We start from the raw sequence: 72,089 nt of genomic DNA on the forward strand, positions 1-72,089 counted from the left end.
GGACACAGGACCTGGGTTCTAAACCTAGCTCTCTTATGTATCTGTGGAGTGACCTTAGGCAAGTCACTTGACTGCTCTGTTTCTCAATTTCCTCATATGCAAAATGGGATTCAATGCCTGTTCTCCCTCTTACTTAGCCTGTGATCCCATGTGGGACCTGATCATTTTAGCGTTTAGCACACAGTAATTGCTTCACAAACACCACATTTATTTGGGGTGTCTCGAGGAGTGGTAAGTATCCTGGTCCATACTCAGAGTCCAGCAGCAGAGTCGTCTCCAGGTGGAAAGTTGGGATAAGCTTGAGTGCGTTCCCCTGGCTCCAGGGTCTGTGACCCTTCTTCCATAAAGCCCAAGTCCCAGCCCTGCCTAGTGGGAACCCATGCTGTTGACCCCCCAAAGGCTGGGATTTTGGGGGTTCTTGGCCATCACACCCGTATATAAGGAAATACCAGTCGGTAAAAGGGTAAATTCCAAAGCCTCTAGGAAGCACTGTGTTTTGCGTAACCAATGACGAGCTAAATCAACCCTTATTAAGCCCTGAGGATAACAAAGTGGATCTGACACCTTCCTGTAGACATTTCCAAAATAGTTTTCCACATGTGAGTATTCTAGGTGAGAAGGGAAAGACACCTCAAATATACCACGATTCAACCCCTCCAAGAGCTACATGGGACTCTTTGGGTAGGATCCAAATTTTGGGCCATGAAAGCAATTGCTGTTTCTTTGATACTGGGTTTTGGTTCTGTTTTGGTTTTTAGCCTTCAAATTTCCCCCAGTTTTTCTCTTTCTCTGAAAGGCCCTCGATACTATGGAAACAGTGATGTCATCACAACACCTGGGAATTGGTAACAGTCAGGGTAGAGGCTGAAGTCATTGAAATAGCAGCTGGAGGCATAAAGAAGTTATGGGGTAGGAAAACTGGCAGATCCCCCAGTTATTTCAACATCCATCAACATTTTCTCAGGGGTGAGTGGTGCTGTTGGATGGGGCTGAGTGATGTGTTTTTTGTGGGTGGCTGTGGAAGTGGGTTAAGTTCACTGTGGACAGGGAATGTGCCTGTTCTATTGTTAAATTGAAATAATTATGGTACTTGTTAAGGCTTACTCTGTGCCAAGCACTGTTCGAAACACTGGGGTAGATACGTGTTAATGCGGTTGGACACAGTCCCTGTCCCACACAGGGCTCATACTCTTAGTCCCCAGGTTACAGATGAGGTAACTGAAGACCAGAGAAGTGAAGTGACTTGCCCAAAATCACCCAGCAGACATGTGGCAGAGCTGGGATTAGAACCCTAGTCCTTCTGACTCCCAGACCTATGCTCTATCCAATAAGCCATGCTGTTACTCTTCCAAGCACTTAGCCCAGTGCTCTGTGCACAGTAAGTGCTCAGGAAATACAATTGAATGAATGAAAACAGGGTGGAGATACAGGGGAGGTGTGAAAGGAGGAGGTTAAAGAGTAGCAATCACCAGTGGGAGGCTGAATGCTCTCCTCTCCCCGCTGGGGTCGGGGTGAGGGCGGAAAAAGGAAGGTGCTGGAATTAGCCAATCAATGGTATTTATTGAGTGCTTACTATGTGAAGAGCACTGTACTCAGGGCTTGGGAGAGAACCATACAACAGAATTAGTGGATACGTCCCCGGCCCTTAATGAGATTACGGAGTAGAAAGGGGAAGCCTGACTTCTCGCTCTGGACTACCAACTGCTCAGGTGATGGAAGGCTAGAAGCCAAGATGGGAGGGAAGCAGGGAGGGGTGGTGAATCTCAGCTTGCCCAGGCCCAGACCATCGGCCTGGTCTGGGACGCAGAACGTGTCCCTCTGGCAACGGGATCGGTTGGCCATCAGGGGAAAATACTGGCTCTCATGTGGGCCTTCCAAGTCGGTTCCTGGTCAGTTAAGAGCAGGAAAAGAGAAATGTTCCTCTCCAACTTAAACCAAGTTGCAATGAGACCCCACAGAGAACTGACCATTCTCTCTTACCTCTGGCTCTCAGGTGGGATGGGGGAGGAATTGACATTGAGCTACGGTTGGCTACCTCAGCCCAAACGCTGGTCTCCTCATCTTCAAAGCCCTACTGAAATCGCATCTCCCCCAGGAAGTCTTCCCTGGGCAATCCCTCATCTCCCCACCCTACTTCCTCCACTACTGCATCACCAGCTGAACTTCTTGCTACCCACTCCCTCTCCCCCCTGTACTTATGTATGAAGCTTTATAATCTGCTGCTTCCTCCTATCTATAATTTTTTATAATCTGTCTCACCCATTAGACAGTAAACTCTCTGAGGCAGGGATCATGTCTGCTAACCCTACTGCACGATCCCAAGCACTTAATACAGTGGTCTGCCCAGTGGAAACACTCATTAGATACTGTAGATGGTTTTGAGACCAATTTGACATGGCCAGAAAGTGGAGGTGGGTGGCCAGTTAAAACTGGTCTTTTTTCCACTGTGGCTGAGAAAGTCCACCAGCCCCCACTGTGCCACTGAAGTCTTGTATTATTGTTATTATTAGTAGTAGTAAATAATGATAATAAGTATCCTTTGAAACAATCAGAACTCAATGCATTTACTCTCTATCTTTGCAAACGATCCTCCCCTCCCTCTAATATTTGTGGCCGAGCTGTCTCTGGGCTGTCATTCATGGACTGGTCACAGGTATTTGGTGCTGTAGGGTAAACGGTCATACGGAGTCCCCCGTGTTGGACTGCTCTGTGACCTTGGGCAAATCACTTAACTTCTGTGGGCCTCTTTTTCCTCATGTGTAAAATTGGGATTAGATCCCTGTTTTCCATTCCTCTCAACGTGAATTGAGAGCCAGAGGTAAAACAGGGGCTATGTCCAGCCCAGTACTTAATACAGTGCTTGGCGGGATCTCCCCTCCCTTGGAGGTGCGCCTTGGACCGCCAGCCCCCTTATTCCCAGCTGAATCCGCCGCCACATGGACTCGGGATCTCCGTTCCCTTGGAGCTGTGCCTTGGACCGCCGGTCGCCTTATTCCCGGCTGAATCTGCCGCCACATGGACTCGGGATCTCTGTTCCCTTGGAGCTGCACCTTGGACTGCCCATCCCTTATTCCCAGCTAGCTCTTTGGCTGCCGATCGCCGACACATCTGCGCCGGGACCGCCTCTCCTTTGGAGCCGCGCCTTGGACCGCTGGTCCCTATTCCTGGCTGAATATTTCTCCTCCAGTCATCGCCGCCACGTCGACTCGGGACTTCTGCTCCCTTGGAGCCACGCTATCAGACTTCAGTGACCTGCCCCGGGCTTATGGTCAGCTCACCAACCCGGACTTCTGCACCCCCGCTCAAGGACTCCGACAATGAGGATTCCCCGCCCCCCCGAGCCCCCACGCCACCGCAGGCCCCACAGCCACCAGATCCACGAGTAGCTCCCAGACCTCCCCACAACTTTCGCTGACTCTCCAGACCTGATAGCAAACCTGTGCCGCAGGACTCTATTCTCCCCAGCCCCCTCCTCCCCCACCCCCAGAGTGGTGGGACATTAGGCTCCCCTGCTCGGGCCTTGGAACATCGTGCTCCCCTGCTCAGGCCTTGGGTCATTGTGCTTCCCTGCTCCTCCCACCCCGGGCCTTGGGACACTGTGCTCCCCAACCGCCCTCCCCCTACTCCGCCCGGAAGCGACCATACTTTGGGAAGCCCTCACTCCCTCTTCCCCCGTGAGGTGATTTATTTCCCCCGCCCCCCCTTCCCCTCCCCCATCCCCGGGCAACAATGCCCTTGTTCTCACTGTGTTACCTTACCTTAGCCGCCACCTGCGCCCGCAACCCACATGGGACTTCCTCAGGGCTCCCTCTGCCGCCTCAGAGACATTTGGACCATGAGCCCCAAGACTCTCCTTGCTGCTAGTCTTTTGACTTTCTTAGTCAACACCCGACCCTGATCATCAACTGCTTATTAATAATATTTTATTGTACCATGTTACTATATTACCGCTTTCGCATGTTATGGTTAATTGTTCTCAGTGCTGCCACCTTCCTCTCTGGCCTCACCATGTCCTTCCATCCCCCTCCCCCCATCTGCCCCTCCCAATCCTCTCCTTCCCCTTCCCCTCTCTCGCCCAGCTCTTTCCCGCTCTCTCTTCTGCCTTCTCCCCTCCTCCCCACCCCCATCCTAGATCCCCACTTTACCAGCGCCACCCCTCTTCCCCCTCCCACTACGCTCCTCCCCCCCAACCCCCTCCTCCACACTCCCCCCTTCCCTCTTCCCCACCCACCCACGCCCCATCCCAGTCCTCCTGTCCCACCCCCACCCCTCTTCCCCCTCTCCCCGTCCAGGGCCCCGCCACCTCGTTCCCATCCAAACCCTCCCCTCCCCTCTCTCTCCCCCATGCACCCACAGCTACTTTCAAGTGTGGCCTCTGGAACCCCCACTCCATTACAGGTAAACTATCTTTCATCCTTGACCTTTTCCTTTACCGCTCTCTCCTCCTCCTCGCCCTTACGGAAACCTGGCTCACTGCTGAAGACACGGTCTCCACTGCTGCTCTTTCCAGCGGAGGCCTCTCCTTCTCCCACTCCCCCAGACTCACCGGAAAGGGAGGAGGCGTCGGCTTCCTCCTCTCACCCCGATGGCGCTTCCACACTATCCCTCCCCTCCCTTCCCTCTCCTTCCCCTCCTTTGAAGCTCATATCATTCGCCTCTACCACTCCCTCCAGATGTTTGTAGCCGTCATCCACCGTCCTCCTGGTCCCACCACTGACTTCTTCCAGCACCATGACCCCTTTCTCACCTTCCTTCTCTCCTTCTCTCTGCCCACTCTGATCCTCGGAGACTTCGATATCCACATGGATGAACCCGGTGACTCCTCTGCCACCCGCCTGCTGTCGCTCCTCGACTCTGCCGACCTGCTCCACACCTCGCCCACTCACCAACTTAGTCACACCCTCGATCTCATCGTCGCCTACCGCTGCACTATCTCCTCCCTCACCAACTCTGAAATCCCTCTCTCGGGATTTCTCACCTTCTCACCTGCCTCCTCTGTCACACTCTCTCCCCCTGCAAATCTGTATTACTCCCCCACAGAGACCTTCGCTCTCTTGATCCCATCCATCTCTCCAAAAGCATCTCTCCCCACCTTGCCTCCCTGTCCTCTCTTCCACTCTCGATGATCAAGTCACCGCTCTGAACTCCACCCTCTCTACTCATCTCAACTCACTCGCCCTCTTTTCCCTCTGCCTCTCTCGCTCCACTAACCCACAGCCCTGGGTCTCCGCCTCTGTCCGCCTCCTAAACTATTATGCTCAAGCTGCTGAGTGCTGCTGGTGAAGGTCCAAGCACCGAGCCAACCTTGTCCATTTCAAATGTATCCTTTCCTGCCTTAACGCTGCCCTCTGCCAGGCAAAACTTCTTTTCTTCCCTCATTAACACCCATGCCCGTCACCCCCACCAATTGTTCCGGACCTCTAATTCTCTCCTCAGGCCCCCGTTCCTCCCCCTCCCCCATCCCACACCCCCAACGATCTGGCCATCTACTTCTTCACAAAAATTAACACAATCAGGTCTGAGCTCCCCAAAGTCACCCCTTCGCCTTCTGCCTTCCCCCACCAACCCTCTCCCGTACTTTCCCATCTTTCCCTGCAGTATCCTCAGAGGATATCTCCCTCCTCGCAAGTGCCACTCCCTCCACCTGTGCTTCGGACCCCATTCCCGCTCACCTTATAAAAACCATTGCCCCTTCCCTCCTCCCTACCTTAACTTCTATCTTTAACCACTCACTCTCCAATGGCTTCTTCCCCTCTGCCTTCAAACATGCTCGTCTCCCCCATCCTACCCCTCCCAATCCTGTTATCCTTCCACTTCCCTTTCCAGTTATTGCCCTATCTCCCTACTACCCTTCCTTTCCAAGCTCCTAGAATGAGTCATCTACACTCGCTGCCTAGAATTCCTTAACTCCAATTCTCTCCTGGACCCCCTCCAATCTAGCTTCTGTCCCCTCCACTCTACCGAGACTGCTCTCTCAAAGGTCACCTATGACCTCCTTCTTGCCAAATCCAATGGCTCCTTCTCTATCCTCATCCTCCTTGACCTCTCAGCTGCCTTTGACACTGTAGACCATCCCCTTCTCCTCCACACCTTATCTCACCTTGGCTTCACAGACTCTATCCTCTCCCGGTTCTCCTCTTATTTTTCTGGCCGTTCATTCTCAGTCTCCTTCGTGGGCTCCTCCTCCCCCTCCCTCCCCCTCTAACTGTAGGGGTTCCTCAAGTGTCAGTTCTCGGCCCTTTTCTGTTCTCCATCTACACTCACTCCCTTGGTGAACTCATTTGCTCCCACGGCTTCAACCATCATCTCTATGCTGATGACACACAAATCTACATCTCTGCCCCTGTCCTCTCCACCTCCCTTCAGGCACATATCTCCTCCTGCCTCTGGTACGTCTCTACCTGGATGTCTGCCCGCCACCTAAAACTCAACATGTCCAAAACTGAGCTCCTTATCTTCCCTCCCAAGCCCTGTCATCTTCCTGACTTCCCTATCACTGTGGATGGTACGACCATCCTTCCCGTCTCTCAAGCCCGCAACCTTGGTGTCATCTTTGACTCGGCCCTCTCATTCACCCGACACATCCAATCCGTCACCAAGGCCTGCTGGTCTCACCTTTATAATATCACCAAGATCCAACCTTTCCTCTCCACCCCAATGGCTATCTTACTGGTACAGGCTCTCATAATATCCCAGCTGGATTATTGTGTCAGCCTTCTCTCCAATCTCCCTTCCTCCTGCCTCTCCCCGCTCCAGTATATTCTTCAATCCACTGCCCGGCTCATCTTCCTGCAGAAACACTCTGGGCATGTGACTCCCCTTCTTAAAAACCTTCAGTGGTTGCCTATCAACCTCTGCACGAAACAAAAACTTCTCACTCTAGGCTTCAAGGCTCTCCATCCCCTTGCCCCCTCCTACCTCTCCTCCCTTCTCTCTTTCTACTGCCCACCCCATAGGCTCTGCTCCTCTGCCGCCCACCTCCTCACCGTCCCCCGTTTTCACCTATCCCCCCGTTGACCCCTGGCCCACGTCCTCCCGCTGTCCTGGAATGCCCTCCCTCCTCACCTCCGCCAAGCTCTCTTCCCCTCTTCAAAGCCCTACTGAGAGCTCACCTCCTCCAAGAGGCCTTCCCAGACTGAGCTTCCCCTTTTCCCTCTGCTCCCTCTCTGCCCCCCTTCACCTCCCCTCAGCTAAGCCCTCTTTTCCCCCCTTTCCCTCTGCTCCTCCCCACTCCCTTCCCCTCCCCTCAGCACTGTGCTCATCTGCTCATTTGTATATATTTTTATTACCCTATTTATTTTGTTAATGAGATGTACATCCCCTTTATTCTATTTATTGCTATTGTTTTTGTCTGTCTCCCCCGATTAGACTGTAAGCCCGTCAATGTGTAGGGATTGTCTCTATCTCTTGCCGTATTGTACATTCCAAGCGCTTAGTACAGTGCTCTGTACATAGTAAGCGCTCAATAAATATTATTGAATGAATGAATGAAGTGCTTATTAAATACCACAAGTATTATTAGGGTGTCAATCAATCAAGGTTTATTGGAGGCATATCTCCTCCATTAGGCCTTCCCAGAATAAGCCCCACTTTTCTTCATCTCCCACTCCCTTCTGACTTGCTCCCTTTGCCCTTCCCCCCTCCCAGCCCCTAAGCACTTATTATTATTATTATTATTATTATTATGATGGTATTTGTTAAGCACTTACTATGTGCCAAGCACTATTCTAAGCCCTGGGGTAGATACAAGGTAATCAGGTTGTCCAATGTGGAGCTCACAGTCTTAATCCCCATTTTACAGATGAGGTAACTGGGCAGGTCACTTAACTTCTCTGTACCTCAAAGTCACACAACTGATGAGTGGCGGAGCCGGGATTAAAACCCATAACCTCTGACTCCCAAACCCGGGCTGTTTCCACTAAGCCGTGCTGCTTCTCATTCTACTTATGTACCTATCTGTAATTTCTTCATTTGTATTGATGTCTGTCTCCCCGCTTAAACACTATAAACTTTTTGTGGGCAGGGAATGTGTCAGTTTATTGTTGTATTGTGCTCTCCCAAGCACTTAGTACCGTGCTTTGCACAGAGTAAGTGCTCAATAAATATGAATGAATGAATGAATAATAATAGTAATTGTAAGGTGCTTACAATGTACCAAGCACTGTTTGTGGCTTAGTGGAAAGACCATGGGCTTGGGAATCAGAGGTCATGGGTTCTAATCCCAGCTCTGCCACTTGTCTTTTGTGTGACCTTGGCAGGTCACTTCACTTCTCTGGGCCTCAGTTACCTCATCTGTAAAATGGGGATTAAGACTGTGAGCTCCAAGCATGACAATCTGATTATCTTGTACCTACCCCAGCACTTGGAACAGTGCTTGGCATATAGTAAGTGCTTAATAAATGCCATCATCATTATTATTATTATTATTCCAAGTGCTGGGGAGCATTCAAGTTAATCACGTTGGACACAGTCCCTGTCCTATTCCCGAATATGCTCTGGGAACAAGCTGCACCTGATCCTTCTTGATGTCAATCAATCATTCAATCATTTAATGGTATTTAATGAGCAGTCAAAGTGCTTGGGAGAATACAATACAATAAAGTTGGTAGACATATTTCCTACCCACTGGTTCCACGATGGGTTAGATCATTTTGCTCCATGAAATGTTTATTTATTAAAAATTGGTATTTGTTAAGTGCTTACGATGTGACAAGCACTGTTCTAGGCACTGGGATAGCTACAAACTAATCAGATTGGACACTGTCCCTTTCCCACATAGTGCTCACAGTCTTAATCCCCATTTTACAGATGAGGTAACTGAGGCACAGGGAAATGACTTGCCCAAGGTCACAGCAGACAAGTGGCAGAGCTGGGATTCGAACCCAGTTACTTTTGACTCCCAGAGCCATGCACTATCCAACAGACCACACTGCTTCTCTTATTCAGGAGAAATCCTTCAAGCTGATGCAGTAAAGGGACAGTTCATAATGGCTACTGATTGATCGGATCAGATTTGATATTAGCCGATCACCCGATCTTTGGAGAAGGGGGCAGTGCCAGGGAGGAGGGATTTTCTGTGAAGCTTGGTAGGAGAAAGGGACTCACTCCTGGGGAGAAGATTGTGGACGAGAGCTTCTGTAGTTTCCTCTCAAACTGAAGAGTGTGTGGGTGAACCTGGAGCTGACCCCCGAGACAGGGGGGTCTCCGGGAAGGGTGGAGAGAACCGCTGCTTCCTCCACTGCAGCTAGACTGTGCGTGTCAAGGGGCAGATCCTTCTCCCTCCCCTCAGGGCAGAAAAGTGATGTAAACTGAAGCGGCTCTGCCCCAGCTATCGGGAGGATTCGTACCGCCCGAGATCCGTCTCCCCATTTGTCAGTCTAGAGTGGGGAAAGCAGGAAAACACCTGCGGCTCCTTGCCAACCCTGGATCCTCTGGCCCTGGCCCCAGGGAGGGTGGAAAGACGAAACAAAAAGTCCAGTGTTGGTTTCCTTTTTATTTTAAAAAAAAGTGACAGAAAAAATCCTCCGGGACCAGTAATCAATCAATCGTATTTATTGAATGCTTACCATGTGCGGAGCCATGTGCTCAGCACTTGGGAGAGTATGACACAATAGAATTAGCAGACATGTTCCCTGCCTATGACGAGCTTGCAGTCTAGGGGGGAGACGGATGGGCAGGGACTGTCTCTATCTGTTGCCGATTTGTACATTCCAAGTGCTTAGTACAGTGCTCTGCACATAGTAAGCGCTCAATAAATACTATTGAATGAATGAACTAATATGAACATTTTATAATATAAAATTTAAAAATATGTACATAAGTGTTGTGGGGTTGGGGCGAATATCAAATGCCCAAAGGTCACAGATCATTCATTCATTCAATAGTATTTATTGAGCGCTTACTATGTGCAGCACTGTACTAAGCGCTTGGGATGAACAAGTCGGCAACAGATAGAGACGGTCCCTGCCGTTTGACGGGCTTACAGTCTGATCGGGGGAGACGGACAGACGAGAACAATGGCAATAAACAGCGTCAAGGGGAAGAACATCTCGTAAAAACCGATGGCAACTAAATAGAATCGAGGCGATGTACAATTCATTAACAAAATAAATAGGGTAACGAAAATATATACAGTCGAGCGGACGAGTACAGTGCCGTGGGGATGGGAAGGGAGAGGTGGAGGAGCAGAGGGAACGGGGGAAAATGAGGCTTTAGCTGCGGAGAGGTGAAGGGGGGATGGCAGAGGGAGTAGAGGGGGAAGAGGAGCTCAGTCTGGGAAGGCCTCTCGGAGGAGGTGAGTTTTAAGTAGGGTTTTGAAGAGGGAAAGAGAATCAGTTTGGCGGAGGTGAGGAGGGAGGGCGTTCCGGGACCGCGGGAGGACGTGACCCGGGGGTCGACGGCGGGATAGGCGAGACCGAGGGACGGTGAGGAGGTGGGCGGCGGAGGAGCGGAGCGTGCGGCGTGGGCGGTGGAAAGAGAGAAGGGAGGAGAGGTAGGAAGGGGCGAGGTGATGGAGAGCCTTGAAGCCTAGAGTGAGGAGTTTTTGTTTGGAGCGGAGGTCGATAGGCAACCACTGGAGTTGTTTAAGAAGGGGAGTGACACGCCCAGATCGTTTCTGCGGGAAGATGAGCCGGGCAGCGGAGTGAAGAATAGACCGGAGCGGGGCGAGAGAGGAGGAAGGGAGGTCAGAGAGAAGGCTGACACGGTAGTCTAGCCGGGATATAACGAGAGCCCGTAATAGTAAGGTAGCCGTTTGGGTGGAGAGGAAAGGGCGGATCTTGGCGATATCGTAGAGGTGAAACCGGCGGGTCTCGGTAACGGATAGGATGCGTGGGGTGAACGAGAGGGACGAGTCAAGGATGACACCGAGATTGCGGGCCTGAGGGACGGGAAGGATGGTCGTGCCATCCACGGTGATAGAGAAGTCTGGGAGAGGACCGGGTTTGGGAGGGAAGATGAGGAGCTCAGTCTCGCTCATGTTGAGTTTTAGGTGGCGGGCCGACGTCCAGGTGGAGACGTCCCGGAGGCGGGAGGAGATGCGAGCCTGAAGGGAGGGGGAGAGGACAGGGGCGGAGATGTAGATCTGCGTGTCATCTGCGTAGAGATGGTAGTCAAAGCCGTGAGAGCGAATGAGTTCACCGAGGGAGTGAGTGTAAATGGAGACAGAAGAGGGCCGAGAACTGACCCTTGAGGAACTCCAACAGTTAAAGGATGGGAGGGGGAGGAGGCTCCAGCGAAGGAGACCGAGAATGACCGGCCAGAGAGGTAAGAGGAGAACCAGGAGAGGATAGAGTCCGTGAAGCCAAGGTGAGATAAGGTATGGAGGAGGAGGGGATGGTCGACAGTGTCAAAGGCAGCAGAGAGGTCACGGAGGATTAGAATGGAGTAGGAGCCATTGGATTTGGCAAGAAGGAGGTCACGGATGACCTTAGAGAGAGCAGTCTCGGTAGAGCGGAGGGGACGGAAGCCAGATCGGAGGGGGTCTAGGAGAGAATGGGAATTAAGGAATTCTAGGCATCGATTGTAGACGACTCGTTCTAGGATTTTGGAAAGGAAGGGTAGTAGGGAGATAGGACGATAACTGGAGAGGGAAGTGGGGTCAAGAGCGGGATTTTTTAGGATGGGGGAGACGTGGGCACGTTTGAAGGCAGAGGGGAAGGAGCCCTTGGAGATTGAGTGGTTAGAAATAGAAGTTAAGGAAGGTAGGAGGGCAGAGGCGATGGTTTTAATAAGGTGAGAGGGAATGGGGTCCGAGGCGCAGGTGGAGGGGGTGGCACTTGCGAGGAGGGAGGAGATCTCCTCTGAGGATACTGCAGGGAAGGATGGGAAAGTAGGGGAGGGGGTTGGTGGGGGGGAGGGGAGAGGCGGGGGGTGACTTTGGGGAGCTCAGACCTGATCCAAGTGCATAGATGATGTAGAAGGGAAAGCGAGCTGGGAAGGCTTAATCGAGGAAGGCCTCTTGGAGATGTGATCTTAATAATACTTTGAAAGTGGAAAGAGTGGTGGTCTGGTGCATATGGAAGGGAAGGAAGTTCCAGGCTAAAGGAGGATGTGGGAAAGGGGTCAGCAGTGAGATAGATGACTTTGGGGCACAGTGAGTAAGCTGGCTCTAGAGGAGCAGAGTGCGGGCTGGGCTGTAGTAGGAAATCAGTGAGGTGAGGAAGGATGGGAAGAGCTGATTAAGTGCTTTAAAGCTAATGGTACGGATTTTCATTCACTCATTCATTCAATCGAATTTATTAAGTGCTTACTGTGTGCAAAGCACTGTAATCAGCTCTTGGGAAAGTACAACAAAACAGTGACATTCCCTGCTCACAATAAGCTCACAGTCTAGAGTTGGGTGGGGGAGAAAAAGACATCAATACAAATAAATACAATTATAGATATATGTGTTGCAGGTCTGGGAGGAGGGGAAGGGCAAAGGGAGAAAGTCAGGGTGATGCAGAATAATAATAATAATAATGTTGGTATTTGTTAAGCGCTTACTATGTGCAGAGCACTGTTCTAAGCTCTGGGGTAGACACAGGGGAATCAGGTTGTCCCACGTGGGGCTCACAGTCTTAATCCCCATTTTACAGATGAGGTAACTGAGGCACAGAGAAGTTAAGTGACTTGCCCACAGTCACACAGCTGACAAGTGGCAGAGCCGGGATTTGAACCCATGACCTCTGACTCCAAAGCCCATGCTCTTTCCACTGAGCCACGCTGCTTTGGGAGATGAGGAAAAGTGCAGCTTAGTCTGGGAAGGCCTCTTGGAGATGTGCCTTCAATACAGCTTGAAAGGGGGAGAGGGTAATTGGTGGACTTGAGGAGGGAGGGCGTTCGAGGCCCGAGGTAAGATGTGGGCAGGCATTGGCGGCATCGAGACAGGTGAGATCGACGCTCAGTGAGGTTAGCACCAGAGGAGTGAAGTGTGCAGGCTGGGTTGCAGAAGGAGAGAAACGAGGTGAGGTAGGAGGCGACTAGGTGATGGAGTGCTTTAAAGTCAATGGTGAGTTTTTGTTTGATATGGAGGTGGATAGGCAACCACTGGAGATTTTTGAGGAAGCGGGGGGTGACAAGCCCTGAACACTTCTGTAGAAAGATAATACAGGCAGCAGTGTGAAGTATGGACTCGAGATAGTAGGTTGGGTAGTCAGAAAGGAGGCTGATGCAGTAATCTAGGTGGGATAGGATGAGTGATTGTATTAATGAGGTAGGAGTTTGGATGGAGAGGAAAGGGTGGATTTTAGAGATGTTGTGAAGGTTGTGATGGATGGCATTTGGTGACGGACTGATTATGAGGGTTGAACGAGAGAGTGGAGTCAAAGATAACGCTAAGGTTATGGGCTTGTGAGAAGGGAAGAATGGTGGTGCCATCTTCGGTGATGGGAAAGTCAGGAAGAGGACAGGGTTTGGGTGGGAAGATAAGGAACTGTTTTGGAAATATTAAGTTTGAAGTGACAGGAGGCACTGGGAGGCACTACGGCCATTTGCTTGGCCCAGCGGGGCCACACGCAAAGGACGGGCACTAGGCTGTCAGACCACATGATTGGCAGGGGGAGGTGGTGCCCTATTCTGTCATACTTCAAGCCCCTTCTTCTAAAGATAGGTAGAATTGAGAGGACGTCCAGAGAAATTCACCAACCAACCAAATGGCCCTTATGCCCATCACACCCTCATTTCAGGCCCATCTTACCTACTGAGGAATCTCACTGCCTCCTTAGAAATCCATGCTGGTTCTCCTCCATGAAGCCGAGGAGACCCCATGAGTCTATTTCCAGTCCTCTCCGACCCACTTACCTTCAGAGATTGGGAGCCCCTTGAGGACCAGAGATGTCAAATTCACACCTATGTACTCTTCCCCAGTGCTGTGCCCAAACCGCTTAATATGTATAATTACTATTATTTCCAAGCCGAAATTTAAATATTTTTCTTGCCAGACCCTCCATTACTGACACAGCACACATCCTATTAAAACTTTGGCGTTAATACTTTTCTTTTCAGCAGTTCAATCTGACTGGCCAATGTGGTCTCATTCAGCTCCCTCACCGCTCTGGGACCAACTTGCTTTTAATCGAGACTTAGAGAAGCCACTGGCTCCCGGGAGACACTCAGTGAAGCAAGTGGCTGAACTAGACCTAGGAGGCAAAAATCAATCCATCGATCAATCAATCAATCATAGTTATTGAGCACTCTCTGTGTGCAGAGGACTGCACAAAGCACATGGGAAAGTACACTCTGATTTGGTAGATACATTCCCTCTCTACAAGGAGTTTGAAGGCTAGAGAGGAAGACAATTAAATGAATTACCAATATGTACATATGTGCTGTGGGGCTGAGGATGGGGTGAGTAAAGGGTACAAATACAAGTTCATGGATGACAGGGAAGGAGAGGGAGTAGGAGAAATGACGACGCAGGGAAAGCCTTTGGGAAGTCATGTGATTTTAATAAGGCTCTGAAGACGGGGATGGTCTGATGGTCTGCAAGATATGAAAGGGTAGGGAGTTCCAGGCCGGAGGCAGGACACGGGCGAGAGGTCGGTGGTGAGAGGTCAAGGAATAGTGAGTAAGCTGGCGATAGAGAAGTGTGTGGGCTGGGTTGTGTTAGGGAATCAGTGAGGTAAGAAAGGCAAGCAGCATGACTGAGTGGAAAGAGCATGAGTTCATGGGTTCTAATCCTGGCTCTGCAACTCATCAGCTGTGTGACTTTGGGCAAGTCACTTAACTTCTCTGTGCCTCAGTTACCTCATCTGTAAAATGGGGATTAAGACTCTGAGCCCCATGTGCTACAATTTACCTCAGCGCTTAGAACAGTGCTTGGCACATGTCCCAAACTGAGCTGCCATGTCCAAAACTGAGCTCCTTATCTTCCCTCCCAAGCTCTGTCCTCTTCCTGACTTCCCTGTCACTGTGGATGGTACGACCATCCTTCCTGTCTCTCAAGCCCGTAACCTTGGTGTCACCCTTGACTCAGCTCTCTCATTCACCCCACACATCCAATCAGTCACCATCGCCTGTCGATCTCACCTTTATAATATCACCAAGATCCGCTCTTTCCTCTCCATCCAAACAGCTATCTTACTGGTACAGGCTCTCATAATATCCTGGCTGGATTATTGTGTCAGCCTTCTCTCTGATCTCCCTTCCTCCTGTCTCTCCTCGCTCCATTCTTCATTCCACTGCCCGGCTCATCTTCCTGCAGAAACACTCTGGGCATGTCACTCCCCTTCTTAAAAACCTCCAGTGGTTGCCTATCGACCTCCGCATGAAACAGAAACTTCTTACTCTAGGATTCAAGGCTGTCCATCACCTTGCCCCCTCCTACCTCTCCTCCCTTCTCTACTGCCCACCCTGCACGCTCTGCTCCTCTGCCGCTCACCTCCTCACCGTTTCCCATTCTCGCCTATCCCGCCGTCGACCCCTGGGCCACATCCTCCCGCTGTCCTGGAATGCCCTCCCTCCTCATTTCTGCCAAACTCTCTTCCTCTCTTCAAAGTCCTACTGAGAGCTCACCTCCTCCAAGAGGCCTTCCCAGACTGTGCTTCCCCTTTACCCTCTGCTCCCTCTGCTGCCTCTCTGGCCCCCCCCACCATCTCCCCTCAGCTAAGCTCCCCTTCCCCCCTCTCTCTGCTCCTTCCCCTCTCTCTTCCCCTCAGCACTGTGATCATTCACTCATTTGCATATATTTTTATTACCCTATTTATTTTGTTAATGAGGTGTACATCCCCTGGATTCTATTTATTGCTATTGTTTTTGTCTGCCTCCCCCGATTAGACTGTAAGCCCGTCTTACAGTTGTCTCTCTAACCGATTTGTACATTCCAAGCGCTTAGTACAGTGCTCTGCACATAGTAAGTGCTCAATAAATACTAATGAATGAAAGAATGAATCTGTTGCCTAACTGTACATTCCAAGCGCTTAGTACAGTGCTCTGCACATAGTAAGTGCTCAATAAGTACTAACGAATGAAAGAATGAATCTGTTGCCAAACTGTACATTCCAAGTGCTTAGTACAGTGCTCTGCACATAGTAAGTGCTCAATAAATACTATTGAATGAATGAATGAACATAGTAAGTGCTTAACAAATACCAATATTATTATTAAAGAAGGGGGCAAGGTGATTGAGTGCTTTAAAGCTAAGGATAAGGAGTTTCTGTTGACACAGAGTTAGATGGGCAACCACTCGAGGTTCTTGAGGAGTGGGGAAAATATGGACCAAACTTTATTTGAGAAAAATGATCTCGGAAGCAGTGTGAAAGATGGTGTGGTGAGACAGGAGTCAGGGAAATCAGCAAGGAGGCTGATAGAGTAATCAAGGCAGGATAGGATAAAGGCTTGGATCAACGTGGTAGGAGTTTGAAGAGGAAAGGGCAGATTTTAGTGATGTAGTGAAGGCAGAAATGACAGGATTTGGTGACATTTTGAATATGTGGGTCGAATGAGAGAGATGATTGGAGGATATTGCCAAGGTTACGGGCTTGTGAGACAGGAAGGATGGTGGTGCTGTCTACGGTGATGGGAGAGTCATGGAGAGGATAGAGTTTGCGGGGGGAAGATGAGGAGTTCTATTTTGAACACCTCAGTCTGAGGTGTAGGCAGGACACGCAAGTAGAGATGTCCTAAAGGCAGGAGGTTAGCTGAGACTGCAGAGAACGAGAGAGATCAGGGCTGGAGATGTAGATTTGGGAGTCATCAGTGTAGAGGTGGTTGTTGAAGCCGTGGGGGTGAAAAAGTTCTCCAGGGGAATGGGTGTAGATGGAGAATGGAAGGGGACACAGAACTGAGCCCTGGGGGACTCCCGCAGTTGGGGGGGGGAGGCAGAGGAGGACCCTCCTCCTCCCTGGTTGAGAGTTACAAAAGCAGCCGGTCAGGCCTGGCCACCTGTAATTGAAGGGCAAAAGGCAATTTGAGAAGTAAAGTGAATAAAGCAAGGGCCAGGAAGTCAGAAGGACCTGGATTCTAATCCCAGCTCCATCCCACTTGTCTGCCGGGTGGCCCCGGGCAAATCACACTTCACTCCTTTGTGCCTCAGTTACCTCGCCTGTAATGTGGGAATTGAGACGGTGAGCTCTGTGGAGGAGACGGGCTATGCCCAACCTGAGTAACTTGTATCTACCCCAAAACTTGGTGCAATGTCTGGCATGTAGTCAAGTGCTTAGCCCACACCACTTAAATTTTTTTTTAAAAAAGGCATTTTCCCTTCTTCCCTCTTCTCTGCTCCCCAAAGGGCAAGGGCCTCCCTCATCGACCGGGAAACAAGTTTCCGCACGACATCCTTCGAGTGCATTAAATAAATATAAATTTTATTAAAAACACCCACATAGCGTTATCAGGAATGATATAATAATAAACAGCTTTCAAATAACCTGCATTCATTACATTACAATACTTACAGTATTTATAACCACCCTCAGATTTTATAGACATACCAAATATCTCCTGAAAATGAATGAAACCAAAGTAAAAAAAAAAAAGTAGAACGTAAAGATAGAAAAATGCACACAGAAGTTCATTACCTTAGTGTCAAACTGCAAAAATTTCCTACACAAGTTAACCACTAGCTTGAGAAGTGAACTGTACACCACTGTGCGTCAATCAAGATGACAAATTCATTCAAGTAAAGTTGACACCACTCAGAAGCATTTTCAAGTATGGCTATAGTCAACCCGATCATCCTATACAAGCAATTTTAGGTCTGCTTCTTTCTGAGGCAAGATTCTGTACACCAAAATTACAGCTCTGATATTTACAAAACACAATCGGTTCCTCCAATTAAGCTTTCCTGCTGTTGCTTGCCAGCAGACTGGCAAATGACGGTGGATGGTGTGTCAGGTCCACATTCACTATGGAGGACGTGACGACGCGACAGGTTCTAACAGAAGCAAATCTTGCTTTGAAATGACAGTGCTCATCTAGTAACCATTAGGTCACTCCCAGGATGGTTTTTAACCGTGGAAATATTCCAATGGACACACGATGCCAAGCCGAACATTTCTGAAATGTTGCCGGGCTTAAGGATCTTTCAAAGAAAAAGGGCTGGGATAGACACATACGGGACCAACTGGACTCGGAGGCTTCCTTCGACGGAAAATTCACTTGGAACCTTAGTAGACCCAAACTGATTTGACCAAACTCAATTCTACAGTATATTGCACAACATACACTCTAGGGGTGGAGGTTTGTGTCTTTAGGGAAGAAGCCCCTCAAACCGTCTGTACCCTCGGTTTTTTGGACAATATCCCAAACGCCTGGTTTAGAGAGTTCCGAAACTCTTAACGGATGGCCACTTGCCAAACCCTTGCCTTACGATTCTCCCTTTAATGAGCTCAGTGCATTCTACTTTCATATATTCTTTCCCCCCCGCCCCCCGCTTGAAACAGTCAAAACATTCTCTAAATGCTTTAAATACTTTTCGTTCCGTAAAAAGAGCTACCGGATTTACAGAATTAGTTTAAGTTACCTCAATACATATAAACAAGTAGAATTAGAGGAGGGATTCACAAGGAAAAAAAAAGTTAAATCCCTGAAAATAAAAAAAAAAGAAGACATTTATTAATTAACCTACAACAGCATTACATGAACACAGGGGATGTGTTGGTGTAAGAAGATGAGCTGAAATATCCCTGAATTTTTAGAACAAAAAGACTGAAGTTCAAGTTATACTTGCTAGTGATATCAAGTATTGAGAAAAAGGTATGTTTTTCTTCTTTTTTTTTTTTAAAAAAAGACGTTTGGACAAAGATGATGGTTCACCGTGTTATAAACTTTCACTCTCAGTTCAATATCCTATTGCCAAGCTAGTGTTGAGGTATATGACAAGTAGGAACATCACTCAAACCTGTAATGGACTTTTTAGCTCACACATTATGATATATTTGAAGCAGGCTGAGTAGCACCATCATGATGTGAAATTCAGCTCCAAACCCAAATATATATATCTATATATATATATATCTATATATCTATATTTAATTTTTTTACAGTACTAAAATACTAAAGCATAGCATTAAAAAAGAAGGTCTTCTTTACAATTTAATTTACTATACAACTCTTCTGCTTCTTTTTTTATACAAATTAATGATTTAAAACCACCACAGCAAACCAGCTGCCTGTCTTTTCTATTTCATCAACAGAACCACACAGAACTAACCCTGTTTTATTCATTTTGCAGAGGCATCAGTCTGCTCAATCTTCCACCGTGGCACAGGGGACACTTACACCGACCGAGAAATGACATACACAATGCACAGAATTCTCAACACAAAAGCAGTCAGCCATTCGATTCTTCGAAGAGTCCACAGATCCATAAAATAGCATAGGTCTAAGCTAACTAGAGCTTTAGAGGCGGGAGAGCATGCAGCTAATTGTTACCTGGGTGGTACATAGAAAACCCTTGCTGTAAAACTGTACACCTTTGAGCAATGAACTTGGTAGATTAATTATATAAAACTGTTTTACAGTATAGCAGTGTGAGATGAGCACCAGAAGACATGTGTTTGTGTACTAAAGCATTCCCTTGAATCCAGTAAGCCCCATTTCGTTTCAACCAGCTAGGTTAAAAATGGATACGCTGCCCATCAAGCAGATGTATGGCTCAAACCAAAGAGACTTAAAGACTTTGGAAAGAAACAAAAGTCACTCCGTATTTTCAAATAAAACGCTTTTTTTTTTTTTAACGTCTGAGGACCTCAGCGTTGTTCAAATGGTCAAAGCTTGGGCAGACAGAGTGTTTCTGAAACACCACTGAAAATATTTCAACACCCACGTCGACAAATGTGTGTGTGGGGTGTGTGTCTGTTGGGGGGGAGTGTGTTGAGATTTTTCTCGACACCCCAATACCAGTGCTGTCCTGATGGAGGACTTAGCTGGATGGTCAAAATCTGCCATTCTGTAAAATAGCAACGTTTTAAAAAGTAATTCTGTCTTTCTAAGAAATGAGGATTAAAAACTTGAAGGAAAAGGTGTGCCCCTGTAACTCAAGGGGTTCTGAGTACACGGTTAAACGTTTCAACTGTTATAAAGGCATTAAATGTTCAACTGTTAAAGACACCATTCTTTAGCACCAGGTTTTCGAATATCCAAACAAATTCAGTGTTTTGCTGTCTATTCATTTTCTACATGTATCTATTTCGATAAATAAAAGTTAAGATTAAGATTACAGTAAAAACTGCATGGTAAAAAGCCATAATTCCAGTATTTCAGTACATCGTATAAGTCAGCACCAGATGGTATTTTAAGATTCCTGCTGTTGTAATACTACAGTACTAGTTTGACTCTTGTTCCATGACTAGGCAGACTCGCTCTCATTAAAAGTGGTCACAGATGGGCAGAGCTGTAAGGGAAAAACTTACGTGGACGGATTCTCTCGGCCAATAATAGAACCAGTGTTTCAAGACGTGAACGGTGGAGAGAACTCTCCACCTCCGACCTTCCCCGGCGTCCCCGGCCACTTCCTCTCCCCACCCCGCCCCCCACCCACCCTCCCACCCACCTCCTTTTTGCATAGAGTGTTTTGGTCTGGTTCCCTGCACGCCTTCTATCTGTGACCACTTACAAGTCAGTGGAAATTAAGTGCGCTGGGAAGATGACCTCTTTTGTTGGTGCGCTGAGGTTTCCCCCTCCACGTTTAACAAAAATACCGTACCCGCACCGGCACGTCCCACCCCCACCCCCGCCCCTCGCCTTACACCTGAACAAGGACTCCCCCGTGAACGAGTTGGTTGTGGTGGTCTAAAATGAGGTAACCAACAAGCGGTGCGTGATGCTATATGTATCTGTTGTAAGGCCCCGTGACCCGCGTAAAGGCATACGGAGATGTGGTTACTGTGGAGGTGGTGGTGACGGACATCGTCCTTTGCGCGAGAGCCTTGATGAACCTCAGGTAAGTGGGCTCCGAAGGTTCGTGGGGCTCCACGGGTTCCCGCTTGGCTTTTTTGCCATGGGTTTTCTGAGGCACGTAGTCCGGACCGTACTTCTCACATTCCTCCTCTTTCTCGCGGGCCTTCTCCGCCATCTTGGCCTCCCACAGAGCCAGGCCATGCTTTGGCTCGTTCATGCTCTTGTGCTGGTAGAAGACGAGCGAGATCCTGGTGGGGTGGTTGCGGTTGGGGTTCTTCAAGGGGGTGGTGGCGTGGAGCTCGCGCTTGGCACACTCGATGAGAATGGACCCGTGGGTTGGGGCCACAGCCACCCCGCCGATATCGGGATCGAGAAAGCTGTGCTCGCTGTCTGACCAGATGTCGTCGTTGTCCTCTGGGACCGGGGCCAGGAGCGGCCTATCCTGGTGGGGAATGTCGCTCGGCTTGGGCAAGCCCCCCTGGGCTTGAGCAGGAAGCCCCTCATGGGGACGACCCGGAAGCACCTTAGACAAGCCGTTGGCTGCGTGCGCCATCATCTCGTTCCCTTTGTTCTGGAGGTGTAGGGGGTGAGGGAGGGTACTGAACGTGCCGGGGACCTGGGGGTAGTCGTGAGTGAGATGGGATGACGGGAGGTGGTCGCCATTCTTGTGGATGGAGGGGTACTCTAAGCTTGGGTTGCTCGGGTTGGATGACGGGAGCCTAGAGGCGGCTTCCACGAAGTGGCCGTCAGCCTCGTGGGCGGGGTAGGGGGGAAACGACCCGATGTGATGAACATTTGGTCTAATGGTACAGCTGCTGAAAGCATCGACCTGCATATTTGGGTTTCCATAATTCAAGTACTTGGGGCCAAAGCTCTGGCTATTCCCAAACCTCTGCTGGTATAGTGTGTGGATGGGGGGGAGACTGAGCTTAGACAGAGGATCTTGGCTCTGATACCTGTATAAATCCATGGGCTGAGGCTGCGAAGGGAAGGATCCCAAGTATGGGGGGCAAGTCTCCACTGGCACGTTTCCGTTGCATTGGTAGGAGGGATATTGGTTACTCTGATTCAGAGGCCCAGGATATGGATTCATGGGGTTGGAAGAATTCAAATAAGATGCCGTGGGCTGGGATGAAGGTGGGTAGAGGTTCATGGGGCTTGACCCTCTGTAAGGATCTGAAGGGTGCGGAGAGCTGGAGTACGGGCTAACTGGATTAGGCAGTCTCATGTACAGATTATTCGGGACCGGGCCCGGGAACGAGTTGATAGGATTGGACTGAGGGTTGGTAGTCAGAGGACGCGGCTGCTGCTGTTGTGGTTGTTGTTGCGTTGGTGGTCCTGACAATCGCAAGAGGTCTGGGGAAAGAAACAAAGAGATAAACGTGAGTATCGGATGGTGAATCCAGATAAAATCCTAAATGGGTGTCTATGTTCCGTCCTAGACCTTATTCCCTTCTTGTACACGGGGACTCCTCAGGACGGACCAGTCCTGTACGTGGGGATTTCTCGTGATGGACCAGGCCAGCACGCAGGGGCTTCACACGTAACAGACCCGTAAGCGGGGGCATCTCATGATGAACCAGCCCTGTGCGAGGGGGCTTCTCGTGACGGACAAGCCCTGTAACGCGGGGCTTCTCACAGGAGACAAGCCCCGTATGCGGGGGTTTCTCATGAGAGACCAGCCCTGTGCGTGAGGATTTAACGTGATGGACCAGCCCTGTACGTGGCAACTTCTTGTGATGTACCAGCCGACGTACGCAGGGCATTTTCAAATAGCTATGTTAATCAATGGTCAATGCCCAGTGAATAGGAAATAAAGATGACAATTAAACTGCATGACAGTTCATTCAAGGGAAGGCATGAGGCATTACAACAGACTGAACAGAAATGCTCTGCGTATGTCACCCCCACTCCTCAAAAATCTCCAGTGGTTGCCTATCAACCTTCGTATCAAGCAAAATCTCCTCAAATTGGCTTCAAAGCTCTCCAGCACCTTGCCCCTCGTACCGCACCTCCCTTCTCTCCTCCTACAGCCAAGCGTGCAGACTCTGCTCCTCTGCTGCTGCTAACCTTCACGCTGTGCCTCGACCTCGCCTGACCCGCCGTTGACCCCTGGCCCACATCCTACTTCTGGCCTGGAACGCCCTCCCTCCTCACATCCTCCAAACTAGCACACTTCCCCCCTTCAAAGTCCTACTGAAAGCTCACCTCCTCCAGGAGGCCTTCCTAGACTGAGCCCTCCTTTTCCTCTGCTCTTCCTCCCCACCCCACCGCCCTGACTCCCTCCCTGTGCTCTACCCCCTTCTCCGCCCCACATCACTTGTGGATATATGTATATATTTATTATTCTATTTATTTTATTAATGATGTCTATATATCTCTACTTCCATTTATTTCTATTGATGCTACTGATGCCTATTTACTTGTACCTGTTTTGTTTTGTTGTCTGCCTCCCCCTTGCTAGACTGTGAGCCCACTGCTGGATAGGGACTGTCTCTATTTGTTGCTGATTTGTACTTCCCAAGGGCTTAGTACAGTGCTCTGCACACAGAAAGGACTCAATAAATACGATTGAATGAATGAATTTAACAATTAGAACCAGGAAAACTGAGCAACAGATGTAAATTTAGTGAGCCCTTTGTTTTTGAGCCACCTGAAAGCCTGAGATCATGCCTATTCTCACCTCTGAATACTTTTCCTGTGCTTAGAACAGTAATCTGCACAAAGTAAAGTGCTTAATAAATACTGTCACTACTAAAAACAATCAACAACATTTACCCAGTGCCTACTCTGATCACTCCCCTCACTCCACAGAAACCGCCTTCCCAAAGGTAACCAATGATCTTTTTGCCAAAACTAACGGCCTCTACTCCATCCTAATCCTCCTCCATCTCTCAGCTGCCTTTGACACTGACCACCCCCTTCTCCTGGAAACACTGTCCAACCTCGGTTTCACTGACACCATCCCCTCCTGGTTCTCCTCATCTCTCTGGCTGCTCATTCTCAGTCTCCTTCATGGGCTCCTCCTCTGCCTCCCACCCCTTAACTATGGGGGTCCTTCAAGGTTCAGTTCTGGGCCACCTTCTATTCTCCATCTACACTCACTCCCTTGGACAACTCACTGGTGAGGGTCTTTGAACTCACCACTGAACTCACCATTGAAGCTCCCAAGGCTTCAACTACCACCTGTATGTGGATGATACTCAAATCTACATCTCCAGCCCTGATCTTTCCCTCTCTGCAGGCTCACGTTTCCTTCTGCCTTCAAGTCATCTCTACTTGGATGTCCTCCCATCACCTCAAACTTAACATGTTTAAAACAGAACTTCTTATCTTCCCACCCAAATCCTGTCCCTCCACACTTTCCCATCACTGTAGATGGCACCACCATCCTTCCTGTCTCACGAGCTCATAACCTTGGCTTATTGACTCCTCTCTCTCATTTAACCCACATATTCAATCCATCACAGTCTTGTAGGTTTAACCTCTGTGGTATCGCTAAAACCCGCCCTTTCCTCTCCATCCAAACTGCTTCCATGTGAATCCAATCACTCATCCTATCCCACCTTGATTACTGTATCAGCCTCCTTGCTGACGTCCCTGCCTCCTGTTTCTCCCCACTCCAGTCCATACTTCTCTCCGCTGCCTGGATCATTTTCTACAAAAATGTTCAGGCCATATGTCCTCATTCAAGAAACTCCAGTGGTTGCACATCCACCTCCACATCACACAGAAACTCCTCACCATTGGCTTTATAGCCCTCAATCACCTTGCCCCCTCCTACCTCACCTTCCTGTTCTCCTACTAAAAGCCAGCCCGCAAACTTCGCTCCTCTAATACCAACGCCTCACCCACATCCTGCCTCTGTACTGGAACACCCTCCCTCCCTCCTCATATCCAACAGATAATTACTCTCCTCCATATCAAAGCCTCAATGAAGGCACAGCTCTTCCAAGAGGCCTTCCCTAAGCTCTTTTTTCCTTTTCTTCAACTCCCTTCTGTATTGCTCTGATTTGCACACTTTACTCATCGCCCCCTTCCCGGCCCCGGAGGAGTTATGTACATATCTGTAAATTTATTTATTTATATTAATATCTGTCTCCCCCTCAAGACTGTAAGCTCGTTGTGGGCAGGGAGCATGTCTGTTATTCTGTTATACTGCACTCTCCTAAGCACTTAGTACAGTGCTCTGCATGCAATAAGCACTCAATACATACAACTGACTGACTGTAGGACAGTCTATAAAGCACTGGGAGAGCACTAGAGAGTCAGTAACCAGAATCCCTGGCCTCAAGGAGCTCACATTCTAGAGGGGGAGCTAGGCCCCAAAATAATTTACAGTTGGGAAGAAAGGGGAAAAAGGGCCATTTACCTGATTTAGTGCAGAAGTAACAGGGTATGTAAGTATGTACATTATGAGAAGTCCTGAGGTAGAAGTTAGTGGGATAGAGTCTGGGGATAAGTAGAAATTAATTGGGAAAGGCTTCTTAGAGGAGCCATGGTTTCGGGGGTGCTTTGGTCTGTCAGATTTGAAGAGGGGTGGAGTCTCAGGCAGGGGGAAGGTCATGGGAGAGCTGAGAATGAGACACAGTGAGTAGGTTAGCTTTGGAGGAGCTAAGACTATGAGACGGAGTGTAGCGGGAGACAAGGATGAAATACGCAAGAAGGAAAGAGTTCGTCAAGAGCCTGTCTGACTCCTCTTCTAAACGATAAGCTTATTAGGGAAAGGGAACACATCTGCTAATTTTGTTATATAATACTCTCCCAAGTGCTTAGTACAGTGCTCTGCACATAGTAAGTGCTCAATAAATACCATTGATTGACTGACTGGCTAAAAATAGCAGTTTAGAATTTCTGCTCTATGAGAGGAGAAAACGATAACCAATGGAGGTTTATGAGGAGGGGGTAAGTTTGGGAAGCACAACATTTTGGAACGCTGATCTGGGCAGCAGAGTGAAACATGAACAAGAAAAGGGCAAGTTTGGAAGCAGAAGATGAGACCAGGAGGCTGAGGCAGTGGTCCAGCCATGATACGACAGGTGCCTGGATCAGGATGGTGGCTAATAAGATGAAGAGGGAGGGGGAGATCCTGGAGATGTTGCAGAGGAAAAATTGACAGGATTTGATAATAGTTTAAATATGGGGGCTCTTTCAATGGAGAAATCCAAGATTATGGACAGGGAGGATGTTAGCATTATCAACTATGAGGGGAAAGCTAAGTGGAGGAGAGGGCTTGGGAGGGAGAGGAGTAGTTAGGTTTTGGACATAATGAAATTGAGATGGAGGTTTAGCATTCAGGTAGAGCCACTGGGGAGGGAAGAGGAAATGTGAGATTTCACAGAGAGAGAAAGAGAGACAGAGAGGTCAGAGCTATCAATCAATGGGTGCTTACTGTTTGCAGAGCACTGTACTAAGAGCTTGCTAGTATACACTCCAAAAGAGTTGGTAGGCATGTTCCCTGGCTTCAAAAAGCTTACAAATACTAGCAAGGCAGCTTTGGAAGACAGCTGCACACCTCTATGGCAGTTGAAGCCAGGGGCGCAAAACAGCTTCCCAATGGAGTGTAAATTGAGAAGTTTAGAGGACACACAACAGAGAGGGAAGAAGAGAACCAGAGGGGAATCGTGCTTAGTAAAAGCAAGGTTACACTGTGTATTCAGAAAAACGAGGTGGTCCCCAGTGTCAGAGGCGACTGAGAGGTCCAGTAGGGTTAGGGGAGAGTCCACTAGACTTGGCTAAGAAGAGGTCATTGGTGACCTGGGAGACAGTAGCCTCAGTAGAGTGAAGAAGGTAAAAGGTGGATTGTAGAGTTTGGGTAGGACTTGGGGAAGGGTGATGGGATGATAGCTGGAGAGCTGTAGGGTGCAGTGGGTCCAGAGAGTGTTTTAGAACAGGGCGGACGTGAGCATGTTTGAAGGCAGTGGAGAAGGAACCTTCTAAAGAGTGAGCTTTTGAAAATGGCGGTTCAATGTTCGTTTGCAAAAGCCGACCAATTGCTGAGGACCCTGATGGTTTGTCGTCGCTACTTTCTTAGCAGCTCCCAGCTAGTGAGATCAGAACTGTTTTCAGGTTTATATGGAGTCCTTTTCCGAAGCTGGAGTTCACTTCCCCGCCTCTCTTTTGTGTCTGTTTTCCATCTTCTCTCCCTCGGCCCGCTTGAGCTGAGCCCCCACGCTCACTCCCTGAGCCCTGCCCAGTTAACATCTTGTTTTCATTTCTTCCACTAATTTAAACCCCTTGTATTTTCCAACCAGAAAAAGGACAACCTGTCTCCTTTCTCCTCTCACATCATATTGTCTCCCGCATCCATTTTTTCCCCTTTCCTCTTTCCCCTCTCCCCTTTCCTCCTAAAACCTCTTAGCTCTCCTCAACTGTCAGGGACTTCTGCATTGGGGAAGAGAAGAAAGGAGAAAGAAGAAGAGAAGTGGTTAGCGGTTACAGACAAAAACAGGTTAACTGGCAAATGGCAGGGAAGACTTGAGTGGGGGATGAGAGATAGGGAAGGAAGAGAGGGGAGGAGAGGGAGGAGAAAAGAATGAGGTGTTAAGCAGGACTGGGGTTGGGATCTGAACCCTGGCATCAGGGCACTCCCACTGGGCTCTTTTGGGGGATCAACCTTCAGTTTACACATGGATTCAACTTGGAGTCCTTTCAGTACAATTCCTCCAAGTTGGTCAGATAACTAGGTTTTGATGGACCAGTTCAGTGACTGCCCTCTATCTGACTTCAGTTGCTTTTTTGACATTTTACACATTGTCTACTTTAGCCTGGATTATGAAATACATTTTATTGTAATGGTATTTGTTAAGCACTTAATTCGTACCAGGCACTGTACGAAGCATTGGGGTAGATACAAGTATATCAGATTGGACACAGTCCACGTCCCATATGGGGTTCGCAGTCTTAATCCCCATTTTACAGATGAGGTAACCGAGGTACAGAGAATAATATTAACAATAATAATAATAACTGTGGTATTCGGCATCCAAATAGATCAATTCACTATTATTAAATCTCCCCACCCACCTACTTTTGAATAAGTGCTGCTGTTCCGACCAACTTTTAGCTGCTTTCACTCCAGGCCTCACAGTTTGAATGCAATTAGTTTTGCAAATAAATTGGGAAAATGGGTGCCCAAAGGCAGAATTTGAGCTGGCTTGCCTGCATGAAGCATAGGAGAAGCAGCGTGGCTAAGTCGATAGAGCAGCGTGGCTCAGTGGAAAGAGCCTGGGCTTTGGAGTCAGAGGTGATGAGTTCGAATCCCAGCTCTGCCACTTGTCAGCTGTGTGACTGTGGGCAAGTCACTTAACTTCTCTGTGCCTCAGTTCCCTCATCTGTAAAATGGGGATGAAAACTGTGAGCCCCACGTGGGACAACCTGATTCCCCTGTGTCTACCCCAGCGCTTAGAACAGTGCTCTGCACATAGTAAGCGCTTAACAAATACCAACATTATTAGAGCCCGGGCCCGGGACTCAGAAGGACCTGGGTTCTAATCCCGGCTCTGCCACTTGGCTGCTGTATGACCTGGGCAAAGTCACTTTATTTCTCTGGGACTCAATTACCTCATTTGTAAAATGAGGATTAAGAGTGTGAGCCCCTTGTGGGACAGGAACTGTGTCCAACCTGATTAACCTGTATCTACCCCAGTGCTTAGACTAGCAACTGGCACATACCGCTAAACAAGTACCATAATTATAATGATAATGAAAATAATAATAATAATAATGATAATGATGGTCATAAGGAGTCCCATGCCTCCACCCTAGACATTCATTCATTCATTCATTCAACAGTATTTATTGAGTGCTTACTATGTGCCGAGCACTGTACTAAGCACTTGGAATGTACAACTCGGCAACAGATAGAGACAATCCCTGCCCATTGATGGGCTTACAGTCTAATCGGGGGAGACAGACGGACAAAAACAAGACAAGTTAATCATGATAAATAGAATCAAGGGGATGTACAACTCATTAACAAAATAAGTAGGGTAATAAAAATATATACAAATGAGCACAGTGCTGAGGGGAAGGGAGAGGGGGAAGAGCAGAGGGAAAGGGGGGAAAGGGGGCTTAGCTGAGGGGAGGTGAAGGGGGAGCAGAGAGGGAGCAGAGGGAGCAGAGGGAAAAGGGGAAGCTCAGTCTGGGAAGGCCTCTTGGAGGAGGTGAGCTCTCAGTAGGGCTTTGAAGAGGGGAAGAGAATTAGTTTGGCAGAGGTGAGGAAGGAGGGCATTCCAGGACAGCGGTAGGACGTGGTCCAGAGGTCGACAGTGGGATAGGTGAGAACGGGGATTGGTGAGGAGGTGAGCGGCAGAGGAGCGGAGCGTGTCTAACACACAGACACTCCCCACCAAGGATATCCATGACAATAGGTGAGGCAGTAGGGGCTGGGAATGGGAAAGTCTGAGTTCTAGGTCTAGATCTATTGGATCTTAACGGGAATAAAATGCACCATGCCTCAGTTTCTTCATACGTGAAACAGGGCAGTTAGACCTCCAGTTCCCTGTTTTAAAGGGATGTTGTGGGGATAAGGCAGGACGTGGGAAAACTTTGTGTTCTTGGGGAGAAAGGTATAGCAATCCAACAAATGCTAGCTGCCTGTTGGTTGCTTTACGTACTTGTGAAGCGCTTACTATGTGTCAAACACTGTTCTAACCACTGGGGTAAGTACAAGTTAACTAGACTGGACACAATCCCTGTTCTACGTGGGGGCTCACAGTCTTAAGTAGAAAGGAGAACGGGTATTGAATCCCCATTTTAGAGCTGAGGAAACTGAGGCACAAAGAAATTAAGTGACTTGCCCAAGGTGACACAGCAAGCACCTGGCAGAGCAATTGACAGAGCTGGGATTAGAACCGAGGTCCTCTGACTCCCAGGTGCGTGGCCTTAGGCAGATCACTTAACTTCTCTGCGTCTCAGTTTCCTCATCCATAGAATGGAGATAAGACCCTGTTCTCCCTCCTTCTGAGACTTTGAGACCTTTGTAGGGCAGGGACTGTGTCCCATCTGAACATTCTGCATCTAACTCAGCGGTTAATAAACAGCCTTGATAGTGTGGCCGGTCCTGTGTTTCAGAGAGCCTGCGGGGGATGGTGAGACTACATCCATGAGTTTGCACGTCTCTGAGAACCAGCACGGTCTAGTGGAGGCGGCCCGGGAGTCAGAAGGACCTGGGTTCTAATCCTGGCTTGGCCGACTGCTTGCTGTGTGACCTTGGCCACGTCGCTTCATTTCTCTGTCCCTCAGTTTGTTCAATTGTCAAGTGGGGATACCTGTCCTTCGTCCTACTGTCACCACGGTCCCCGTGTGGGACAGGGACTGCCCCTGACCTAATTACCAGCACTTAGAACAGTGCTTGACATATAGTAAAGTATTATTTTAAAAAAAGAAAAGAAAAGAAAAGGATCTCTCACACACATGGGAATGCAGGAGGGGCACCATCTTGGGAGCGACTGGGTGAGCCCGGCTCAGACACTGATGCTGCCCGACCGCCAGCAGGACGATGCAGGACAGTGGCCCCATCCCCCAGGAATCCTCGGGCTTTACCTGCCAACTGCTTAGCGTGGTTTGCGGCCTCCGAACTGGCCTGCTTGTGGCGAGCCGCGGCCGACTTCTCCTTTTCGTTCTTATTCGCGCTGTTCTCCAGGGAGGAGAGCTTCTCGGCCGCTGCTTTCTTGGCTTCCAGTTTCCTCTGACGGCACGTCTTGACCGGCTCTGCCAGCATGCGCACCTTCCGCCGGAAGGAGCTGAGTACCTGGATGGCCCCGTTCCTCTTCTTCTCCTCCTGAGCCTCTGCGCTTCCGAACTCATCCACGCTAGACACTTTGTACAACGGCAGCACGTGGAGCTGTTCGTCCTCAGGTGACCCGCCCACTTGGCGATTTTCTTCCCTGGTGAGGGTGCAAACCTGGCGGGGGCATAAAAGGAAACTCGGTTCCGGGTTCCGTAGGAAAGGAGAAGTCGTTGGTTCCTGCTCCCCTCTTTAAACAGCACTGCTGGACTCTCACATCATGGCTTAGTGGAAAGAACCCGGGCCTGGGAGTCAGAAGATCATGGGTTCTAATCCCAGTTCTTCCGCTTGTCCGCTATGTGACCTTGAGTCAATCACTTAACTTCTCTGGGCCTCAGTTACTTCATCTGTAAAACGGGGGTTGAGACAGTGAGCCCCATTTGGGACAGGGACTGCGTCCAACCCAATTTGCTCGTATCCACTCTAGCGCTTAGTACATGGCCTGACATGTAGCACGTGCTTAACAAATACCACAGTTGTTATTATTGAGAAGCAGCGTGGTTTAGTGGCAAGAGCATGGGCTTGGAAGTCAGAGGTCGTGGGTTCTAATCCCAGTTCCGCCCCTTGTCAGCTTTGTGACTTTGGGCAAGTCACTTCACTCCACTGCGCCTCAGTTACCTCATCCGTAAAATGGGGATTGAGACTGGGATCCCCACGTGGGACAATCTGACTCCCTTGTATCTCCCCCAGTGCTCAGAACAGTGCTTGGCACATAGTAAGCACTTAACAAATACCATCATCATTCATATTATTATCTAGCGGGTGCTGCTGGTCTCTCTCATCACCTAGCGGGGAACGTGACACTCCAGTCCAGTTGAGGGAACAGACCGTTGGGGAAGGTAAACGCTAAGGACAGACTGAACGGAGGCCAAGTTCTGAGCGAGGAAGTGAGGTGAGCGGACAATGCCACACCACCCCTCCGAGTCCAGATTCAATGTTGTCTCTGCCATACCCCTACTGGACCCCACGGAAGAGAGGCCGAAAATTAAACACCTTCCCTTCCTCGGCTCTGTTGCAGTCCCAAGATAAAACTCTTCCAGGCATGCACTTCAGTTTCTGCTACCAAATTATATCAATTCCTCCTCAGTGTCTATCTCCCTCCTCCTCTAAATAAAGAACTCCCAACAGATCCCCCACAACTTAACCCCTGACTCCTTTCAAATTATCATCCTCGCCATCATCACCACCATCACTGTCCAGAGTAGTGAGTGACCACCTACTGAGTGGAGGGCACTTTACTAGGCCCTTAGAGAACTGACGAAAGAAGTGAAATATCTGGCCAGTACCTAAGTATCTAAGACTTGTCTGTTTCCTCCCTCTCAGCAACCACTAACTCTTACTCCTGCTTTGAACAGTGGCCACTTTTACAGAGGACTTAGAAAATTTAGACTCCCATTTTCATATTTCTCATATTTCTCATAGCCAAGTCAGGATTTAAAAGGAAAATTTTTTTCTGGGTGATAAATGCTACGAAAAGAGATCTTCTAATATGGTAATGCTGATTATTCTTTATACAGTAATAACATTTCTCACATTCCTCATGGTCCCACCCTCTGCTCCTCTCCCTCTCTGTCCCTATGCTGGTCCTCAGGGACTCCGATATCCTTATGGAGTTTCCCGAGGACCTTTCCTCAGCCCGCTTCGTCTAGATGCTCAACTCCAAAGAACCTCCTGCTCCATTCCACCTCATCCACTCACCAACTTGGACATACTAGTATTCTCCAGTCACTGTATAATCTCGAAGGTCACCAACTCTGAAACTCCCCTATCCTACCACATCCTCCTCACCTGCTTAGCACTTTATCAAAACATCGCCCCTGGCCCACTCCCTTCTTTGACCGCCATCTTCAACAGCTCCTTTTCCAATGATTCCTTCCCCTCGGCTTTCAATCATGCTCATGAATCCCCTATCCTAAAAAACTCTCCCTCGACACCTCGGCCCATCTCCCTCTTACCACTCCTTTCCAAACTCTTCGAGCAGGTTGCTGCCTCCACTTCCTCTCCTCCAATTCTCCCCTTGATCCCTTGCAATCTGAGTCTGCCCCCTCCTCTCCACAGAAACTGCCGTCTTTAGGGTCACTAGTGACCTCCTTCTGGCCAAATCCAACAGTACCTCTATTCCAACCTTATCCTCCTTGACCTTTCAGCTGCCTTCAAAATTGTGGACCAGTCCCTTCTCCTGGAATTACTATCTAACCTTGGCTTCACTGACACCATCTATTCCTGGTTCTCCTCCTACCTCTCTGGCCACTCCTTCTCCGTGTCTTTCACTGGATCCTCCTCTGTCTCCCTGCCTCCCTCCTTCTAAATGTGGGAGTCCCTTAAGGCTCCATTCCGGGTCCCCATCTATACTCATTCCCTTGGAGAACTCATTTGCTCCCATGGTTTTAACTATCAACTCTACATGGATATTTCCCAAATTTACTTTTCCAGGCCCAACCTCGTTCCTCTCTAAAAGCTCACATTTCCTCCCGTCTCCGGGACGTCTCTACTTGGACATCCCAAATTTAACACGTCCAAACCAGTATCTGTCCTCTTTCTACACGCACCCTATCCTCCCTTGACTTTCTCATTATTGTAGATATTACAATCCTCCCTGTATCACAACCCCCCAGGTAACTCTGGCATTTATCTCGGACTCATCGCTCTCATTCATCCCACATACTGAATCTGTCACCATAGCCTGTCAGTTCTATCTTCGCAACATCATTAAAATGCACCCTTTCCTCTCCACCCAAAGTGCTGCTAAACTGATACAAGCACTTACCCTATCTCGCCTTGAGTACTCCAGTTTGCTACCTCGTGGACCTCTCTGTCCTGTCTCCCAATTCTAGTTCATACTTCACTTTGCTGAAGTATAAATGAACAAACCTACCCCTGTGCTTTGAACAGTGCTTGACACATAGTAAGTGCTTAACACCCTAAAATGAAATCAAATAAAATAAGAAAGCCCAGGTATGGGCAGCGGAATCTGAGGTGTGGTACTAAGTAGTTTTATCAAAGGAAGGCCAAATGAAGCAGATGCTTCTCTTCCCACGTGGGCACATTCTGCAGAGACTACACCAGTGGTGAATTCTGAAGCGTGAGAGGACAGAAAATCCACCACCCTGTGACTTCCGATTCAGAGTTGACAATATATTCCCAGTGCTCTAGATTACTGATAAAATTTCCACAAAATTCTCAATAAAAACATCGGAAAGAGGGGTGGTCTGAGCCCACCAAGAATGCCCATATGACAGCAGTCCACTCACCAACAGGCTGCTTTCCAGTATTCTCCATTCCAACTTTGTCCTCGATGTTCTTGGGTCTACTTGGACACTCACCACACCCCCCATAACACTTGTGTACACATCCTTAAACTCCGTGGCTGCCCCTAACTGGAATTTCTTTTAAGGTCTGTCTCCCTAACTAGATTGTAAGGTCCTCTCCACCAACTCTAATGTACTGACTGTCTCAAGAGTTTAGTACAGTGCTCTGCACACAGTAAGTTAACTTCTCTGTGTCTCAGTTCCCTCATCTATAAAATGGGGATTAACTGTGAGCCTCACATGGGACAACCTGATTACCCTGTATCTACTCCTGCGCTTAGAACAGTGCTCTGCACATAGCAAGCGCTGAACAAATACCAACTTTATTTAAGTGTTTTTATTGAGATAAAACAACATTTTCACAGCCCAGCAAATAGTTGCTAATAAAAAAGAACAAATTTCCAATCCAGCACTGCTAAATAAGGAAAAAAAATGAGCGTGGAGTAGTGGATAGAGCACCGGCCTGGGAGTCAGAAGGTCATGGGTTCTAATCCCTGCTCCGCCACTTGTCTGCTGTGTGGCCTTGGGCAAGTCACTTAACTTCCCTGTGCCTCAGTTACCTCATCTGTAAAATGGGGATTAAGACTGTGAGCCCCATTTGGGAAATGGACTGTGTCCAACCTGATTTTCTTGTATACATCCCAGAGCTTAATACAGTGCCTGGCACACAGTAAGTGCTTAACACACACCATTATTATTATTATTATTTTTGAAGGTTACACCCTAAGAGGAAAGGAACTGGATATTTCCTAAGACCCAAACTCTCTGCATCCATTTCAGTGTGATACCTCAAGGTTTCAGGACTGGTCAGTTTAGACCCTTGAGACCCAACACTGGAGAAACACAAGCCCAGGAGTCAGAGGATAATAATAATGATGGCATTTGTTAAGTGCTTTCTATGTGCCAAGCACTGTTCTAAGCACTGGAGTAGATTCAAGGTAATCAGGTTGTCCCACATAGGGCTCACAGACCTAACCCCCATTTTATGGATGAGGTAACTGAGGCACAGAAAACTTAAGTGACTTGCCTAAAGTCTGATAATTGGCAGAGCAGGGATTAGAACGCATGATCTCTGACTCCCAAGCCCGTGCTCTTTCCACTAAGCCATGTTGCTTCCCTATAAAGGGCTTGGGCCACAGTGACTCGATGGCATGGAGCTTCGGTCACTTACCAATGTACTGCCATTCTGCATGTTGTGCAAGTCTCGATGAGCATGAGCACAAAAATCCAGGCAAGCAGTGACTCCTGAGAATGGGCGACCTTCCTTCAAACCCAGACGACACTCCGGCGCTCTGTGTTCGTATTCAATCTGGAAAAATGAAAGGTGAATTATTTGTACAACTCTTATCTAGTGTGATTTTTTTTTACTCGTCAGACCTCTCAGGAGTGTTCTGGGTTCTGTGGTAGAGTTGCTAGACGAGTTTAACAATTCAAAGTCAGCACTTCACCATAATCAAATGGTCCCGGGCAAATAATTATTTATCATTCAGTTGGGGTTGTTTCCTGTTGGTAAGTGCTCCAGTACTTCCACAGTCCGACACGTTCATAAATGTAACCCGATGGTACTTCAGACAGCCACTGTCTGATTCTCAGAAATTGATCAGCAAAGACTATCATCAAAGCAGCATCAGATTCCTATCCAAGCTAAAGAATTCCAGAGCATGGATTCGGACTTACCTTCTTTAAAGTGTCAAAACTTGGACAGGCCACGGATGCTGCATTGGTGTTTTGGCAGCTCAAGTCACCTTTGAACTGTTCTTGCCATTAAAATGGCAAAAAAGGCTCATCAATTACAAGCCTGGTTATTCTTTTTTTTAAATTTACTATGACATTTATTAAGTGCTTACTATGGATAAATCACCGTTCTATCATCAGGCTAGATACAAGTTAATCAGGTCAGAGACAGGCCCCGTCCCACATGGGACTCACAGTCTAATTAGGAGGGAGAACAGGTACTGACTCTCCACTTTACAGTTGAGGAAACTGAGGTACAAAGAAGTTAAGTGCCTTGCCCAAGATCATACAGCAGACAACTGGTACACCCAGGATTAATAATAATAATAATAATAATAATAATAATAATTATGTTGGTATTTGTTAAGCACTTACTATGTGCCGAGCACTGTTCTAAGCACTGGGGTAGACACAGGGGAATCAGGTTGTCCCACGTGGGGCTCACAGTCTTAATCCCCATTTTACAGATGAGGTAACTGAGGCACCGAGAAATTAAGTGACTCGCCCAAAGTCACACAGTTGACAAGTGGCCAAGCCAGGATCCGAACCCATGACCTCTGACTCCAAAGCCCGTGCTCTCTCCACTGAGCCACGACACCCTAGGGCTTCTGTCTCCCAGGCCTGTGCTCTTCCTTCCAGGCCATGCTGCTTCCCGGGTGACACTTGCCAGCCCTTCGGAATTGAAAAAATGCTCCCGGCAATCATTCTTTGCTGGGCAGGATGGAAGGATGGATTACGTTCCCCTTGGGGGACAGGGAACTGTGTCCGATCCTTTATGTCTGGATCCAAACCAGTATTTAGCCCTGTGCTGGACACCAGATGCTTAATAAATACCTTCACTAACTAACAACACCCAAATACAGTGAAGAGGAGGAGTCCCAACATCAGGCTACTCAAACAATAGCTCCAATAGTCAACCAAATGGAAGTCTCTGCACAAACACATCATACACTAATTTTAGTCATATCTCATAGGGAAAACATCCTACTCAAGTGCCATGTTCATATAAGAAGAATAAATATAGACATATACCCAAAGAACAGCTCATAAAGATATTGTCGATCTAAACTGTAAGGTCCTTGAGGGCACGGATCATATCTACCAACTCTGTTGTATTGTACTCTCCCAAGCTTTGCACAGAAGTGAACGTTCATATTCCACTGAATGACTGGTTGGTTGATCTTTCTGTTAGAGCCGAATACCCTGAGTAGGCTTTAACTGGAAATGAGAAGCAGCGAGGCTTAGTGGTAAGAGCATGGGCTTGGGATCCCGGCTCTGCTGCTTATCAGCTGTGTGACTTTGGACAAGTTACTTAACTTCTCTGCGTCTCAGTTACCCCATCTGTAAAATGGGGATTAAGGCTGAGTCCTAGGTGGGACAACCTGATTACTTTCTATCTACCCCAGCACTTAGAACAGTGCTTGGCACATAGTAAGTGCTTAACAAATACCATCATTATTATTATTATTATTAGTTCTGCAGGAGCTATCATTGTTTGGATTGCTATACATTGGTTAAACTTGGGGAACACTTGCAAATCCAAAAAACTTAAAAGGTTCACATTAATCTTTGAAACAGTTTTCTAAACTGATGGAAGATTTTCCCAATTTATCCCACCTCAAAATACACCTTGTAAAGATTACTTTTAGTGATAGATTATCTACACGTAACAGAAGGCACAGTGGAGGAAATGTAAAAGACTTCACTGCGGGCATCAGACCGCATAAAGCATAGGAATCGAATGATGAAATAAAAAATTTGTTCCCTCTTCAAATCTGGCCACTTTGAGGAAATGAGAATATTATGAGATGAAAGGCTCCGCCTCATTACAGGACGTTTGAGGGACAGGTAAGGAGGCCACAATATGCAATTGCTCCTTAATTACCTTCTGAAATGGTAGCTAAAGGAGAAGTAGATAGAGGTCCAGAGTGCTACTGAAGCTTCAAATTTGGACATCATTTTCTGCAGCTGAAAGTAACCATGCACTCAGGTCACAGGTTAGATCAATTTCTATGATAAATAAATCGTTTGTTTTCCCAAAATCCTAAGCAGAGAGTGGCAAAACAATTCAGCTGTCCTGTCAGGTTTCTGGATATAATCTGTCACTAATGTAAACTTTAAAAGGTTCATTTTGAGATGGAATGAATAGGTATTTTTACAACCACACATCACCTTCCCCAATCTTTTACATTTTGCCAATGACAACAAATTCCTAAGGCCTTTCCGAATTGAGAATTGTGATATGACTGATGGAAGTGTAAGGAAAAGGAAGAAGGTTCGGAATGACACTTGCGATGGCTTCTAGAAAATAACATTAAATAACATTCTGTTGTGAAAAAAACTATTAAATTAAATCAGTGTAAAAACACATACTTGTATAAATGCTTGGTATAAAAGCTGTAGCCTACCTGGTTATTATACGCATCAGGGGCGAGCTTCTTGTATATGGGTGCCATCAAAGTGGACAGGTTTTGTAAATGGGACTCCAGCTTCTCTTCCTGCAGAAGGTGAAATCATTTTAGGACACATTTTCAATTCACGGAAAGCAATCTACACCCTTTATTAAGCAATATTTAAGCATCTCTGAGGTAACACTGTACACTGACTCCATAACTAAGTTACTTTAAATCCAGACCTCATGCCCAGCAAAATGAAGGCACTATCATATTTAAAGAGACACATTACATATTAGAAACCCTTTCTTTCTTATTAGTATCCAAAGATAATATTACCCTCCTATCAGCTAGTCTTAGATATTGAAATTCATCTGGAAATGATATGTTGTCCATAAAAAACTGTCTCTTTATATGGCAACTTAAAAATTCAAATCTGAATATGGTCCTTGAAGCAAGAGTGTCACTGTGTACCAGATGTTCAGTGCCAACTGAAGCTTTGAATGTTGACTTAGTTTTGTCAAGGAGAGCAATTAATTAATTAATGATGGTATTTGTTGAGCGCTTACTATGTGCCGAGCACTGTTCTAAGCGCTTGGGTAGATAGAAGGTAATGAGGTTGTCCCACGTGGGGCTCACAGTCTTAATCCCCATTTTACAGATGGAGTAATTGAGACATAGAGAAGTGAAGTGACTTGCCCGAAGTCACACAGCTGATAAGTGGCGGAGAGAGGATTAGAACCTATGACCTCTGACTCCGTGCTCTTTCCACTAAGCCACGCTGCTTCGCTTACGCTATGATCTTTGAGTGAAACACCTCACGTTAAAGTAATCCAAACTGTGGTCAAGTCTATATTCTTCCCTTAAACTCAGGATCCTAATTTCACATTTTTCTTTCTTATGTTAACAAGGAGAACAGGGACCTAACCAAAACCTATGGATTCCCCTTAGTCAGATACATTCTCTGAGTTTTTCTGAGAAGCTACAGTTCAGATCCTCCCTTCCACCCAACTCCATAAAGAGAGACCTTGGGTTACCATTTGGTCTCTCAGTATGTGAATCTCAGTTTAGGGAGATAGGAATTCACTTCATGGTTGGGAAATGATGCCTTTCTGGTACGTATATTAAAGACTGTGAAGTTGCCCAAGTCTGCCATCATTTAATTTATTCAAGTAAATCTCCAAGGGTTCTCATTCTGCCAATGGGGCATTTTAAGTGTTTAAGTACATTATATCCTTGACTGACAAATGAAATTGGCGACCAAAATTACTCAGTGGCTCTGTGCAGACATTTGCTCTTTATCTTTGTGACATACAGCCTCTTATAGTAATGGACAAAATATGATTAAGAATAGACATTTTTGCAAAAAGGGATTAAAATTGTTAAAAGGTTATAAAACCTAGGATCATAATCAATAGGGATACCCTAAATCATGCAGCGTAAGCTTTGCAATAAACATTGGGCTGCAAGGAAATGCCAAATATGTCACTGGTATAATAAGGCCATTAATCAATTTCTCTGGGCAGGGCTTTTCCAAGATGACAATAACAATAATAATAATAGCATTTATTAAGCACTTACTAAATGTGAAGCACTGTTCTACGTGCTGGGGTAGATACAAGTTAATCAGGTTGGACCCAGTCTCTGACCCACAAGGGGGGTCCACATACTTGGAGTTAAATTCCCAGGTAATTAAAGCCTGGCCCAAGGTAGCTCATTTTTTTAGTTTTCCTGTCTATTTCATGATACAAAAAAACTTGTTTTGATAAATATGGTAAATGGTAACGTCACATGTGTATTAAATTTCTAGTATGTTTGAGAACCGTATTTTCATCACCTCAATTCCATAAGAGCGGATGCGGCCAGTACGCTAAAGGATAGAATACTGAATCTCCATTCAACTAAAACTGGACAACTCTTCACAGCCTCACCAGCGTCAAGTATTGCCAAACTGCACTAAGCATGAAAATTCTCAGAAAACTTTCCAGTTTCACTTGCAAAGACTATGTAGACTCAACATTTTGATCGATTCTCTACTTCGAATGCAATGGGGTATAAATAAAGAACAGCACTCACTAGGGGACGTCTATTGTTCAGGGACAATTTTTGCCATTTCACTCCTGCCTAAAAAACAGTTTTTAATGAGGCTCCAGAACTACATACAGGTAAACAAACCGGAACTACAATGGGGAAGTACCTCTTTCGGGTCATCCCCGAGCAGCTTAAATTTCCTTGGGATTTTGCTTCTGGCAAACTTGCATCCATTGTAGTACATGCTCCAAGAGCATCCGAACGAAAAGGAAGCCCCACACGTGTCTGGATCCAGCCCCTGACACGCACAGGTTCGTCTGAGGTGAAAAAAATGGCATAAAGACAGTGGCATGAGGATAGGGTCACATGCGCATTAAGGCTTCCTGCTTTCTGGGCTGAAATTAAAGAACTTTGAAGGATATGATGTCAAAGTCAAAGGTTCATCATCATCTTCATTGTCATTACCACCACCGGTGCTGATTAACTACAGAAATATCAAGTGCTTAGGGGAACTAACAAAGAATAGAAAAGTATTATCCCTGCTCTTCAGCAGCTTCTAAAATGGGCATTGTTGAATGTTTGGACTTTATTCCAGTCATGCTGGAAGACTAGAACACCATTTTTTAGGGCACTTATGATAGGAAAAAAATGACTGCCCAGGAATAAAATAAAATGTCTGTGAGGGAAATTGTTCGTTTTTACTTTTGGAGAAAAAAACCTAACATAATGCACAATGCATGTTTTTATTTGTGATTTGGATAGAACTTGCTGGAAGACTAAGGCAACACAGTTTCTGAACTGCGACTGTGAGTTGTTTACGTTACAATAAAAAGTCAAACTCCATTACTACCAGTTGTTACCAGTAAAAACTAGAAGCCCTTAACTGCAAGCCAGAAAACGAGTCTTCTTTGTGACCAAACAGAAATCATAGCAACTTTTGGTAATAATATAATTTTATGGTATACTGCCTAGGATTTACTATTTTTTTTAGTAACAACTAGCTCTTACCACACATTCCTCAGTAAAAATTAGTTGCTTCTGATTTCTGCCCATTCTAAACTGCAAAAATCAGTTCCGTTTAGTTCTATTCACTTTTTCCAGTCCAAGGGCTTGGGTGTGGAGCTTAGTTAAAACTTGCTATACAATTCATCAGTTCATTGTTCTGCATGTTTTCTGTATATGGAGTATATAATAGATTGTTGAGTTTTTTACCGTGCTTTATCATTCATAAACCCTCCAGAATCTCCTCCAGCAGTCTTTCCCCAATCAATTTATTCTTCTGCCCAGATCATAATCCCCCAGTTGTCACCTAAGCAGTTCTACAACAATTACACCTGAAAAACTTCAGTGTGTGTATAAGTATTTATAAATATTTGTATCTCCACATCCTATTTAGGCACTTATCTAAATCTCCATTTTTCCTGTCTCTTCTATCAATCACTGGTATTTACTGAGTGCTTACTGGGTTCAGAGCACTCTACTAAGATCTGGTAGACACATTCCCTGCCCACAACGAACTTACAGTCTACAGGGGAGTCAGAACCCTCTCCCTGTAAATTTCCACCTTTCAATTATTGGGTGTTGGTCTCCCCCACTACATTGTAAGCTCCTTGAAGGCAGAGATCGTGTCTTCTAACCATTACTGTACTCGCCCAAGTGCTTAGTACAGTGCTCTACACAACGGTGATGGTAACTAAGAACTATTTCTTGATTTCTCTTCTTTACAGTAAAGAGAGTTTAAAAAAATGATTGCGATGCCTTCAGTTGCTTTTGAAATGAACTTCGGTGGAAAAAACAGCAGTAACCCAATTTTGTGCTCTGATCTATTGTTATTAGATTACTCCCTCACTGCCTCCTATGCCCGCAACTCCCTCCAGCCTGCTCAGACTTTCAACTCCCCCTCTGATGACCTGATCCACCAACTACTTGGATTGTTAAAACTGAAACAATCAAGAATGAACTCATCAAAATTCTCCTCAGCATCACCTCACCTCTCTCCTTCCTGCTCTCCAAACCTACCCCCATCTACTTGTGCCTCTGACTCTAACCTCTCTCACCTCCTAAAATCGATTGCTCTCACCCTCCTCCCGCACCGTCGTTGCTATTTTCAACCTCTAGCTAGCTCTTGGATAGCTCCTTCTTCACTGTCTTTAGGATACTCAAGTCTCTCCAGGCCCAGTGGCCACATCCAGCTACTGCCTCTGTCTCCCCACTCCCATCCCCGCACAAAAATCTTGGAAAGGATAAAAAAACTCCTGCTGTCTTCATTTCCTCTCCACTAACTTTCTCTTTGACCCTCTGCAGTCCAGCTGTCAACCACTTCGCTCCACAGGCACGGTGCTTACTAAATGTCTCCAATGAACTCCCTGTAGCCAACTCGAAGGGGCTCTACTCTGTCTTAATCCTCCTCACCCTTTCAACTGTCTCTACCACTGTGGACCACACCGACCTCCTAAAACGGATAGGTTATGTCAATGCATCACTAACTTGGTTCTCCACCCAACTCTCTGACCATTTCTTCTCTGTTTCATTTTTTGGCTCTTCTGCCTCAATCTTTTTTATGAGATCTTTCAATGAGGCTCTGTCCTATGCTCCCTACTCTTCTCTCTATTCGCTCACTCGGGGAGTTCACCCACTCACAGCGCTTCAGTTACCAGTTATCATGTCTCTGAGAAAGATCGCCAAATCTACCTTTCCAGCCCAAACTTCTTACCCAACCTCCAATCTTGTATATCCATTTGCTTCTAAGACATCTCTATCTGAATGTTCCACTGAAATTTCAAGCTGAAAATGTCTACGAGGGAACAACTCTAGACTCCATACTGTATGACTGCCTTTTGGGAGTGTCGCTCAGCACACACTTCTTCATTCCTCAAAACCCTCCACTGACTCAACTTGTCCCTCTGTATCGAACAAAACCTCAACACACTCGACTTCAAGATTATTGACCCACATGGAATATCCTCAGCTGCAAGTCCCCAGCTCGCTCCCTTTACTCCGCTCAAGTTAACCTTCTAACTACATCGTGCTCTTGCCTCCTTTGCCTTCAACTCCTTGTCCATGCTGCTCTCCTGACCAAGAACTCCTAAAATAATAATAATAATAATAATTGTGATATTTGTTAAGTGCTTATTATGTGCCAAACACTGTAATACATAATAAGTGCTGGGGTGGATACAAGCAAATCAGGTTTGCTAATTTGTCCCTGTCCCTCTTGAGGCTCACAGTCTTAATCCCCATTTTACAGATGGGGTAACCGAGGTAACTGAGATGGGGTAAGTGACTTACCCAAGGCCACACAGCAGACAAGTGGTGGAGCCGGGAACCCATGCCCTTTTGGCTCCCAGGCCTCTGCTCTATTCTCTACGCCATGTCGCTTTCCCTGTCCTCCCCAAATTTAACAGACCACAGCCCTCCCCACATTCATAACCCACTTAAAATCCTATCCCAATAAGCCTTCCGTCCAAGCTGGAAATAAGAGCACGGGCCTGGGAATCCGAAGGACTTGGGTTCTAATCCTTGCTCTGTCATGTTTGCTGTGGGCAAGTTGCTTTACTTCTCTGTGCCCCAGTTACCTCATCTGTAAAATGGGGATTAAGACTGTGAGCCTAATGTGGTACAGGGACTGCGACCAATTCAATTACCTTGTATATGCCCCAGCACTTAGTACAGTTCCTAGCACATAGTAAGCACTTAAATACCATAATTATTATCATTATAATAATTGTGTCACCAAGAAGTGACACATTCCCTATCCATGAAGATCTTACACTAGAACAGAAGAGACCTTCCTATAAATATTTGCAATTACAGTAAAGTGGCTTTTACATAATAATAATAATGATATTTGTTACGGGCTTACTATGTGCCAGGCACTATTCTGGAGTGGATACGAGTAAATGGGCTGGGGTGGATACAAGCAAATCGGGTGGATACTTCCCACCCAGCTATGAACATTAAAATGTGGGGGCAGTCCTCGGTTCTTATTCCAGGGACTAGAGAGTCTCATCTCTACAGAATAATTAGGGTGAACAGGGTAGCTAGTTTGAAGACTTTATGTCATTGACACCTAACTACTCCAAACTGGAGGAGTTCCACAGTGAAACACTTAGTGTGTGAGTGATTGACCCTGGTTGAATTTAGAAGTCTCTAGAGAGCTTCCATTTCTGCCATGAGGTTCTGAGGTTTGAAAGGTCCTTTACATTTTAGTCAGGAGCACGTGGATATTAGACAGGAGGTTGAGGAGGGTTGAGGGGGGTTGGGTGCTATAGGAATATCATTCTTTTCCATGACTTCGTCCCCTCTTCTCTCTCATTTACAAAAGAAAATCAAATGCCGAAGGAAATAGATGGGTAGACCCAGGACTAAGATATGTCTGTTTCTAAATACACATTTGAGAGCTTCAGGAAAGTTCTAAATAAAAACATAAGCCATGAAGACGGCTCCAGATTCAGAGAATGTCATTTGTTGGAAATGAGAGGGAAGCCTGCAGGGGAAGACAACACAGATTTCAGAAAATTAAATCAATTACAATTAATGGGAGATGCAATTTGCATGAAACTACGAGAAGATTAAATAAAACAAACAACCGCAGTTATGGCCAGCAGTTCATCAGCGATTCCAAAAGCTGAACCCAAGCCGGGTTTGCTCAGAGAAGGAGTGGAATTACTGTTACAGGAATTTTTAAATGTGCAACTCAAAGGGAGGAGAGAGCAAATTAATGAATTCCCTGGACCAAAAATGCTTTTCCAACGTATCTGACAGTCATCGTGGAAAACTGCCCTGAAAATTTGCAGCGTGCTTGAAAGGGTTTTGCAGTGGTTAAATCCCACCTGTATTACAACATTTCTACAAAAAAACAAAGATCCAGCAGGTTACAACCACCTTTAAAACCAACCAGAGATTTGAGACAGGAACAGTGAGGGTCTAAGTAACCACTGGTTGGGTTACTTTAAAAACACACACACACACACACACACACACACACACACACACACACACACACACACACACACCCCAGAGAAAATGAAAGAGATGCTGTCTCTACCGGACATGAAAGCTATAGAGCCAAACCTTCTCTGACAAGACTAAGCTAGTGACATTTTGATTGTCGACCACAAGAAAGAGCACATTGGTTAGCTATGTGCCCTTATGTCCTGGGGGGGAACACTGTGGTGAACACGAAAGGAAGAGTGTGGATTCGAAGGTCAACTCTTTGCCTCCTATTATTCTTGGGGAACAGGAGGAGAAAGAGGAAGAGAGAGGAAGATGGGTAAAAAGATGAAAGGCAAATATTCGGAGACAGAGTAGGACAGATACTTTGAGGCAAACCATCAGTGTGCCACCTAGATTCTCTTTAACAAGCTTTAATAGGAAAAGCTTGGCTAATTTCCTGGCAATGGAACAGACGTGAACCCTGCTGACAGTGCAGATTGGGATGGATGGGTTGCCTTACTCTGTTGAAAAATGGCATAATTTTTTCGAAGAGGATCAGGCAGAGAAGAAAGGCGTTACGGGGATAGGGGACATTTTGATATAAATTTTAGGGAAGGAGTTATATTCCTTAGGAATAAAATCCTTCGCACAGAGACACAGCCCCACAATGGCAATCCAAGCTTCCCTAATAGGCAGCTGTTGGATCTTCACAATTTTGCTCCAGTCACGCAGTGGGAACAATCTACCACCCATTACATCCCACGAACCATCTCAATGCCATAAAGAGCATGGTCTTTTTTGTTCTTTCTAAAATGCATTACCAAACCACAATTTGCTTTCTTCCTCTGGTGGACTGACAAGTAACACCAAGCCCGATTCCACCATGTGCATAATGGGGAATGGAACCAGGGCTGCCAAGTGTACAAAAATGAACAGAGGGTTCATAAACATGAGCAAAAATGACCAAAAACATGAGCAAAAAAGCGCACACAGATGTTTTGGTGTCAGTAAATGTGGGAAGGAAGGGGCTGAGAGTTGCTAGGAAGGGAAGGAGTTGCTGGGAGTAGGAAGGAAGAAAGGAAGGGAGCTGCTGAGAGTTGCAAGGAAGGAAAGAGAAGGAGCTGCTGGGAGTGTGAAGGAAAGGAGCTCGTAAGAGAGGGAAGTGAAGAAACGACGGAGATTTTGGGGGTGGGATGGAAAGAAGGAAGGAAACGGAAGGAGCTGCTGGGAGTGGGCAGGAAGAAAGGGAGTGGAAAGAAAGGAAAAGAGTGCTCTTCAGAGGGGAACCGGACTCAGAAAAAAACACAACGCAGGGGTGACACTCACTCTTCGTTCAGTGCACAGCGTCGATTGGTGAGAGTGCCATACTTCCTTAAGGTTTCAGTGAGTTCCGAGTAGAGTCTGTCTGCGAGGGACAGTGGAATTCCTTCCCACACTAGGATGAGGATCACGACCACTGCAGTTTCACAAGTATGGCCTGCTCGTTCCCGCACCAAACACAGCAGTTTTTCTTCGTCGCTGCTTCTACGAACCACCTGCGTAGACATCAATCCAACCCCAGACACACACACACAGGCCCCGGCAAACAAACAAAAAACTTGGTTAGTTTAGAAAACATCCTACCTGTACAATGCAACTATGAAAGAAGTTCCCTCGTTTTCCCTTTTCCCTTTCCCAATGGTCTGACAAGGAAGGGATTTTCTGGATGCCTCAGAGGAAGTGTGATTTTGCCAGGCCAAAATACTGCTAGACGCTTTGCACTGCACTGAGATTCAAGCTGGGATCGGGATGGAATGCTGAACTCCTGGATGCATTAAAAGTCTGCTTCCTAATTTTAAGCTTAGTGTAACGATTTACTGTAATTTCAGAAAACAATCCAACAAAACTAGGAATAATGGGTTTTTTGGGTTTTTTTAGCAATAAGAGTATATGCTAATTGCCAGCTTCTTATCTCTACCCCAGCACTTAGAACAGGGTTTGGCACATTCTAAGCACTTAATAAATATCACAGACTGCTTCTTTAAATGTGCCAGTCAACTCCCTCCTTTTTTCTCCTTTCCCTGCATTATCTCCTTCACCTCGAGGAGGAACACAAGCAGTGAAATCAATGAAAAACAGCATTCTTTTCAAGCGGGATTGTTTCTCAGGCTGAGAGACTGGCTATTTACACGGTATGGTTACTAGTCCCTGAAGTAGCCAGGATCTGTAACTCAAACGTCTTGCTTATTATCACACTTACCCACTTAGCGATAGGGCATCCCTGAGAGCTTTTGCCTTCTTTACCAGTATAGATAACTCTTTCGATCCGGATAGCTTTACCCTTCTGTCCGAACCTTTAAAAAACAACAACACGACAAATATGTACACCATCGGCTGGTTGATATGAATGTGGTGATGAGGGATGCTACAATCTCAGTACATTCTCTAATGTGTCCAGCTTATCTTCAGAAATTGATGCTTTGCATCAGACTGGCGCCAATTGGGCTGGATAATGCTGGATTTCAATTCTGTTTAGCTCACAACGACTTTGCATTGATAAGCTTTTAACGGGCCATTTGTGAACTGAATTCATTAGGAGATAACAATGGGAAACCTGGTTTTCCCCTCCAAAATTTCACAAGCCATAAAGCTTCCTTTTGTAGTTAATTTGCTGAAGTCAGTCATCTAAGACGGGCACTTAATTGATTTTTTTTTCCCCCATCCCAAACTCAGACATTTTAAAGTTTGCAGTAAGGAGTTGGGAGTGTTAGTGTTTTTTTTAATTTTGTCGGCTTCTCAGGACCCCAGGGACTGGTTTGAGCCACTGGCAAGCCCTTCTCTATCTGAGAAATCCAAAAGATTGGGTTCTCCTGTACCCTGGGTCCACAAAATGGCTTGGGGGAATCGCCTTCACCCTTCCGGGCCACTAGGGAGCTATGATTTATCAGCCAATCAAGGGTATTTACGGGCCGTTTCTCTGCACAGAGGACTGTAGTAAGCGCTTGGGAGGAGGCCACAGAGTCAGTAGGCACGCCCGATGGGCTACCAGAAAGTGGCTTCTGTTTTTGGAAATGGGCTCAGTGGGCCTCTCTCTCCCTGAGGGTCCCCTGGTCCGTTTCACGAAGACCGTCTAGGGACATAAACCAATCCTGGACGCCGTGTATCAGCCAGGACCGTGAACTCCTTCAACACCCAAAGTGGGATGCTGCTAGAAGACTCGTCACCCTGACTGGGGCTGCTTACAAAGCCGGCAAGAGCCATGAGGACCGGGGAGAAACCTGGAAACACCACGATGGGTTCGTTGGACTGAGAGCTGAGCTAATGCCGCTTATCAAGAAGGACTTGAATTTTCTTTTATCTTACATACTTCCCTTGCCCTTTATTAAAAAGACACAGTTTACAAGTGGGGTGTGTAGGGGGGTGGCGGGGAGGGTGGAGGGTGACTCTGTCAGAGAACTGCTCGGTCTCTACAAGAAGCGTTAAATTGGAGGTGGTTTCGGCCTATATAACTCCTTTCCCATCCCCATTTGCTTCCTTTCCCTTTCTCTCACCTCAGCTGGGGCAGCTGGGTCCAGGCCTCCCTTGGCCGCCCCTCTGCTGGGACCTGGGTTCCTGGCCGGCTGGCACCCAGCTTGTCCTTGCCTGGGTTTGCCGGCTTCCGCCTCAAAGTGGGTAGCCTGTGCCAGCCAGCAGCCCATCAGCCCTGTCAAATATTGTGACTCTCTGGTGAATGGAGCCGTGTGTGTTGGCAACCCTGGGGTAGCTTAGCCTACCCGTAATTACTTGATTTGCAATTGTTTACTTCTTTGTGCGTGAAGCCTGGAAAAATTCTGACATACACAAAAGGATAAACGTTAATCTGCCCTGTGCCTTTGCGTTAATTACCTTTCTTCCATGATTTCTCTAATAGCTGCCACATTAGGACCTGCTCCTAGATGGGTATAAAAAGGACCTTCATCTTTTTCAATAATATGCTCTGTTGAAATAATAGAAGATTATTATTTTAGACCTCAATTACACTAAATAGAAAGGCTACATTCACACAGCTTATCCCCCAAATGCATATTAAGGGCCTTAAATGTGACTAGTTACATTTAAAAAAAAAACCAAAAACCAAAACCAAAGAAAAACCCACCGCCAACCATCTTCTAGAGGATAGGCAAACTGTCTGACTGTACTCAGATGCGTCCAAGGGTCCCACCCCTCCTGAAATACTCCTCTGCAGACTCTTGACCCAAGGGCCCTGGAGAGCGGCTAGGATGGGATGCGCTAACTCGGGGCGATCGTGTGCCTGGCAGATCAGCCGGCCAATTTCCGCATCCTCTAGAAGGTGATAAAAAAAACCCCAACCAATTCATTTCAAGGCCCTTAATGTGCCCTAGGCACCTCAACACCTGTGTCCAAGCTAATTATCTCACATCTACCCCAGTCTTTCGCACAGTGCTGGGCACGTAGTAAGCGCTTAGCAAATACCACTATTATCGTTATTGTGAGTACTGATAAACACACTCCGAACTCAATGGGCGACCCAAGTTCCTCAAGCGACCACTGCTGCTTCCATTCGGGTCGGCCTGTCCCAATTCTCAAGCTCACAACCGACAGGCTATTTCCCCTAGATTAAGAGTCCGGGGCGAAATGAGCATGGGAATAGGGTAAAACCTCTCCTTCCTGAGACTCTCTGCTCCTGCAGAATCAGGCCTTGGGAGACGGGTCTAGTCCCCTCAGTTAGAGGACTGTCACAGAGTGAAGGGAGAGGATTGGGCCTCAAGAACACGGAGACTCCGGGGCAGGGGCCAGGGGGAGTCGACAGCGGAAACTGCAGGAGGTATCGTTTTAGTTATTCTCTAGCCCCAAACACTCGCCCCTTCCCCCATCAGAAGGGAGCAGGAGCTAATCCTGACCTCTCCCCGGGCTTTAGCCATTTTGAGAAGAAAACGAAAGTGAGGCTATCTTATAGGAAGCTCTACAGACAACTGAAGTATCACCCACACTTGTGTCCCCTCTCTCTAGGATCCCTTGCCACTCTGACCAAGAATTCCTGGGGCTGAACGCACAAACCCCTTAGGGAGGGCGGCCAGGTTTACTGAGGGCAGATGAAAGCACAAGTCGCCATGATTTTCTCAGGCCCAGGGTGGCTCCTAATTCCCGGATGCTACGGTTGTTCCACCTACCCTTCCTCTCGTCCCTCCGCTCCCCACCCATCTACCCACATCTACTCTCCTAAATCAGAATCGAAAGGTTCTTCTGAGGAGAGAAAAAATGAAAGGAAATAGCTCTGTCATCCCAGATCCGGAGGGTGTGTAAAGTCTACAGGAGGAACGCCAGGTTCTGAAGACATTAGGGCTCCGGCAGTTACGTTTCACGTCAATTAACAAAGCAGTCAACATCTGCTTCCCAAGTCAAAAATTCACCCCTTTCTGTTGCTGTGGTTATTAAACTTGTTCAAACTTGCTTTAAAATAAACGCTGCTAAATTAGCTTGTCAAAGAAGCTGCCTTCTTATTTGATCCGATCCGTTTCCACAGACTGTCTGCCTCTCGGGGAGACTGGAAACCCGACGAGACGGAATCGCCCCGGGTAGATACACATCTATTTTTAAAGGCTCTGGCTAAAAAACGGACATACGCACGGAACTGCTTCGAACAAAACGAACGGGGGAGTTTGCCTATCCTGCCTCGGTATGAGAGCATCTTTAATGTAAGGGACAAAAATGCTAGCTTTGGGCTTTTACGATCCACTCCAGACTGCTGGCGGACTTAGTTACAAAAATATTAATAAAAGTTCCACATCTGAAGGCAAACTTGTTAATCCTGGACCAACACCAGGTGTCTCAGTCCGTTCCGGACACTTACCAACACAACTGCATGACGGGAAATCATACTGAGTTTTGACGGGCGTATCCATTAAATTTTTTATAGGCGTATCTAGTAACTTGGAAGGTGACTCTAAAAAATGATTGAGAACAGAACCAGCTGTTCTCTTGGTCGGCGTCTTTTCCGACGCAATTGCTTGTGGCTCTGAGGCGGGGGTGTGGCCATCAAGTTCCGTAGCACCGGTATGTCGGGTTAAAATGGTGATCGGCCCGGCCGTTTCCACTTTCACGTGTTTCGGCGACTTGATGGTCAGGGCCTTGTGATCAAACAGTGACTTGACCTGAATCTGTTTCAGCTGCTGTTCCATGGTCTCGATGATGCTTTTCTGTTGCAGGCTCTCACAGCCGAAATGCTGAACCTCCTGCTTAATGCTCTTTTTCCATGTTTTGCCTTCTGCCTGCCCTCCTCCCCCGGGGCGCATGCAGGTGGGGGGCCTGGCCCCAGTCTCCACCTTAATGGGCCTGCGCCCCAGGCCACCCAGCTCGTTCTTCGGGGGCTGGGCTTGCTGCTCCTGCTTCTGCAAGAGGTGCCACCTGAGGGCTGCGTGCTTCTGTAAGTCCTTCTGGGGCACAGGCTGGAGGGGGCTTCCTCTCTGGCCCGGGGCGAGGGGAGCCGAGGGCGGGTACTGCAGGAGGTAACGCTGCTGCATCAACTGTGTGGCCTGCTGGCCGGTGAGGGCGGGGGGTCTGAGGTTAAAGCCCTGGCTTTGAGGCAGAGGCGGCTGTAGGCCTAGAGCCTGCTGGGGCTTCGGCTCCGGAGTCCGGACGCCCCCGGGGTGGCCATCTTGCTTCGGGGTCCCGCTATTTGGATAATACTGCGGGGGCTGCGGGTCCCGGTGTTTGGCTCCTGCAAAGGGGTCCGGGCCGACGGTGGAGTCCTTCCTCTCGGAGACCGGACGCGCGGCGCCTGGGCAGGGCAGCTGGAGGCTGCTCGCGCTGGACTTCAGGATCTGGCTGTAAGGGGAATCTCTACTATTCACGCCCTGGGCCGGCTCCAAGCCCGTTTGGGTGTTACGGGCCTGGAACTCACTGGACTTGACGTAGCATTGTTCCACGTGAAAATATTCCTCCATCTTCATCTGCGGGAAGGGGGGTCCTTCCCTCTGCTGTTCGGCACCGCCTTGGGAATGAGGGAAGGCCTGGGCCATCTGTTCCGTACTCTTCATTTGGAACATTTGCGGCGGCTGCTGCTGGTTGGCAGCAAGATGAGGGCTCTGGCCTACTTGTCCCTGGGCCGCCTGTTCGTGTAGCACCGGGTGTGTACGTAAGAAGGGCTCAGTCTCCGAGGCCTGCGGATTCAGGGGCTGCTGTTTGAGCACCGGCCCCGAGGCCTTCTCGGGAGGCCTCACCATCCTCGGTTGAAAGTGGAACTTCTGTGTCCCGTGCAGCCGTGCGAGGGGCTGCAGCTGGGAGTCCGGCTGGGGAAGGTGGGGCTGGGGAAAGGGGGGCGGCGGGTCCCCGGGGGCCTGAGGCTGCCCTTGGGGCGCCTCCATTTGGTACGACCGAGGCAGCTGTTCCCGCTGCGTTGTCTTCTGGCCGTAGGCCTGGCCGGGGAGTCCCTGGACGGGGCCGGGGCTCCCGGAGTACTGTCTGAAGCGCGGCTGATCGTGCAGACTGGATGGGTACTGAAGGATAGACCGCAGCAGGGCCTCGCTGGATTTGGGGCAGGATTCTGCCTGGTGGTGATAGTGCGGAGAGGTCAGCTCTATCCAGCCTGGCTTCAGGTACGGCTGGGCCTGCGGGGCGGGAACCCCGGACGCCACCGCCTTCTCTCCCTCCGCGGCTGCCCCTGGCTCGTTCTCTTCTGCTAGCTGCCGGTAGGGGGGCTGCAGCTTGACACCGCTCCCACCCACGGGTGGATGTCTGAAGGGCTCCGGGGTGGATCTCATTTCCTCGGGGCCCAAGGGGGGCCCACTCGCCCCTGGGGTGGGCACACGGGTCTCGCCAATGCAGCTCTTCTGGGGCTCCTCGGGAAGCCCAAGGGCGGGACCGGGGCTCTGGGCTCCCGACCCCTCCGGTGGCCCCTCGGCCTTCATTTCCCTCGGAAGAGTTTCCTCAGCCCGGCTGAGGTAGGGGCGGGGTCCCTCGGGGACCAGCCCAGCGTGAAGCACCTCTGAGGGGAGTTGAGGGATTGGAGGTGGCGGGGCGGGAGGGGGCGATGAGGACGGAGTAAGGGCGACGAAAGAGGAATCCTTAGGGAACACCGAGCTCCGCTGGTAGTAAGCACCATTCGATTCTTCTGGTTCAAAATACGCCTCCGGGCCGCCCCCAGGAGCTTGGGAGTTGCTCCGGGGAGCCGAGCGGAAACCTTCACTGGGTACCGGTCCCGGGGCTCCTTGGAGAGAATCGTTCTCTGTGGGGGAAGGGTCCAGCTCAAAGACCGGGTCAGAGGCCTGGAGCTGCTCCTCTGGTTTCTGGAGAGGGCAGCTACCGGGCAGGGGCGCTGGGTCACCCGCGTCCTCAGCCCGGCGAGCCTCGGGCCCCCCTGCAGCGGGCACTTGGGGTAGCTCCGAGATTGAGGTCTGTGGAGAGTCCGTCTGCCCTGAGGTATGGGATGAGTGAGTGGCCTCGTAGAGCAACTCGTTAGTAGCCTGACTGTTAATGGCATTCGCATGAGATGTGGTTTTCTGCATCGCAATGGAAACACGATCGGGATAGTACTGAGACAGTGTTTTTTCCAGGAGTTCGCCATGCGTGTTTTCCATGGAAGAGGCAGAAACTGTAGCACCATTAGGCATTGGCACGGCCTTGTTCTTGAGAAATAACACAAGGTTCTTGTGATAAGTAGCATTTTCTCCCTCTTGCTCATTCAGAATCAGGAGATCGGGATTTTCGGACCCACTGCGGTTCCACCTCGAAGGGTCGGTGAAAGCCGAAACTGCATCGGCCCGCTCTGGGAGGTTCCCGGGCTCCTCCTCCTCCCTGCACGAATCAGAGACCCTCGGTTGGCTGATACCTGGCCCTTGGCTTTCTTCCTGGCTGCCCACGGGAACACCTCTCTCGCCATTAGCCTCTTGGTCTGGTTTCACTTTCTTGTTCTGATGAAGCGCAACGAGAGAGGGTTCACTAAACGTGCGTTTTATGCCTCCGTTTTGCACACACTTGGAAAGCTCTCTGTTTTCTTGGGTGAAGTCAGGGCTAGTGCGGTTATACTGACTTCCCTTCATGTGAGAGACTCCATAATTACTCTTGTGGGGCAGCCACTTATTGCTGTCCCCGTTCACTTCGTGATGGACCTTCTCCGGCAGCGGGTTTCCGTTCTGCAGCTTCACCGCCAAGGGCTCCGTCTGGCACACGTGAGGAGACGCCGAGATCAGGAATGGACTTAGTCTGCTGCCCTCAACATGGTTGGGTCTATCCTGTTCCATCTGGCTTGCTCCGGGGCCATCCACAGGGTTGCCCTCTGCGCGGATCTGAAAGAGAGAAGGTGGGTGGGAGGGGGGAAAGAAGTTCAGAAGTCCCGTTTGCTTATCCAAAGCAATCAATTCCAGATCTATGAGAGTAATGACGTTACTCTGCGGAACTACATCCCTAAGAGACTGGTGATCTAGCTGCCCCCAACCCCACCCAAGCAGAGCTTCCCTAAATCTTTACTCTTGAACCTATTCCTCCTGGCTCACAAATACCTTGGAAAGGAGGAGCAGGGATGCTGGAAATCCAGTGATAACCCACACAGTTTACAAGGACCAAGCGTTTCAATTTCCTCCTGCATCAATTATTTTTTTACCAGAACCGCTAAGGGGTAGCGACATTAATGACCAGATGCGTCCCTTCTTTCTTTTCCCCTGCTTATACTAACGAGCAATAAAAATGCCAACAGCCAAGCACGCTTCGAGAGAAATGAGAGGCCCACAGGCTGGATAATCCACAGGCCGGATGATCGGTTCCTCTGTAACTGAGAGGTCCTGGATAACTGAGAATTGGTTCTAAATCCATAGTCCACTTCCCCACACGTTCATCTTACTACATCTGACGCTGAGACCCAAGGAGACAAGGAGATGAGTCGAGACTATGCTTTTTGTGCCTTTCACCTTTTGTGCTTTAGGAAAAGCACCCACCTCTCAAGAGAGAAACAGAGGCCAACAGAGTAAAGAGGTGATTCACTGCTCTGGTTCATTACATTTATTCCTCCCTTACAGATCCAAACATCTCTCGATATGCTCTATACACCTCCTCTGTTTATCACTCTACATTAGGAAAAATACTCATTTGGTGGTTTCCAACACAGCTGCAGTGGGTGCTCCACAAAGGGAAGCAGTCATTCCTTTTCAATAATTTAAGAAATACTATCTAGGTCATGAAAAACAGTAAATTGTAGCGCTGACTAAACAAGGAGATGAACTACACTCAAAACCATTTGGCTCAAGGTCAGTCTGCTTTTATAGTATTGCAGTTCAACCATGATTTTGGGGTGTCCACTTGGTCTCCAAAGCTTCACACAGGCTCGGGACTGTCAGATACTTTCCTCCACCCTGTAGTAGGTGGATTACAGGGGCGCTTCAGAAAACTGTAATTGTCCTTGACATTTAAGCAGGAAAAAAGAGTTCCACTCTATCAGGGGCATTAAAAAAAGTGAAATCATTAGTCAGAAAGAGGCTCAAAAGTACATTTATTTCAAAAAAGACTGCAAAAGAGTAGCCATTTTATGTCACTCATTTTAACGCAATGAATAAAATGAAACTGCCCAGGCCTATAACCTCTCTCAAATGATTAAAAACACTACTTTTTTTCTTGTTGTAGCTGTTATTTTTGAGAAACACTTGGTCTTCAACCCTTATTTATTTGGACAGGTCGGATGATTTTTTTTTAAAGGAAAGGTAAGGAAATCCATACAAAAACTGCAAGCTAATAAATTACAGTGTGCCAAACATCTTTTTTCTTACTGGAAGGATCTCAGCTACTATCTTTGCCAATCAGAAGAATAAAGGATTACCCTTTCTCCTCTGAAACCACACATAGCTCATTGACAAGATCATTTTAGGTTAAATTCCAAAGATCTTAACCAAAGCCCATAAAGCACATGTAAGACAAAGCCCTTCCCTCATAGCTCATCTACAGCATTTCTTCACTACTAAAGAGATGCTGACAGTCTAGAACACTGCTTAAAATAACAAAAGGAGAGAAAAGACAGGTTGTGCATTTGCATAAAGCAATGTTTGATCTTGACCTTGATCATTTTTCTCAACACAGATGCTGAAAACATGTACACGCTGCATTTTAACGATCACGTTGGCAAAATTAAAAAAAATATAAAAACCCAGTTTACAGCACAGATATATTGACTGTGAAGCAGTCCCTGTATGCACAGAACAATTTTTCTCCCTACAAAAATATCCCACAGCAAGGAATAAACAAATTTCATGCAAGAAAAGTTTAATCCTACTGAGTGACATCCTTTCTGACATTTCATAATCCTGGTAAACAAACTATTGCCTGACTCTCCCCATAACTTGTCCTTTGCTGATGTACTTTGCCAGCGTTAATGCTGACAGACAGGCAGACGGTACACTGACGGAATGCCAAGGAAAAAGGCTTCCAAAACAGGCTGAAGTAAATGCCTTCTAATACCAAAAAAAAAAAGAGTTTTCCGACTTAATAAGTGTCATTAGGATGACATAAATTTAAGGGATGCTAAACAGCATGGCCTAGGGGAAACCTAGAAGACCTGGGTCCGAATCCCACCTCTCACACTTGGGTAAGTCACGTAATTTATATGGGCCTCAGTTTTCCCCATCAGTAAAATGGGGGTGAAATACCTGTTCTGCCTTTCCCTTAGCCTCTAAGCCCCATGTGAGATGGGGACTGTGTCTGACCCAATGATCTTCTATCTAGCCTCGTGCTTAGTACAGTGCTTGGCATATAGTAAGCCCTTAACAGATTTTTGTTTGACATCATTTCTACTGTTCCTAAAATGAGAACTTGGTGGGGCTTTCCATTATCAAATGACTCTGCTTGGCCTTTTAAGCAGGCTATAATGTCACATATAGTTGACAATGTACACCAAGAGCCTATCATGTTTTGGAATTTCTCTTGCAATTCCCAAGCGTGATTATTTATCCTCTTCTATTTCCTTACCCCAAAGAAGCAGTGTGGCATAGTGAGTACAGCACAGGCTTGAGAGTCAATGAACCGGGTTCTAATACCGGCTCTGCTGGTAATCTGCTGTGTAACCTCAAGCAAGTCACTCAACTTTTCTGTGTCTCCATCCATTTCCTCATCTGTGAAATGGAGACTAAGACTGTGCCCCGCCTGTCACAAGGACTGTGTTCAATCTGATTAGTTTCTATTCCCTTAGTACATTGCTTGGCACATAGTGCTTAACAACTACCATTAACAAAATATTAACATTAACAAAAAAAAAACCAACAAAAAAATCTAATTCATCTGGTGTACAAATTATATCAGAGTACCATTTGCTCTGCCTGAGTGCAAAATACGATTCAGAAACTCTAAAAAAGAAATGTTCTGAGGATTAGTACCTGTGAAATCACTGCATTCAGAATTGTTACTGTAGAATACATTTTTAAAAATAATTATTATGACATTTGTTAATCACTTACTATGTGCCAAGCACTGTTCTATGCCCTGGAGTAGACACAGGGTAATCAGGTTGTCCCATGTGGAGCTCACAGTCTTAATCCCCATTTTACAGATGAGGTAAGTGAGGCACAGAGAAGTGTTTTACTGCAACTTTTCTCTAGACAGAGTTCTAATTTTACAACAGTGGGGACAAAGACCAGCCAAATAGGCAAGGGCCAGTCAAAACAAGATGGCACAACGCAAATCCCAACTTCACTGAAATACGCTCAGGCCCTCTAATAAAATGGGACTCCAGTCTCGAATTTCGATTCTCTTCCTGCTAACATCACTCGTTCGTCTTCTATCCAACTCTGGGTCAACATGGGTGTTCCGCTTTGGGCTTTTTTCCCCCAAAGGGCACTTAGTTGAATTTTATTAATAATGTTGGTATTTGTTAAGCGCTTACTATGTGCAGAGCACTGTTCTAAGCGCTGGGGTAGACACAGGGAATCAGGTTGTCCCACGTAGGGCTCACAGTCTTAATCCCCATTTTACAGATGAGGTAACTGAGGCACAGAGAAGTTAAGTGACTTGCCCACAGTCACACAGCTGACAAGTGGCAGAGCTGGGATTCGAACTCATGACCCCTGACTCCAAAGCCCATGCTCTTTCCACTGAGCCACGCTCCAGGTCCAGATTTTCTTTTTTATGGTATTTGTTAAGCGCTTACTATGTTCCAGGCACTGTACTAAGTGCTGGGGTAGATACAAGTTAATCAGGTTGGACACAGTCCGTGTCCCATGTGGGGCTCACAGTCTTACTTCCCATTATACAGATGAGGTAACTGAGCCACAGGGAAGGTACGTGACTTGCCCAAGGTCACACAGCAGGCAAGTGTCGGGGCCAGAATTAGAACCTATGTCCTTCTGACTCCCAGGCCCACATTATCTACTAAGCCAAACTCTGCACTTTAAGACTAAAATAGAACATTTTAATCACTAAACCTAAGTCTGTGACCCTTGAGAGTTTACACCATTTGGAAATTTGCACTGACACTGACATTTTCAATTCACCTTCTCTTTTACTGACTTTTAGCTGGGTCCCAACCAAGTCCATTTTAGAGAAATCAGAAAGAAAAGACTTGCTTACTTGTACAGCTAGAAGTCTTAACCCAGCCTTCAAAACTGTTATTCAATCCATCAATTAATCAATCGATGGTATTTACGTGTGCAGAACACTGAATTAAGCGCTTGGGAGAGTAGGGGATGTAGAAGAGCTTATGTACAGAAGTGCTGTGGGGCTGGGGTGAGTATCAGAGTGCTTAAAGGGTACACAGCCAAGAGCCCAGTGGATTTAGAAGGGATGGCTGGTAGGCGACATGACGGCTTAGTCAGGGAAGGTCTGTCAGAAGAGCTGTGATTTTAGGAGGGTCCATTAGCTGGGATTGATTCTACATTTTCCATGAAAACCTGCCCACCAGCTAGCTGGTTGCTTTTAGGTCCTTTTTTTGGTTTGTTTTCTCCCCAAACTGCAGATATCTGGGCCTGAACTGAGCAGTAGAGTGGTGCTAGAGTCATGAATGGCTTCTGCACCCACTCGAAGCACCATTCTGAAGCACAAAAGTTAGCCAAGACCCACAAGTGACCATCTAGATGACACTCTTGCTTTTAGGCAGTTCCTGAACTTTTTTAGGGAATGAAATTCCACCACCTCCCAGGGTGAGGTGTTCCATGGTCACGCAAGCCCAGGAATCAAGACGTGCTTCCTAATGTTCCTGCCAAATGCCTCCAGGGAGAATTCGTGTAAAACGCATAGGGAAGTTTCAGTCCGGCAGGCTGGATAACCAGATGGATCCACTACATTCAGTCACATCTATGTGTGCACTGAGTTTAAGTGACACAAAGCACAACGTTTTTCCACAAGCTGCCCAACCCAATGAACCCAATCAATCCTCGGATTCCAGTTCAGTTCAGCAAGAAGAGGGGTAGAAGACTAGAAATCACGTCTTAAAATATCAGTCAATGGTATTTACTGCATGCTTATTGTGTGCAGGACACTGTGTTAAGCGCTTGGGGAGAGTACAATGCCATAGAGTTGGCAGGCTCGGTTCCTACCACTAAGAGTTTACAATCCAGTGGGTCAAGTCCAGTGGCTCATGCATTTGCACAACAATTAATTAATTTGTTTACAAAAATGCACCTCCTTCTCCCCTCCCCACCCCCAGGGAATAAGCAGAACTGGAGAGAGAGTGCTGCCTTCCTCTCAGCAATCAATTAACTAACTGTCTTTATTGAGCATGTACTGTTGTGGAGCACTGCACTAAACACTTGGGAGAGAATAATGACACTTCCCCCCTTTAAAGCCCTACTAAAGGCACCCCTTCTCCAAGAGGCCTTCCCAGGCTAAGCCCCCTTTTCCTCAACTCCCCTCCACATTGTCCCGACTCACTCCCTTTGCTCTACCCCCTCTCCCTGCCCCACAGCACTTGTGTATATAGATACGTATCTATAATTCTATTTATATTAATGCCCATTTTCTTGTTTTGATGTGTATATATCTCTATTTATTTATATTGATGCCTGTTTACTTGTTTTGATGTCTGTCTCTCCCCTTCTAGACTGTAAGCTCGTTGTGGGCAGGGACTGTCTCTCTTTATTCCTGAACTGCACTTTCCAAAGCGCTTAGTACAGTGCTTTGCACACAGTAAGTGCTCAATAAATACAACTGAATGAGTAATATAACAGAGATGGTAGAGCCAATCCCCGCCCACAAGGAGTTCACGATCTAGCAGGGTGGAGAGAGAGTGACACAAATTCGAGAGCAGACCCCACAGAGTATTTGGACAGAAACTTAAGTATTGTGGGGGTGGGCTGAGCATCAAAGAGCTTTGGGATATGGACCCAAGGACCTAGGAGGTGCAGAAGGGAGGGAGAAGAAAGTGGGGAAATGGGCGGTTAGTCAGAGAAGGCTTCGTGGATGAGATGCAGTTTTAGTAGGGACTGAAGACGGGGAGAGAAGTGGTTTGTCTGCTATGGAGGGGATGGGGTTCCAGGCTGGAGAAAGGGGGTAAGAGGGTTGGGTTGACAGCGAGAGAGACCATTTGGAAAATCAGTAAGTTCTTAGAGCTATCCACAGACTGATCTTTAGTACCACCATAAGGCGTGCTCCTACAAGCTGCAAATATCAATTATTTGGGAACTACAAATCATTGCAATTATTGTGCAGTGTCCTTTAGAACAAGAAAAGTGCTCTCTCCCTCTAGCACTTGATTCAGCTGGCCGCTCCAGCCCCGCCACCAAAGGCTACTGTCAAAGAGACCGCTACTAAATAGGTGGGAAGGGCAGATTTTGAATCCTTTTTTTTTTTTTAAATTTCCATCTCACAATTCTAAACATTTTCATTTTAGCTCACAGCCACCGTGGTGGACTCTGCTAACGGAGAGCACTTCAGCTTCCTGAGGCCAATGGGGCTTCATCTCCAGCCACTGTAACTCGGTATCTTTTTCCTCCAGCAATAATTTATTATAAATTCACGTCGCATCAGCAGCATCTGTGAAACAATTACTGCATCTAGGACTGACTCTGCAGTCTAATCCATCATAATTATGACTGGCCTCTTTGAAGATGCCATGATGCATGACTTAAAAATAGCACATTTACCGTACGAATGGATCAGGGTTTCATTCCACCAATACGCATTGAGGGTTGTAATTCAACTCGACATTGCTGAACTTCTTCCAAAACATCTAGAAATGGTAAATGAATCTCTCACCACTTAAAGGGCACAGAATTGGAGATGGTGCTTTAAAAAAAATACGTGGAGGGGTTTTTATGCATATGTGCAGCTTTGTGTTTCATAAAAGATCTGTAAACATTATTTCTAAATGTTCAGATCTTCATCGTTCATGGGGAAACAAGGACTTAGGTTCCATTTTAGTGTTACTAAACGATAAGGCTCAGGGACTTTTCCTACAAAAATGATCTTCAGTGTTTTATTCAAAACCAGAAAAATTAAAAAGCCCCAAACATAATCTCAAACATCTAATGTCCTCCCCGCTCCTCTCTCTCTCTCTCAAAAAAGGGGAAGAAAACTTTCAAAGTTGTTCAGAGTGTCTTTAGAATCACTTGTAACTTCTTGGGAGTGCTTCAACTGAAGGGAGGGGGTTCCACACGGTAAAAAGTGTTTCTCTTTATGCCCATATTCCCACTCTGCCCGGCGAGAGATCTTGCCCAGTCTCGCTATGCTTGTGGTTGCTTGTTAGGTTACTATTGGGCAGGAGAGACCAGAGGCAACTCTCTAGTTTTCAGAGTGCCCTGGTGGGGGCTTGGGGGGGAAGGGAGAAAGGGACACGGGGCAACCTTGCCATGAGCTAGTGTAGAATCACTCCAAGGTGGTGGAGCTCTAAAATGTGTTGCCAGCCACTTTCTTTTTGGGAAGTGCCAGTCCTAAAGACATCCCACTTTATTATAATAATAATCATGGTATTTATTAAGCGCTTACTATGTGCCAAGCACTGTTCTAAGCACTGGGGTAGATACAGGGTAATCAGGTTGTCCCACATGGGGCTCATAGTTATAATCCCCATTTTACAAATGAGGGAATTGAGGCACAGAGAAGTTAAGTGACTTGCCCAAGGTCATCGAGCAGACAAGTAATAGAGCCGGAATTAGAACTCACATCCGCTGACTCCCAAGCAACTGTTCTTTCCACTAAGCCACGCTGCTTCACAAGATAGTTATGAAACACCACTCCGGAAGTTAAAAGTACTGAGTAACACCGGCTACTGTCCTATAATTTTGCTAGAATAAAGGTGGAATTTGTTAAGTGCTGATTACTCTACTAAACTCTGGTGTAGATACAAAATAATCCAGTAGGACACAATCTCTGTCCCATATGGGACTCACAGTCTCAGAGGGCAGAACAGGGGCTGAATCCCCATTATTTCACAGTTAAGGGAATTGAGGCCCAGGGTCTAGTGACTTGCCCCAGGTAACACAGCAAGCGGATATACAGCAGTGCCAGAATTAGAACCCAGGTCCTGAGTTCTAAGCCCTTGCTTTTCCCTCTAGGCCATGCTGCTTCCTGGATACCACACCCACCCTGAGTGGTAAGAGGCTATTCCACGTATTGTTTCAACAGAAAAAGGCAACACAGCATTCAGGCTATAAAATTACCAACCCAAAACCTGAATTAGTGTTCAGGTTTTCTCCGTCTTCCTCACCCCCACAAAATACACTGCATTGTAGATTCCTTGGATCACGGGTGTAGGTGAATATTTTGAGGGCAACCTTGCCTTTTGAACATCTTTTCCCAGATAGGAGTTTTCAATCTTCATACTCAGAGTTCTGCAGGTAGTCTGCAGTTCCCACAACGAGGGGCACAGGAAGCTGCTTCTCCTATTTCCTCTCAGGGACCCATCTGAATTGCCAAGAACACGCCCCATACACGAGCACATTTTCAATTTGTGCAAGCAAGGAAGGGTAGATTAAATCAATTGATACGCTGATAAATTAATTGTGGTGCTTACCATCCACAGGACACTGTACTAATGCATTTGAGAAAGAACACAACAGAGTTACTATACCTGTGCCCTGCCCAACAGGAGCTTACAGTCCAGAGGACTTCCAATTATTCTGACTTCAAACCAAATCTTTTTTTGCAATAAACATTATTCTGCCCCGGGTTGCCTCCTTCCTCCCTTCCAACACCACAGGAGTCAATCCCCAGCCCGACAGGAGTGGTGGGCTGCTAGGTGGACAGAATTGCTGTCACTGGGTGTTGAGGCTGGGCGATGGCTGGAGCATCCTCCCTCTTCTCACCGGGCCCAGACTGTTGGAAAGATTGTGATGGCTTATACCCCAGCTCTTCCCACCTCCTCCAAGTATCACGTCACCGGGAATAGTGAAAAGTCCAAGGACTGCCCCTTCTATGGACTGTTTTAGTTTGATGACTTATTGCTGTCTTAGAATGCTGAATTTTCATCCTGTCCTGCCTGGATTACTGCATCAGCCTTCTTGCTGACCACCCAGGCTCCTGTCTCTCCCCACACCGGTCCATACTTCCCGCTTGCTGCCTGGATCATTTATCTACAAAAACTTTCAGGACATGTTACCCTGCTCCTCAAAAAGTTCTAGTGGCTGCCCATCCACTTCTGCAACAAACAAAAAATCCTCGCCATTGGCTTTAAAGCACTCCACCACCTTGCCCCTTCCTACCTCATTTTGCTTCTCTCCTACAACCCAGCCCACACACTTCGCTCCTCTAGTGCTAACCTTCACACTGTGCCTCCATCTTACCTGTCTTGCCACTGATGACTCGTCCACATTCTGCCATGCCCTCCCTCCTTATATCTGACAATGACTCTCCAACCCCTTCAAAGCCTTCCTGAAGGCACATCTCCTTCCAAGAGGGCTTTCCAGACCATGTTCCACCTTTCCTCATCTCCCACTCCCTTCTGCATCATCCTGATCTGCTCCCTTTGCGCTTTCCCCTTCTCAGCCCCTTGATGTCTGTCTCCCCGCCGCTACACTCTAAACTTGTTGTGGGCAGGGAATGGGTCTGTTTATTGTCATACTGTACTCTCCCAAACACTCAGTAGTGTTCTGCACACAGTAAGTGCTCAATAAATATGACTGAATGAATGAATCTTAACTTGCTCTAACTGCTATTTTTTTTTAATGGAATTTGTTAAGCACTAGGATAGATACAAACTAATGAGATGGGACACAGTCCATGTCCCACGTGGGCTCACAGTCTTAATCCCCATTTTACAGCGGAGGTAACCAAAGCACAGAGAAGTTAAATGACTTGCCCATGGTCACTCAAAGCAGACATACGCCGGAGCCAGGATTAGAAAAAATGTAATACAGTTATACTGTTCTATGGCCTTCTTTAGATTGTGAATTCCTTGTAAGCTGGGGGCCTGGCTTCTCCTTTTAATAATAATAATAATAATGATAATGTTGGTATTTGTTAAGCGCTTACTATGTGCAGAGCACTGTTCTAAGCGCTGGGGTAGACACAGGGGAATCAGGTTGTCCCATGTGGGGCTCACAGTCTTCATCCCCATTTTACAGATGAGGGAACTGAGGCACAGAGAAGTGAAGTGACTTGCCCACAGTCACACAGCTGATAAGTGGCAGAGCTGGGATTCGAACTCATGACCTCTGACTCCAAAGCCCATGCTCTTTCCACTGAGCCACGCTGCTTCTCTGGTCCCTACTGCTCAAAACAGAGCACTGGACTCAGCAGGTACTCAATAAAAATGAAAAATGCTAAGATGCTGACACTAATGGACTCTCCTCTTAGTCAACTAGTATATCACATTTATTGAGTGCTTACTGTGTGCAGAGTACTGTACTAAGCACTTGGGAGAGCACGATGTAACAATATAACTGACATCCCCTGACCACAGTGGGCTTACAATCTGGGGTGGGGGAGACAGACAATAATGTAAATAAATACAATTACAGGTATGTACAAAAATACTGAGGGGCTGGGAAAGGGGATGAAGAAAGCCATGGTGATGCAGAAGGGAAGGGAAGAAAGGGAAGAGAGGGCTTAGTCAGGGAAGACCTCTTGCAGTAGATGTGCCTTCAGTAAGACTTTCAAAGTGGGGAGAGTAACTGCCTGTCGGCTATGAAGGGGGAGGGTGTTCCAAGCCAGAGGCATAGCATGGGCAAGTGGTTGGAGGCGAGATAGATGAGAGTGAGGTACAGTGAGAAGGTGGGCATTAGAGGAGCAAAGTGGGTGGGCTGGGTAGAGGCATTCCCAGACTGAGCTCCTCTTCCCCCTCTACTCCCTCTACCATCCCCCCTTTACCTCTCCGCAGCTAAAGCCTCATTTTCCCCCGTTCCCTCTGCTCCTCCACCTCTCCCTTCCCATCCCCACAGCACTGTACCCGTCCGCTCGACTGTATATATTTTCGTTACCCTATTTATTTTGTTAATGAATTGTACATCGCCTCGATTCTATTTAGTTGCCATTGTTTTTACGAGATGTTCTTCCCCTTGACTCTGTTTATTGCCATTGTTCTCGTCTGTCCGTCTCCCCCGATTAGACTGTAAGCCCGTCAAACGGCAGGGACTGTCTCTGTTGCCGACTTGTTCATCCCAAGCGCTTAGTACAGTGCTCTGCACATAGTAAGCGCTCAATAAATACTATTGAATGAATGAATGAATGAATAGTAGGCAACTAGTGAGGTGAGGTAGGAGGGGGCAAGGTGAATGACTGAACGCTTTAAAAGGAATGGTAAGGAGTTTCTGTCTGATGAGGAGGTCTCCACTGGAGGTTCATGAGGACAGGGGAAACATGAACTGAACGTTTTGGTAGAAAAATGATCCAGGCAGCAGAGTGAAATATGGACTGGAGTGTGGAGGGACAGAGGAGGCAGGGAGGTCAGCAGGGACGATGATACAGTAATTAAGGCGGGATGGTATAAGTGCTTGGATTAATGTGGTACTAGTTTGGATGGAAAGGTAAGGGCCAACAGGAATCATCAGGATTTAGTGATAGACTGAATATGTGGGTTGAATGAGAGTGATGAGTCAAGGATATCGCCATGGTTATGGGCTTGTGAGACAAGAAGGATGGTGGTGCTGTCTACAGTAATGGGACAGTCAGGGGAAGAATAGGACTTGGGTGGAAGACAAGGAGTTCTGTTTCAGACATGTTAAGTTTGAGGTGACAGCGGCCCAACTAAGTAGATATGTCCAGAAGGCAGGAGGAAATGTGAGACTGCAGAGAGGGAGAGAGATCTGGATTGGAGATATGGGTTTGGGAATCATCCGCACAGAGGTGGGAGTTGAAGACTGGGAGCAAATGAGTTCTCCAAGGGAGCTGGTGTAAAAGAAGAATAAAAAGGTACCCAGAACTGAAGCTTGAGGGACACCCACAGTTAGGGGGTAGGAAGCAGAGGAGGAGCCCGCGAAAGAGACTGAGAATGAGCGGCCAGAGAGATAAGAGGTGAAGCAGGAGAGGACAGTGGCAGGGAAGTGGCAGGCAGCATGGCCTAGGGGAAGGAGCACAGGATGGAGAGTCAGGAGACAAGAATTCCTAACCCTGGCTTTGTGGCCTTGGTCAAGTTCTTTAACTTCTCAATGCCATAGTTTCTAAACTGTAAAATGCCTGCTTCCCATTCTCAAACTGTGAGCCTTATGAGGGGCAGGGATTGGGTCCAGTTTCATTATCTTAATATCTGCTACAGTGCTTAACATCTAGTATGCACTTAATAAAAGCCTTGTGACCTTGGGCAAGTCACGTCACTTCCCTGTTTTTATTTTGCATATTGCATACTTCTCCTTGTCCTTCATGCTGTTTTAGCGTCTTAGCGTTTCACTGCTCCTGATTTATCTGTCTCCAATCCTTTCCAAAGCTGCAGTCATAGATTGGGAGACTGTGTCTAAGTCCCATCTATATGCTCCTTCCCAGTGCTTAGTACAGGGACCTGCACAGAGCGCTTAATAAATACCACTGATTGACTGATTGCTCTGCAGAGAGTCAGCACTTATAAGACTAATATTACTACTGTCTGCATTTCCTAGGAAATGCTTCAGGGCCTAGAAGCCTAGAAAGTAGACAGTACAAATCTCTTTCAAGGTGGAGGTTACACTCTTGATGAGCCCAGGTTTGAGGAAAACTTACATTACAATATGGATACCTTGTTCGTGCACACGACTGTTTCTCTCGATGTCACATCAAGTTCTGAGAAGCTTATGTTACTGGAAAAATCTTCCCTAACAGTATTTTAACCAAAGCTCCTTATGAAAATGCACTCTACAGAGCAGTGTGGTCTAGAGGAAATAGCAAGGGGGAGATCCAGGTTCTAATACTGACTTTGAGAGTTTGGGCAACTCATTTCTTTTCCTCATCTATAAAGAGGAGATTCAGTTCCTGTTCTCCTTCCTCTTTAGACTGTGGGCCAGGGAAGTCTCTGATCAGATGACCTTGGGTCAATCACTACACTTAATTCAGTGATTGGTAATAATTATGGTATTTGGTAAGCGCTTACTATGTACAGAGGACTGTTCTAAGCGCTGGGGTAGATACAGGGTAATCAGATTGTTCCACATGGGGCGCACATTTTTTAATCCCCATTTTTACAGATGAGGTAACTGATGCCCAGAGAAGTTAAGTGACTTCCCCAAGGTCACACAGCAGACAAGTGGCAGAGTTGGGATTAGAACCCACGATCTCTGACTTCCAAGCCCGGGCTCTTTCCACTAAGCCACGCTGCTTCTCCTAAGCACTGGTACAAACTCAGTGCTTAACAAATATCACTATTATCATCATCATCATTACTAACTGGGAATATGTTTTTTTTGCTTTGGGACTGATTTTTAGACAAAGCATTGGAGTAGTGTGCCAGACTTTAAGTGTCTGGAACCTTGTCTCCTCCTCCTCCAACTCCAGGAATTCCAACTGTGCTCCCAAAGTTTCCCATCGCCCCCGTGGATAAGTTCCTGCATTTCCCACACTCTGACTTCTTCCTGTAGCTGCTGCTGGAGAGGCCTGACACACAGATAGTCACACTGACATAGTAGTAAATGAGGATAGGAGTTGTGGTGTGGTGTGTGTGTGTTTGTGTGACTTAGGCTCTAAATCACCCCAGGTCATAAAAACAGAGAAGCAGGATAGCCTAGTGGATAGAGCGAGCCGGGCCTGGGAGCCAGAAGTAGTTGGGTTCTAATCCCGGTTCCACGACTTTTCTGTGTGATTTTGGGAAAGTCACTTCACTTTTCTGGGCCTCAGTTACCTCATCTGCAAAATGGGGATTAAGACAGTGAGCCCCATGAGGGGCATGGACTTTGTCCAACCTGATTACCCTGTATCTACCCCAGTGCTTAGAACAGTGCCTGGCGCATAATAAGCGCTTAACAAATACCATTAAAAAAATCAAACCCAAAACAAAACACACACTGTGCTGCCTTCAAGCTCGTGGCTTCAATTTCTTCCAAATCCTACCTGAATAGATCTGAGAGCTAATACTTTTCCTGGGCACAAAGACAGGTTGGTGTTGCCTTTTTCCAGAACCCTCCCTCAGGAGGATGAAGTGAATACATATCATCAATATGATGGTCAGATAACACCTCCGCTCACAGTTACATAGTGTCGGGTTGCCAGAGGGTACTCGACATCAATTCACTGCCAACAGAAAAACTAGCTGATGACCTGATTGGAAAATTTCCTCTGAGGGCTTCTTCAGAAGACCACTGGGTAGGGTCGAGTTTTATTCTACCTCTCACATGGACTACTTCTCATGGAAGGTTTTCCTTCCTCTCGCAGCACCAATACCCATTCTTTTGATTGTGATGGAGTTCCGCATGAAATTTCAAACAGGACTAACACCACTGAACCGGAGCTGTCCTATGGTGAGTTTCCGTGGTAACCCCGTTACTTTTCTTTTGCCAATTTTGAAGGGACCAGAGATTATGAAGTTTCTAGGTTAACTTTAAAGGAAGGCCCAAGGGTCACCTTTGAGAGGAAAGACATTCATTTCACTTAGTGTTCAATAAGGGGTGCATGAACACACCCTTCATCCCTCCCTCATTAATGCTTTCTGCATAGTTTCAGGTGATCATCTGAAAAGCAGCACATGCCAAGATCTCACAGCTGACAAGAGGTGAAGCCAGGAGTAAAACTCAAGTCCTTCTGACTCCCCCTGCCCATGCTCCATCCGCTGTTTCTCCAACAACTTGCCTGCTCCCTCTGCACCGCAGACAGACGGTTCCCCAGTCGGCTGCTTCCCCTTACCTCTGAGGCAGGAGTATCTCGAGACCTGGTAGGTAACACGAGGGTTTGCAAAACTGCTCATTCCAGGGTAACTGATACTAAACGTGGACCTCTGACGGGCCGATAAGCTGTCCTCTCCTAGCAGGGGATTGCCTACCTCGTGTCCTTAAAATCAAAGCAGGGCAACACGCTCCGTCAACATGTGAGGAGCAGTGAACTGCTCTTATATTTGGGAACGGCCAGCTCATAGAAATGTTACAACGTCTGTTTCTCCATGAAACGACCCCCATGGTCAACCTCTGCTTCCGTTAGTGAACGCACCTGAGCTCAGAGGGCAGCCAGATTAACATCCAACTCGAATACTTGACAGTGACAATTTGGGGCAACTTTATCCTCTAACAGAGCTTCCTTTCAAAGGGAGGAAAGAATTTCAGAAAAAGAGCCCCATGAAAATGAACCTGCCAATTAAGCCAGCAGTGAATTACGAAGAAGGGAAGAAAATGTCAGCCTGTGCCAGGGTTTTATTCTCACTGCAGTAACTTACATTTGGCAGAGGACATCTAGGTGAGTTGCTTTTGTGTAGAGTTTATTGCTGGTTTTTTTTCCCCATCTGGGTTTTGAAATGAAAGTATTCTGGCAATCCATTTCATCTCAGCGCCCTCTCTCTCTCTCTTCTCCCACCAGGAAACATACACTAGAATTCCAGGTTCTCCATTGTATTCGACTAACTCTGTTAGAGGTACTTTAGGAATGGTTACTGTTACCATTGATATGCTAGATCAGCAGATACCCTGTGCAGGCCAAATTATTTTATTTGAAGGCATTCGAATCACATGGTAAACACCCTATTGGGAAATAAAAAAACAGGAGACAAGAATGGAATTTTCCTCAAAATGGAAACTTTGCATCAGTTATGGAGCAAGAAAAGTGAAGATCTTTCTAGACAGGAAGCCTACTGAAAAGAACCTCCTTATTAATTACAATTTCATTCAAGCTACCAACATATTACAAAAATGCCATCTTGGCCTGAGAGAAATTGTGGTTTGGAATATATTAATGGCACTTAAGTGTTTCCTAGGTGCCAAGCACTATACTTTGTAGACTGGGACAGACAAAAAATAAGCAGGAAGGACAAAGTCCCTGATTCAAATGGGATTTATTCTCTGAAGAGAATTCCAAGGTCAGTAAATGATATTCTGGGCTTTGATCAATCAACCGTATTTCTTGAGCACTTACTGTGTGCACAGCACTGTACTGTCTGCCCACAATGAGCTTACAGTCTAGAGGGCAAGACAAATATTAATATAAATAAATTACAGCTATGTACGGAAGTGCTGTGGGCTTGAGACGGGGGATGAATAAAGGGAGTAAATCATGGCAGCACCGAAGAGGGCTTAGTCAGGGAAGGCCTCTTGGAGAAGAAGTACCTTCAATTAGGCTTTGAAGTGGGGGAGAGTAACTGTCTGTCGGATAGGAAGAGGGAGGGCGTTTCAGGTCAGAGGCAGGAAGTGGGTGAGAGGGTCAGCAGCGAGATAAATGAGATCGAGGCAAAGTGAGAAGGTTGGCATTAGAGGAGTGAAGTGTGTGGGCTGGGCTGTAGGAGAGTAGTGAGGTGAAGTAGGAGGGGACATGGTGATTGAGCGCTTTAAAGCCAAAGGTACGGAGTTTCTGTTTGACGTGGAAGTGGGCAAAAGTTGGAGGTTCTTGAGGAGTGGGGAATCATGGACTGAACGGTGTTTGTATAAAAATATATGGGCAGCAGAGTGAAGTATGGAGTGGGGAGAGACAGGAGGTAGGGAGGTCAGAAAGGAGGCTGATATAGTAATCAACGAGGGATAGGATGAGTGCTTGGTGAAATTCAAAGCAAATTCTTTCCCACTTGAAAATGTTCTCTCTAAGGCAAGAGACAACAGGAGGAGAAGAGGGACTCACAGTAGGCAAACACTGAGAAGAATATTAGCAGACCTCATTGTAACTGGAGTTAAACTGCTTATCTGATGGAACAGCACACTTTTGGCAATCCTGGACAATCTGCACTGCTCCTCTTTCTACCTATCCTTACTGAACATTTTTTCAAAGCCTTAAACTATTTTCTTCCTTTCCCCTTGGTCAATCAATCAATCGTATTCACTTGTTGCTTACTGGGTGCAGAGCACTGTAATAAGCGTTTGAAAAAGTTCAATGCAGTAGAGTTGACAGTACAAGGGGCTGACGGTCTAGAGGGGGAGACAGGCATTAAAAGAAACTACAGATAAGGAAAATAGTAAAGTATAAGGATATGGACATAAGGGCCATGGTGGGTATCAAATACCTAAGAGGTACACAGACACTAGATGAAAAGCTCCTTGTTGACAACGAATGTGTCTAATAACAATGATAATAATATTAATGGTATTTGTTAAGCACTTACTATGTGCCAAACCCTGTTCTAAGCACTGAGGTAGATACAAGGTAATCAGGTTTTCGCAAGGGGCTCACAATATTTATCCTCATTTTACAGATGACGGAACTGAGGCACAGAGAAATGAAGTGAGTTGCCCAAGGTCACCCAGCAGACAAGTGGTGGAGGTGGGATTAGAACCCACGTCTTCTGGCTCCCAAGCCCGTGCTCTTGCCACTAAGCCACGCTGCTGTACTCTCCCAAGTGCTTGGTAGGGGGTGCTCCACATGGTAAGCATTCAATAAAAAGGACTGGTTGATTGATATGCAGCCAAGGGCATACCCTGCCTTGTTTTCTCAACCCAATTCTGCTCATATTCTTTTAAAGGGATGAAACAGCTTCAGTAGACTCAACAGAGTTCTTAAATCTGAGCTACTTGAAGGACTTTAGTTGGTGAAATGCATTTAAAAGAGAAGCAAATGGAATCCCAAATTGAACAAGGGTTTTTTAACCAATTTCATTTCATGTCTAACCACATCCCGTTTCACATTATTTTCATCTCAGGGCAAGGATTTCTGTCTCCCTGCATCTTGGACTCT

The 72,089-nt window shown here is 47.1% G+C and overlaps 1 protein-coding gene across 1 annotated transcript; it reads right to left on the bottom strand.

Annotated features, from left to right (window-relative positions):
- Positions 1–20,632: 20,632 nt before the first annotated feature.
- On the bottom strand, positions 20,633–54,276 carry TET2 (tet methylcytosine dioxygenase 2). Its single transcript, XM_029076973.2, has 9 exons — positions 50,842–54,276; positions 48,876–48,966; positions 47,251–47,344; positions 46,338–46,546; positions 40,243–40,393; positions 38,061–38,150; positions 35,090–35,227; positions 30,367–30,727; positions 20,633–22,176 (listed from the first exon to the last, which is right to left on the bottom strand). Exons 1-9 carry the CDS (start codon positions 54,227–54,229, stop codon positions 20,747–20,749), a joined length of 5,952 nt encoding a protein of 1,983 aa, XP_028932806.1. The 5' UTR covers positions 54,230–54,276; the 3' UTR covers positions 20,633–20,746.
- Positions 54,277–72,089: the final 17,813 nt, after the last annotated feature.

Source organism: Ornithorhynchus anatinus, chromosome 12, assembly GCF_004115215.2.
Source record: "Ornithorhynchus anatinus isolate Pmale09 chromosome 12, mOrnAna1.pri.v4, whole genome shotgun sequence".
NCBI classification, from domain to species: domain Eukaryota; kingdom Metazoa; phylum Chordata; class Mammalia; order Monotremata; family Ornithorhynchidae; genus Ornithorhynchus; species Ornithorhynchus anatinus.

What these genes read in the sequence shown, in the direction of transcription:
- TET2 (XM_029076973.2), bottom strand. Translation starts at nt 54,229, where the DNA reads ATGGAACAGGATAGACCCAACCATGTTGAGGGCAGCAGACTAAGTCCA. An exon ending in CGCTGTGCACTGAACGAAGA is followed by an intron (nt 40,394 to 46,337) that starts GTGAGTGTCACC and finishes TTTTCACCTCAG; the next exon opens with ACGAACCTGTGCGTGTCAGG. An exon ending in CTGATGCGTATAATAACCAG is followed by an intron (nt 35,228 to 38,060) that starts GTAGGCTACAGC and finishes TCATTTTTCCAG; the next exon opens with ATTGAATACGAACACAGAGC.